Consider the following 72089-nt stretch of genomic DNA (forward strand, 5'->3'; position numbering starts at 1 on the left):
GCCAAGGAGATTTCTACACTTGCAGACATCACCAAGGAGGGAGATTTCCTTCCTAAATGTATGTTCAACGTGGTGGAAACTAGTATATGAGAAAAGATAGCTGAGAGATTGTACAGAAAGTAGGAGAATAGAGCATGTCTAGTCTGTGATGTTGAAGGGAAACTAATTTTTTAAAGCAATAATTATAAATGTTTACAATTCAAATAGTATAAAAAAGACACACAGTAAAAACCAACTTTTCCTTCTTTCCTATACCCCCAGTTCCCTGCCTAAAGGTGACCATTATTAGGAATTTTAATATTTCCTTTGATACACATAAGTGCACATTATACACACTGTTCTGTAACTTTTTTCCAATTTAATATATTTTGGAGATTGTTCTATATCAATTCATATAGGTATACCTTATTTATTTTAAAAACTACATTATAGATATACTATAACTTATATAATCAATACCCCATTGATGGATCTATATTGTAGTCTTTTGCTATTACAAACAATAAGTGTGCTGGTTCTCCTCAGATAATCTATTTGGTGGAATTCCATCCAGGGCCTGCAAACATAAACATCTCTTAGTTCTTTTGGTCTTGAGAACGAATAAACTTAGAAACAGCCATTTGGAAATGAACTTGTTTGTTACTAGAGAAGAATTGTGTGGAGAGAGGGTAAATGTGGCAGAATGCCCAGCAGGAAAACTAAATAGAAAATTAGGCCAGGATTGCTTCTCAGCCTTTTGACCAAGATCAAGTATAAAAATTAGGCTGGGCGCAGAGGCTTATGCCTGCAATCCCAGCACTTTGGGAGGCCGAAGTGGGTGGATCACTTGAGGCCAGGAGTTCAAGGTTATAGTGAGCTATGATTGTGCCACTGCACTCCAGCTTGAATGACAGAATAAGACCATGTCTCTAATAATAATAATAATAATTTTAAAATAATTAGCAAGGTCATAAAGGGCTTCATCTAATAACTTAAAGAATTTGACCTTATCCTAAAAGACATGCAGAGCCAGATTAGTGTTAAGCAGAATGACAGGATTATATGGAAAGTTTACTGTAACTACAATGAGAAGAATAGATTAGAGGAGAACCAGTAAAGACAGAGAGCGGCCAGAAGAGGGACCATTCAAATCATCCAAGAAATAATTTATGAGGATTTTAACTGAGGTGATGGCAATGGAAATGGAGAGGAGGGGATATGATATTAGAAAACCATGAAGGCATAACATCTACAGACCTTTGGCTGATCTGACAGGGGTCTGATTGGATGGGCAGAACCTAGGATGAATACCAGGTTTCTGGATTGGTCCACTTAGTATTAGTCACCACATCATAAAGGAACAAGTATAGGGAGAAAGATGATTAGTTGTGTTTCAGATGTTTAACCTTCTGGGGCCTACAGGTCGTTATATCCAACAGGCGGTAGAATATATAGGTCCAAAGCTCAACAAGACCACTACACACCAAAAGCAGACATCCATGTATGTATATGATGGGTGAAACAGAATGGAACAGGCCACCTGAGGATTATATAACCTTAATAGGACAAAAGGAAAAGTGGGGAGAACTCTAGAAAAGGAGACCTTTAGGTGGGAGGCAAAGGAAAAGGAGCCAAGGAAGGAAGAGAAGGCCTTGGATGAACATTCAAAAATTAAATAAAACTTACATTGGCATAATAAAGGTTTCAAAGGCAGATATTCTTATCAGAGTCTCATGTGATTGGCGACCTAAGCTCTTAGATGACTAGCCCAGGATTGCTCAGCTTTTAAAATAGCCGAGCTGAGAGTTTAACTCAAGCCTTTCCCAAATTCTAGAGATGATTTTTCCACTTTACTGGCTCCAAATTCCTTATTATCCACAGGAATTTAAAAAATAAGGTCACAAACTAGAAAATCAAGAATTTGAATAATAAGGTCACAGACTAGCAAAACCAGGAAAGCAGAGATGGGAAAGAGATGATACCAGTACAGTACCGACCTCATCAGTAACTCCTATTCCCAGGTTTTTGCGCGTTAGGAAATAACGTCTCAGAAAAGTTAAAATAACAAAACCACAACCCAAAAAATAATCCTACCATAAAATCCTAAAACTCCAATTTTCCTTCTTCAGGAAATGCAAAGAAGCATTAACTCTGCATAGGGATGTGTGTGCTGAGGATTTTAATAATAAAGCCATCAGAAACTAAATAGTATCTTTTTCTGTACTATGGTCATTAGAGGGAGAACCATGAGGCTAGTTAAGCCTTGTTCTACCTCACAAAATGTTCTTTGTTTTATGTAAATGTACTGGCTGTGGGAGGTATTAGATGTACTTTTCATGAGTATGACATGAATAAGTGTTAGAGGTAAGTTGACAATCTCCTCATAAAGATATTAGCAAAACAGTATTATTATGGCCCTGCAACACCTTAGAAATATTTTCGCTATAATCCATCTTGTGATAATTATGCCTGTTTTACTGGAATTTGACCTGAAAGAATAGAACTTGGTCAACAAGTTTCCAATCTTGTTGAAAGGGTACATTTTTGCAGCTGACATGAAAAAAATAAGTAATGTGTAGGTTGGGCACGGTGACTCATGCCTGTAATTCTAGCAATTTGGGAGGCCAAGGTGGAAGGATCACTTGAGCTCAGGAGTTTGAAACCAGCCTGGGCAACATGGCGAAACCCCATCTCTACAAAAGATAGAAAAAAAAAATTAGCCAGACATGGTGCTGTGTGCCTGTGGTCCTAGCTACTTGGGAGGCTGAGATAGGAGGATGGCCTGAGCCTAGGAGGTCAAGGCTGCAGTGAGCTATGCTTGTGTCACTGCAGTCCAGCCTGGGTGACAGAACGAGATCATGTCTCAAAAAACAAAACAAGGCCAGGTGCAGTGGCTCACGCTTGTAATCCCAGCACTTTGGGAGGCCAAGGCGGGCGGATCACGAGGTCAGGAGATCGAGACCACAGTGAAACCCCGTCTCTACTAAAAATACAAAAAAATTAGCCGGGCGTGGTGGCGGGCGCCTGTAGTCCCAGCTACTCGGAGAGGCTGAGGCAGGAGAATGGCGTGAACCCAGGAGGCGGAGCTTGCAGTGAGCCGAGATTGCGTCACTGCACTCCAGCCTGGGCGACAGAACGAGACTCTGTCTCAAAAACAAAACAAAACAAAACAAAACAAAACAAAACAAAACATAGCAAAGCAAAGCAAACAAACAAAAGAAAATAAAAAACAAAAGAAAAATTTAAAAAATAGTACTTGTAGTATAAAGCTGAGTTATATACTAGTGTGCTGCAATTGGGTAGATCCCAAATGCAGGTTTGAACAAGATTATTTCAAGGTCTTTTTCCTTATGTGGATTAGTGAGCCTGTGGAAGAGGTCTCGACCCAGAAGCGCCAACCTGTAAAAGTGGTTTCAGCTGGAGTAATTGTGTTCTCACAGTGGGAAAAAGCCTTTCAGTCCTTGCAATAGCAAATTTCAGGGGCTGACGTCTTTTAAATCCTCTGAACAAGTCAATATAAATTAGGGTAATAGGCAGAAAGATAATACTGATTTCATTCATTCAGAAAATGTTTGTTGAGGCCAGACACAGTGGCTCACACCTGTAATCCCAGCACTTTGGGAGGCCGAGGCAGGAGAATTGCTTGAGGTCAGGAGTTCAAGACCAGCCTGGCCGACATGGCAAAACCCCGTCTCTACTAAAAATACAAAAATTAGCTGGGCGTGGTGGCACACGCCTGTGATTCCAAGTACTCGGTGGGGCTAAGAGAATAGCTTGAACCCAGGAGGGGGTTGCAGTGAGCTGAGACTGTGCCACTGCACTTCCGCCTGGGTAGCACAGCGAGATTCCGTCTCAAAAAAAAAAGAAAAGAAAAGAAAAAGAAAACATTCATTGAATGTGAAGTCACTACAGAAATCACAATGAATGAGAAATGGATTCTGCCCACAAATAACTTAGCCTGGGGTGGGGACATGGCGCAGCTAATTAGCTGGGTTAAGGCTGACATTTCTGTTAGGAACTTGAAGTACAGGTATTTTGTGTTGTTAATCCACAGTCTTAGGAGTGTAGACCAAGAAACATGGCATGTAGCAAAGTTGGCACCCTAATATAAATGTCGAAAAGCTCAGTGGGTATTTTCTGACTGTTCCCTGGAGCCACTTGCTCTTCCTCCTCCCAGTGGAAAGATCCTTCCCTGCAATTCCAGCAACACTTTCAGGATGTGGCCTCTGAGAGATTACGTATCTTTTAGTCATCAAAGGGCAACCTGGCTCCACTGAGAGTGTTAACTGGACACATTTACCAGAGTACAATGTAACTTCCAACTAGTGATTTGGCTTCCCTCTCTTTTCCCTCTCCTAAGGAAATAATCAGAGCCCATATAAACATGCACATGCAAGTATGTAAATATACATGGAAAGATCAGGAACCATCTAAATGACAAACAACAGGGGTGTGGTTAAATCAATTGTGGCTATCTTTATGATGTAGTACTATGCAGCCATTAAAATGATATTACAGGAAAACAAAGAAATATATATCCATCATATGCTGTTATAAAAATTACTTATAAAATTATAACATGGTAAGAATTATATTTTCCAAATATGTGTGTATTCATGTTTCTGTGTGGACAGAAAAAGACTAAAAAAAAATAGAAGACTCTGATATTAATAGTGGCCATCTCTGCATAGGAGTATACGAGTTTTCTTCTTGGTGCTTTTCTCGTGTTTTCCAAATTATCCAAAATGTACATGTGTTACTTTCACTATATTTTAAGAATAAAAAACAAAAAGTGGTCTAGTTCTTCCTATTTTATAGCTCTCTTTGACAAAGAAGTTTCACCAAATTCCTCAGGGGCTGGAACAGAAAGCTATTTTAGTGATGCCAACTGTGCCAACTCAAAACATTACTCAGAGAACTTGTTTCTGAAGGCAAAGAAGAGTCACTTCCTATCCTGTCTTGGGGAACACTCACCAGGAGCTGGAGGAAATCTTCAAAGATCTTTTTGTTGTTGTTGTTCAAGGGTTTTTAATTCTGTTATCTCTGGGGCCTCACAAGCAATACCAAAGTCTCTGCCATATCTCCCAGTATACCAAGTGGCCATGTGTAAGTAGGTTTATTGGTGGCCTTGAGTAATATCCCAGAGTTTCTGAGAGAGACTGGCAAAATGGGCTCTATTTGGAGTCAGACCAGCATAATTTAAGAACACAGAATCTGTAGGCAAACAGATCTTAGTTAAAATCCAAACTCTGAAATGTATTAATTATATGGCCTTGGATATATTACTTAATCTCTTTGTGTCTCAACTTCCTCATCTTTCAATTAGAACATAATAATATCTACTTACAATGTTTCTATGATGGGTAAAAGTTATAATACATGTTAAGTAAGTATTTAGCAAACTGTATTGCTCCTCGTAAGCAACAATGAATGAAAGCTATTATATTACTACAATAAGTAACATAAAAGAGAGAAAAATAAGTGTCATGAGAGATCAAGAAAAGGCACAGTTAGTCCTGGTTGAAAAGATGGCAAAAGGCTTTGTGGAAGGAGATAATTTAGATATTCTACTTTTTATTACTTTATTTTAAATTTTATTAGAGATGAGGTCTCACTATGTTGCCCAGGCTGCAGTACGTTGCCCATGCTGGATTGCTCAAGCAATCCTCTCACCTCAGCCTCCTGAATTGCTGGGACTACAGGTGTGTGCCACCACACCAAGCTCAGAACATTTAGATATAGCTGTGCTTTTAGTTTAATACCAAAAATTACATATGTGTGCTAACCAAAACCCTAGTAACTTAATGATTAAAACCTTTACCCAACTCTGTACATTGTAGCTTTTCGTACCACTCAGAGTTTACATTTTAAACTTTATTTTAGTCAGTGTTATTACAAAATAGTCTGGTACAAATAATTACCCTGCTAAATCAGGAAAAAAGAGAGAGATAAAGTAATAGTTCATGTAGAAGATATAGTAAATTGACCTTATTAAATCTGTTTCTTCCTCCAAAACTGGGGTGAGGGGGCAGTTCTTAATGAAGAGTATCACCTCCATCCCCCCACCACCACCACCCCAGGGTGTTTGGAAATCTGTGCATGGTTTTGTTCAGTTGTCACAGTGATTGGGAGAGCTATTAACATTTATGGGTTGGGGTCAGAGATGCTAAATGTCCTGCCATGCTCAGGTCAATCCCCTACATCCAAAAGCTGTTCTGCCCTAAATGCTAATAGCACTCCTTTTGAGAAATACCATTAGAAATACTATTAGAAGGTCTCCAATGGCCTTTCCAGCTCTGCAAGTTTGTTAGTGAATTCTATTCATCCCTTTGAACTAGCATTTCTTTAGTATTCTAAATGTCAAATTTAATTAACAGGCAGACAATATGAACAAACGAAGCATCTGTAAGGGTTAATTTTGGCTGGGCCACCGTGTTCAGCTATTTGGTCAAACATTATTCTGAACGTTTCTGTGATGGTGTTTGGATGAGAATGACATTTAAATCAGTGGACTCCAAGTAAAGCAGATCACCTTCCATAATGTGGGTGGGCCTTATTCAATCAGTTGAAGGTCTGACTAGAACAAAAGACTGGCCTTCTGAGCAAGAAGGAATTCTGCCAGCACATGATCTTCAGATTAGAACTGTAGATTTTGTACTTTTCAGCCTCCATAATGGCATAAGCCAGTTACTTAAAATAAATCTGTCTCTTAAAATAAATCTGTCTCTATATATATGTACACGTACACTACTTGTTCGTTTCCTCTGGGGAAGGCTAATACAGCATTCTTATTCCTGCACATAAGATTTAGAAAATATGAGAAGGAAAAATGAAGATAATACAAATTATCTCCACTATTTACCCGGGATATAGATTTCTGTGGTCTCATTTTGTGCATATCTCAAATGCTGAAATGCAACATTTGAAGTATTTGGGTTTCAGGATGCCTCTGAGCATTTTACTGAGCATGTTTTCCTCTGCACTTTTAAACTCATGTGTACTTTGAAGAATATAACCCATGTTTCTGATTCATTTACACTTAACTCATCAAAGTCTTGATTCACAATTATTTGACACTACACTTTATTAGTGCTTGAACTCGCTCTATCAAGTCTTTGTTCTAAGTCACCTTTTGGTCCCTCAAAGAAAGAAAATAAAGTAAGAACCCATGTTAGAGTAAATTCAAGATATTTAATTTCTAATTTATCCCTTTTCAAAGAAAATATATTTTTACTAATATCTTCGTTTGGAAAAACTTGTTGTTTTAACCCTATTTAAGATTTTCTCCCAGACGTGTTTTTAAATATACACATATCTTTGAATTAAAAGCAGCAAGTAATTTTTGCATAAAACATATTAAGTATATTTATTTTCTTGCTTTGTTTGTATGTACTGATGGTAGATTAGTGTCAAAGTCAGTGAAATCACATGCAACCTATTTTAAAAGTTGGTTTTTTCATTTATTTTCTTTTAATGCTCACATTGTTTTGCAAAGTCTGTGTAATTTCATATATGTAATTACTCTTTCAACACAAAACTTCCCTGATGTTGGCTTATTTCAACAAAAAACAGCATTATATCTGATCCAACAGGCTAATTCTCCTGAGACATCATATAGTAACAAACCAATATGAACGTAAAAAAAAAAATTTACAAAGAAATTGGGAATACAGTTTTGCATTTCAAAGGGGCTAGCCTCACAGTGCTAAGTTAAATTTCAGATCTCAACTTTTCTGCATAGTTCACAGAAAAAAAATAAAAGTGGCTGGGCGTGGTGGCTCACACCTGTAATCCCAGCACTATGGGAGGCCGAGGCGGGAGGATCTAGAGGTCAGGAGTTTGAGACCAGCCTAACCAACATGGTGAAACCCTGTCTCTACTAAAAATACAAAAAAATTAGCCAGGTGTGGTGGCGCACGCCTGTAGTCACAGCTACTCAGGAGGCAGGAGAATTGCTTGACCCTGGGAGGCAGAGGTTGCAGTGAGCCGAGATCACGCCACTGCACTCCAGCCTGGACATCAGAACAAGACTCTGTCTCAAAAAAAGAAAGAAAAAAAGAAAAACAAGAAAAGTAAAAATAAATTTCGGATCTCAGGACTCTTTGGGCACTGACTTTAATTTATAGATAGGAGTGAATTTCTTATGGCTGATTAATAAACTTTCAGACAATATAAAGATTACAAAGGTTGGGAGGCTGAGGCAGGAGAATCGCTTGAACCTGGGAGGTGGAGGTTGCAGTGAGCTGAGATTGTGCCACCACAATCCAGCCTGGACGACAGAGCAAGACTCCATCTCAAAAAAAAAAAGTTTACAAAATGTTAAAAAAACAACAAAAGTCCCATTTATCTGGCTTTAATTCCCAGTTTTATTTCAGAATTAGGCATTTATCTGTAATAATCCAGACTTTAAGATAATAACAGTTAATTAACCTGGTAGTAATTGTAACCTATTTTTCAGAGAATTAGGTACAATAATCATGTACATGCACCAGGCAAGACTTTGCCTTCAAACTGCAGTGTATTCAATGCTTAAAGTTACAGAGGTGATCTTTTCAGGGAATCAATGGGAAGGGATATTTAAAATAAATTCATTGATCTGATTGATTTTTAAATTCAAGTAAGCTTTTTTCTTAATACAGAAGTAATACATGCTTATGACCTAAATTATAAAGAGAAAGGAAGGAAGAGAGGGAGGGAAGAAAGGAAGAAAGAAAGAAAAGAAAGAGAGAGAAGGAAAGAAAGAAGAAAGAAAGAGAAAGGAAGGAAGAGAGAAAGGAGAAAGGAAGAGAAAGGAAGGAGAGAAGGAAAGAAAAAAGAAAGAAAGAAAAAGAAAGAAAGAAAGAGAAAGAAAAGGAAGGAAGAAGGGAGGAAAGAAACAAAAGGTAGGAAGGAGAAAGGAAGAGAAAAGAAGGGAGGGAAAGAGAGAAAGAAAGAGGCAAGGAAGGAAGGAAGGAAAGAAGGAAGGAAAGGAGGGAGGGAGGGAGGGGAGAGAAGAAAGGAAAGAAAGAGAAGAAAGAAAAGAGAGAAAAGAACATGTTGACAACTCAGCGGGATGCCATATGGTGAAGTGATAAAAAAAACTCAGGTCTCAGAGTTAGGCTGTGTGGATTTAAACCTAGCTCCACCACTTACTACCTCTGTGACCTGGAGTTAGTAATTCAACTCCCTGTCTCAGCTTTCTCATTTGTAAATACAGATGCAGGAATGTTATGAGGATTAAATAAGATAAATTGTGCAAACGTGCCTGTATAGAGCAAACCCCGTCAATGAATACAACTCAGTACAACTTTCTGGATCCTTTTTGTCTTAGTGTTTAAACAGGGACACTGCTGGTTTTGATTTACATTTGAAAAGAGCACTGAGAATCTCAGAAGATAGTCACTAAAAAAATATATTTTTCTTCAGACTTTTTCTTACTGTGTAAGAGGAAGATTGTGGATAAAATTTTATTGTTCATAAAATCAAGGCTGGTAATTTAAAAGCAGGAGCAAACCTTTGTTTCAAAAATTGAAATATGTTTATTGTTCAACAATTTTTCCTCCAATAATAAATGGTTTAAGCTTTTCCACACACATATTGTCTCACACACTTTTTCACACAAACATATTTTGAAAGAACAAAATATTTGGCTGGGCATGGTGCCTCATGCCTGTAATCATAACACTTTGAGAGGCCAAGGTGGGAGGATTGCTTGAGCCTAGGAGTTTGAGACCAGTCTGAGCAACACAGATGCCTGTTTTGAAAGAAAAAAAAAAGAAGGAAAGAAAGAGAGAGAAGGAAGGAAGAATGGAAGAGAGGAAGGAAAAGACAGAGAGAGAAAGAGAAAGAAAAGGAAAGACAAAATGTACAAGACATTGGAATTACATCCATTTTTTCAGCCAATTATTCCTTTTAATTAGTGATAGAGCATTGTTGTTGGCCTTTACCCTTAAGACTATATTTGGGTTTAGGGAGAAGTTAAATTATATTATGCTTATCTTCTCAACACTAAAAGTTAAAAATTCCACCTACTTCTCCTCCTATTTTCTCTATCTTAGAGATACCGTGATCCAGGAAGTCAGCTAAACTATAAACCTGAGTCATCCTAAGCCCCTCACGGTCCATGAATTATTGAGTCCTGTTGATTGTATTTTTAAATATCTCTGAAACCAACCCCTTGCTTTTCATCTTCATTGGCACTGCTTTAGTTCAGGTCTGTGGTACTGAAATAGCTGAAATAGCCCCTGAGCCCATCTCTCAGCCTTACCCTCTGACCTTTGCCAAAGAGAAAACCCTTCTTTGGCTACCCATTACTTTACAGACCAATGGCATAAGGCCTTTCATGGTGTGACCCCTCCTAAACTAGACACTTACTCATGAACCATTTGCCAAAGTATTAAAGTTATGCTGTGGATACTTAGGAGGCTGAGGGTGGAGGGTTGTTTGAGCCCAGGACTCTAGCCTGGCTACAGAGCAACACTTTGCCTCAAATAAACAAATAGAAGAGATGCTGTTGGCCGGGCACAGTGGCTCACGCCTGTAATCCCAGCACTTTGGGAGGTCGAGGCGGGCGGATCACAAGGTCAGGAGATCGAGACCATCTTGGCTAACACGCTGAAACCCCATCTCTACTAAAAATACAAAAAATTAGCCGGGCATGGCGGTGTGTGCCTGTAGTCTCAGCTGCTGGGGAGGCTGAGGCAGGAGAATGGAATGAACCTGGGAGGCGGAGCTTGCAGTGAGCCGAGATCATGCCGCTGCACTCCAGCCTGGGTAACAGAGCGAGACTCCGTAAAAAGAGAAAAAAAAAAAAGAAGAAGAAGAGATGCTGTGGAGTATACCTCTCCAGTGACTGGAGTACTAATATCCATTCTTTTTTCTTTCTTGTTTTTTTGAGATGGAGTCTTCCTCTGTTGCCCAGGCTGGAGTGCAGTGGCATGATCTCGGCTCACTGCAACCTCCACCTCCCGGGTTCAAGTGATTCTCCTTCCTCAGCCTCCTGAGTAGCTGGGATTACAGGTGCCCACCACCACACCTAGCTAATTTTCGTACTTTTACTAGAGATGGGGTTTCGCCACGTTGGCCAGGCTGGTTTTGAACTCCTGACCTCAGGTGATCCGCCTGCCTCGGCCTCCCAAAGCGCTGAGATTACAGGTGTGAGTCACAGCGCCCGGCCTGGAATGTCCATTCTTTAGGGCACTTTCTATTATCGAGGAAACCAGAAAGCTGAATTAGCACTCATAAGATAGCATTTCTCTCTCTCTCTTTCTTTTTCTTAGAGACAGGGTCTTGCTCTGTCTCCAAAGCTGCAACCTCGAATGCCTAGGCTCAAGTGATCCTCCTGACTCAGCCTCCTGAGTAGCTGGGACTGCGGGCACACGCCACCATGCCTGGCTAATTTTCTAATTTTATTTTTTAAGAGATGGGGTGTCCCTGTGGCCCAGGCTGGTCTCAAACTCCAGGCCTCAAGCAATCCTCCCATCTCAGCCTCCCGAGTAGCTAAGTCACGCATCTCTTTAACAACAAGAAATGCTTTATGCGTTGTGCTACATTGCACTACCATGTTGTTACTGCCATGACATCAATAGGCAATAGGACATTTTCAACTCCATTAAAATCTTATGGGACCACTGTGTATGTGGTCCGTCATTGCGTGAAATGTCATTAGGCAGCACATGACTGTATGTGGTAAACAAAGGCACTGCATAATTACAAGGGAGATTTCACTCAAACTATAAGTGATCCTAATCAACTTTTCTTTAGCCAAAAGAGAGTGTTCTTTGCTAATGTTCAGAATGTAGTGTTTGCATCCAATGGATTGTCTGTCTCTCAGACTTTTGTCAGGGTAACACTGACAAAAATTTACTTTCCAAGCTAATTCTAACCTCTTCATGATGCCTTCTCATATTTCCATCAAATTACTCCCCTACCTGTTCTGTCATAGTACTGTATGTATTCTCTGTTGAATATTTCTATTATAGCACTAGGTAGCACTAAAATTATTCATGAAGGCTGTTTTCTAACAGAGAGCTGTATTAGTGTTTAAAAGGACCAGCACTTGGGTCAATGAGATCTGGGTTTGAATTCTGATTCTCCCACTTACTTGTTGAATGTCCTTTGTCTAATCCCTTAACATCTGTGAGCTACAGTTCATCTGTAAGACATGGATAATATAGTACCAGATTTATAGTGATATTGAGAGGATTAAATGGCATGCTGTGTAGAAAGCATTTTGCAAGTACCAGACACATGGAAAACACTTAGTAAAGTAGGTCTTACTGATTACCTTTGCAGTTAGCTTGATAGTGAGGAATCCCGTGTCTAGGACATCCATTATACAGCCTTGCTTTTATTCCTAGTGGTTTATCTACACTAGTTTTTGTTTTTGTTGTTGCTTGTTTTTTTATTTGGTTGCATTTTTTTTTTTTTTTTTTGAGACAAGTCTCACTGTCACCCAGGCTGGAGTGCGGTGGCATGATCACCGCAGCCTTGACCTCCCAGGTTCAGGTGATCGTCTCACCTCAGCCTCCCAAGTAGTTGAGACTACAGGTGCATGCTACCATGCCTGGCTAATTTTTTTCTTTTTTTCTATTTTTATTTATAGATTCAAGGTCTCCTTATGTTGCCCAGGCTGGTCTCGAAATCCTGGACTCAAGCGATCCTGCCGCCTCTGTTAGCATTATAGGCATGAGCCACTGCGCCTGGCAGTTTATCTACTTTGGAAAGCAAAAGCACTTTCTCTCTTCTAAGATTTTTTTCCATTAGATAGTGAACAGATTTTCTAAGACAACTAGTGATACTCATTTGGTTTACCTCTGTCTTCCCTTACTAGACTATAAGTTACTAGAGGAGAGGCGTGATGTTTTATTTTTGAATCCCACCACCTAGAAAGTGCCTAGCACATAGCAGGTACTTTAAGAAAGTGTTTATTAAATGAATAGAAAAATTCCTTGAAACTGGTTATAAGACATTTCTGATTTTGTCATCTAGATCAGTGGTTGTCAAAGCGTGATCTTTGAATCAGCAGTACTGGTATCACCTGTGAGTTTGTTAGACATGCACATTGAGAGGCTGGATCCCAACCCAGTGTATCAGAGTCTCTGGAGATGGGGCCCAGGCAACTGTGATTTAACAAGCTATCCAGATGTTTCTGAATTCTGTTACAATTTGAGAACCATTGACCTAGACAGTATTTCCCTTTAAAATATAGTATTTTTTCTTTAAAAGCTAATAACAGTTTTTGTTTTTGTTTTTTTTGAGATGGAGTCTCACTTTGTTGCCCAAGCTGGAGTGCAGTGGTGCAATCTGTGCTCACTTCAACCTCCACATCCTGGGTTCAAGTGATTCTCCTGTGTTAGCCTCCTGAGTAGCTGGGATTTCAGGCACCCATCACCATGCTCAGCTAATTTTTACATACAGACAGATTTCACCATGTTGGCCAGGCTGGTCTCGAACACCTGAGCTCAAATGATCCGCCCACCTCAGCCTCCCAAAGTGCTGGGATTATAGGCATGAGCCACCATGCCCAGCCATAAAAGCTAATGACAATATTTAAAAGCTAAAGATAGTATTTGAAAGCTAAAGGCAGTATTTTTCTTTAAAGGCTAATGTCATTTTATACATCTAAAAAACATTATGCTGAGCAAAAGAAGCCAGATACAAAAGAGAACATACTGAATTATTCTATTTATATAAAGTTCTACAATAGGCAAAACTGATATGCAAATATAGACAAAACAGAATAGTGGCTGCCTGGGGAGAAAGAGAGGAGAGGTTTGACTGGGAAGAGGTATGAGAAAACTTTCTGAAGTGTTGGAAAGCTCCATCTGTATCTTGATGGTGTGTGGATTATATGGGTGTATGCCTCTGTCAAAACACATGGAACTATATACTTGAGATCTGTGCATTTCACTGTATATAAGTGAAATAAATACAAACAGAGTTAAAATAAAATAATGCCATTCTAATTCCTTCTGTGTAAGTCTTATCAACAGGAGATATATTTTAACAGAGTTGTCTTAAGAAGGTCTATAAGATCCTCCACGATCTGGCCCCTTAGCTCCTTTTCTAGCCTTCTCTGTTACCACACTTTTGTCACCTTCTCTTTTCAGTCCTTCACCAGCACTGACCTTTCAGTGTTCCAATGGCATTTGTACTCTTCTCATACTCCTACCCAGGACTTTTGCACATGCTGTTATCACTCCCTAGAATGTTTCTCCTTCTCTTCTTAATGGGAGATTGGTTAACTCCCATTCTTCTTTTAGTTCTACTCTTCTGCCTGTTTCTCAGGGAAACCCTCCCATGTCTTGCTTTATTATACACATCCATGGAAACTTTGTCCAGCTCCTATGTATGCCTGTGCAGCTTGTTCATCTAAACAAGGGTTCCCAGCTGAGGTGACAACTAAAACTAAAATCAAATTTGTGCTCCACTCACAAAGCCTTGCACATGGAGCAGGGTTGTATCAATCTGGGAAAGGGGGTGCCTTTTCTAATTTACCAAAGTCATTGTTTGCTTGCCAAGCTTTATCTACTCTGGGCTCTTTCTGTTATGGCCTTTTAAAAAATAGCACAAAGATACCATATGGGCTAGCAGCAGCCCTGACCTTGTACTTCCCCTTCATACCACTTACCACAGTAATTTCACATTTATTTGGTTAATGCTTGTTTCTCCTACTTCTCAATAAGCATGATGACAGCAGGAAATTGGTTTTGCTTATCGTCAAGTTTCCTCAGCACCTGGAACAGTGTTGGGTATATAGTAGGTACTCAGTAAATATATATTAAATCTATTCGTTATTTCTTTTCTTTTTTTTTTTTTTTTTTAGACGGAGTTTCACTCTTGTCACCCAGGCTGGAGTGCAATGGCGTGATCTCAGCTCACTGCAACCTCCACCTCCCGGTTTCAAGCTATTCTGTCACCTCAGCCTCCCGAGTAGCAGGGATTACACGCTCCAGTCACCATGTCAGGCTAATTTTTGTATTTTTAGTAGAGACGGGGTTTCGCCATGTTAGCCAGGCTAGTCTCGAACTCTTGACTTCAGGTGATCCACCTGTGTCAGCCTCTCAAAGTGCTGGGATTACAGGCATGAGCCACCACGCCCGGCCCCATTCGTTATTTCTTAATGCTGGATGAATATTAGGCTGTTTGCAGGTAGAGACTGTGTATTATTTTCTTTTTTATTGTCCCCTCCTCCCCATTGCCCCCTCCTCCCCATTGCCCCTGGAATTATCCTACTGCTTTGCACATAAATGGCATTCAGTAAATTCTTCCTGATTGATTTGAAAACGTTCAAAGAAGCCATATGATGTTCTGTTCATAGAAAACCAGATCTGCAAGCATATGATTACACATTGCATGAATGATGATGAACAGCTGCTATTTATGAAGCAGAAGAGACAAAAATGTTGAATGAATGAGAAATAGACTCCAGTTGAAATGGGAAGGATTTAATTTAGCTTTTGAAACTCATTTCCTGATATGAAGCTTACAAGATACCAGGAGACAATGCCAAGGAATGCTGTGAATTTTCTTTTTCTATATAAGTAAATGATCTTGGAAAGTTCCAAGATGGATCAACCACTTACTTGAAGGCTAAGGGGTATTTCTTACTGAATTCTCAACAGCCAAATATGAGATAGACATTTTAAAGTAAGTTTTTATTTTGGAATACTTTTACAGAAAATTTACTAAGAACAAAGTGTAGAGAGTTCATGTATTCCCCTCATCCAGTTTCCCTCATTATTAACATCTTACATTACCATGGTACATTGGTCAAAATTAAGTAAAGAATGAAATCCTTACATTACTATAAATTATGCTATAGATTCTTTGTTTTCCCAGTTGTATCTTCTTTCTGTCCCAAGTGAGATAGCTTTTCAAAGTTCTTTGATACTTTATAAACAATTCTGTGGTCTAAAGACCAAGCTCTGTGCATAGAATTACATAAATTTAGAGCTGCCAGGGTCCCTCATCTTGAGATAAAAGTGCTTTGGCTTTCCAATCAATTGGAAATCAATTCTGCCACTTGAACAGCTGTGTGTCTTTGGGCATACTGTTTACTTATCCTAAGTCTTAGTTTCCTGATTTGTAACATGTGGGTAGTAAGACCTCTCCAACTGTGATGGTTCCTGAGATCGTTCACAGTAGGAGAATGCAGTGTTGAGAAACTTACGAATTTTTCTTTTTTAGAGAAGTAGGTCTCCCTACGCAGAGCAGCCTGGCTTTGATATCCTGGGCTCAAGCAATCTTCCTGCCTTAGTCTCTTGAGTAGCTGGAACTACAGGTACACATCAACTCACTCAGCAAAACTTATTTTTAATAGGTAATTAGACTTTTATGGTTATTAAATTAATACCACAAAAGTAGTACTCTGCATAGAATACCTATGACATTTTACATATCTTAAATTAGTAACAAAGACTTTCCTCTGAGCCCTCTTCTCCATCTTCCTGTCTAGCTTGCCTGGCTCAGCTGTAGCAAGAATTCTGCGTCAGTTTAGAGAAAAACCCACACCCTTGTTATCTGATCACCCTGGCCTTTTTTAGCACAAATTCTGTTAAGTTGGTTTAGCAAAAATTTCCCCATCCGTGATGTCTCTTCTTAGTAATTTTCCAACCACCAACCCCTCCAACTTTGCTCCTTGACTATACATCCCCACTCCTTGCTGTAATTTGGAGTTGAGCCTGATCTCTCTCCTATTGTGATAGTCTTGACAGCTATCAAAATAGTCCTGAATTAAGTGTTCCTTACTATTTTAACAAGTGTCAGGATATTTTTTCTTTAACGCAGTGACAATAACGTAGCAATATAAACTAATTTCCATTTATCACCCCTGATTCATCAGAAACATTTTAAAAATAACCACTTCAAGTTTTAATAAGCCTCTTTAAACTATTTTTGCTTTGTTACAGATAATATGAATGCTGTAAGGCATTTTTCTACCATATGTGTCCTTTATCCAAATGTTCAGCACTTTTCTAATTTTATGACTAGACGTTGACTCCCACTTCCCAGCTCCCACTAATCTCTCACACACAGAGTAATTTTAATTTGAAATGCTTTAGTTAATTATCCTTTACTTGTAGAACTATATTTCAGAAACGTCCTTCCCTTTATTGGGAAAGATGTTCTCAACAAAGGGAAGGATGTTTCTGTCTGCTGATGAAAATGTCATACCAAAGCACGTCTTACTTTCTCAGGAGCTTACTCTACTCCAGTCTCATCTCTTCCTCACCAACTGAGGAGTGCTTAGTAGTGCCTGGAACGTTGGAAGTGCTGAACAAATGACGGCCGTCATTGAGACCTCAACTTTAATTTTTTTCGGCTTCTTTATTTCAAAGTCTTCACTGCAGAAACCTCTTATTCTGACCTGCCTTTGCTTTACTTCCTTTTCTCATTCTCAACCAAGAGTTCTCTCTTTATCTACAAAAGAAAGAGTGACTTGCAATCTGCAGATCAGGAAACTGATGTCCTGGTTATAAAGTTACCATGCAGAAATAATTGAAGTATACTAGAATTTTATGGATGGTGCACTCTAGGTGGGTAATGAGGTCTAAAAGAGAAAAGATATACAACATCAAGTAGGTGCCCAAGAAATGGTAGGTCCCTTCCTACCTCATTTTTACAGATGAGGACATTTTTACAGAAGCCCGAATAGATAAGTAGTCACAATCATGTTCTAAGAAAAACAAAAAAAGGGTGGTGGATGCCGTATTTTATTTTTCGTCATCATTCTCCTTTTCCTGCTGCTCATTCAGTTATGGTTTCATGACCCATATAATAATTCCACAAGGCTCACCAATGTTATCTGGCACCTGCTAGAGAATAGGTATAGGAACAGAGTCAAATATTTTGGTGAAGTATAACAGTTGTGTTGCCTTCTAGAATTTCATTGTATCTAATGTGCAAAAACAACCAAAACATTGTCGGTTAAGTCTCACAATCTCATAATGGAGATGAGCACTGATTCTTAGGCCTTGGCGCAGTTCAGGGCCTATCCTTTATCAGCTAAAAAGAGCACTTCGGCTGTAACTCATTGGAGTCTAGTCTCATAATTTTAGGATATTTCTATTTAAGTCTTAACCACTATTGGTAGCAACGGGGAAGGATAATCATTCATTACAATAGATAGTCAACAGAATAAATATCCGGCAAGAATTTACGAAGCGTCTAAAGTATAATTCGGTAGCGCTTTGAAATCCACCCTGGGATTCGGAAACCGGGTAGAAAACTACCTGGTTCAGCAAACGAGAATTCAAACAGAGGAGGGGCTTGGAGGAGGCGGGTTTCGATGAACCCAGCGCAAGAGTACGCCACGGCGCCTGCGCATCCCCTGACGGGTACTTTCCATTCGCCAGATGGGGGAAGCCAGCGGGAAGCAGGTTACTGTTTTTGCATTTCTATCTTCAAGGAAGAATTAGGTTACGAATAGTTCCGTGAATAGTCAGGAAGCGCCGTCCTCCAAGTTCAAGATTAAGGAAACGTGGCATGCACAGCTAAAGCAAGAGGTGACGTCTTGTATCTTCCCCCGTTTCCTGGGACATTGGTGGTGTAGCCCATTCCACAGACTTTCGCTCCCTAGCAGCGGGTCGGAGATCGAAGGAACGGGCCAATTGCGGCTGAAACGTCTTTGGAAGGAGGAAGGGGGTGAGGGAGCATCCCTTTGAGTTTCGCTGCTTCTCGAGGCGGTGGTGGGAAGGGAGACATACTTAATACTGCCCTCTTAATCCAACGGATCTTACACCGTGTAGACTGCCGGGAGGGCGGCGGGAAAAGGGCAAGACGGGAGTTGGGGAAGGGAAGGAGCCAGGAAGCCGCGCGGGAGGGCGCGCGCGCGCGCCCCTTTTTCAGCAGTGTGGCGGGGTCGCACGCACGCCCGCCTCGGCGGCTGGGCGCGATTTGCGACAGTGGGGGGGGCGGTGGAGGTGGCGGCGGCAGCGGCAACTTTGCGGCAAGCTCGGGCCGGGCTTGCTTGACGGCGGTGTGGCGGAGGCCCCGCCCCAGGCGGCAGGAACCTGGAGGGAGGCGGAGGAATATGTCCGAGAGGGAAGTGTCGACTGCGCCGGCGGGAACAGACATGCCTGCGGCCAAGAAGCAGAAGCTGAGCAGTGACGAGAACAGCAACCCAGACCTCTCTGGAGACGAGAATGTAAGTGTAGCTCCTGGCAGTTACGAGACTCCGAAGTGAAAGTTTTAAATTCTTTTAAAACGGGGGGCGCGGGGACGAGCGGGCTGCTGTGGGGGGAGGGAGAGGTGTCACTCAGGAAAACGCGGGCGTGCGGGAGAAAATCGAAATTGCCTACGGGGATTTTGATGTGGGGTCGAGAGCAAGCAGGAACTAGGCGAAGGAGAGTGGTTCTAGTGATTGCGTGGGTCTGAGAGGTCTGCCCTGAAATCAGTTTGCATGTGATGGGGAGTGTTTTTGCCTTTGGGGAGATTTAAGGGGAGAGTGCGGGTCTGAGATTCTAGTAGTTTAAAAGGCACGTTAGGGACTTTTCTAAGAAAGTTGGAAGGACGGGGCAGAGTTAGGGACCCTGTTAAAGGAGCGTAAGGGTTGTCACTCTAAGACCCTTGTGGAATTTTCAGGATGGAAAGTGATCTTCGATTTGCGGAGTTTGGAAGACTTTATTAAAGGGAGTTTTGTGTCTGCCTCCGTCCTGTCCGCGGAGACCCGGTGCGCCTGAAGGTCGCCTTTTCTGTAGGAGGAGCCGAATTGAGAGGGTCAATTTTTGATTTGGGGGTGGGGAGTGACTACCTTTGAGGAAGTAAGAGTGGATGATTTCTTCTTTGAACGTTTTTACTTAAGTTAAAGTTGAGGGGGGTGGCGACCTGGAAGATTTTAGGCAATGGTGGTATAGGCAGATGTATTTAAGTGTGGGCTCCTGGCTTCGCCAAGTGCGAGATGTTTTGCAATCAGATTTTTTTTTAAGCTCTGAAATGGATATTCGTAATCATTCGGTACCAACATTTAACCCAACTGAGTTTTAATTGACTCGCCAGTAACAGCCGAATTGACATAAATAAGTTTTCAGTTTCATGTTTTAGGTCGATAACCAGTAAGGTCAACGAAATATCTTGACAATTTATTCAAAGATACTACTCCAAAATGTGATTCTCCTTCTCATGATATATAACAACTTGTGAATATCTTTTAAAAATCCTTAAAATGTTTCGGAAGAGTGGCGTAAGCTCTTCATTTTCTCAGTTTGGCTAGTTTTAGGAATAAATGTTACATCTTCTACACGCAGTTTCTAAATTCTGTCATAATTCCTAGCTGAAACATATAATGGTGTCATAACTAAGATTTTCACGGAAAAGATGGGAAAGGATTCTTTTTGCAGAGACAAGATATACTTGGGATTGTCAGTTTATGGGATCTTAGACTTGAAATTTCGGGAAAGCTTGGGTATTGTTACTTTTGTATTTTTCCCCCGATTGTGCGCCCCAATCTCACTGTACATTGGGATCTAACATTTTTTACCCTCTTCTTTTTATTATTTGGAGACCGTTCATTTTATTTCTGCGTTTTCTTAAATTTCTCTAGGCAGATGAGAGTATTAAGAGCACAGATGCTGGATCCAAGTGATAGGTTAAAATTTCTGTTCCATTAGCTTGACCTCGAGCAAAAGACTGACATAATTGTCTTAGTTTCTTAAAAATGAGGATGGTGGTGTGTGGTATTTACCTCATAGAGTATTTGTAAGCATTAAATGAGTTAATATAGCTAAAGTACTAAGAAGAGTGTCTGCCCCATAATAAGTACTATACACGTGTTATTTATTTATAATAATTACTACTACTAATTTTATGATTACATAGAATAATGTTTCTGGCCCTTCCACAAACTTAATAATCAGGCAAAATATAATGAAACTGTCAGACCTGTTTAGAACGAAGAAACTTGCAGAGGACAAAATAAAGCTTATTTTCTTCTTGCAGACCCTTAAAGGAAAGCATATTCTTTGCTGCAATTTTAAAGCTGTTCAAGACCAAATGATTGGATTAGTTTTGTTTTGGTTCCTCCATTTGGATAGACTTAATTTTGTGTGTGCGTGCGCATGCCTTGGAAGCCTTAATCTTGTAGAGTCTTCTCAAAATAACATTTTCAGATGTATGAAATACAGGATATGAGGTTGCAAACAATTCAATTATAAAATTGTACACCATGTTATAAAATATTTCTAAAACAAATTTTAGATGTAGTACTATACTATATGTACTTTATTAGCACATGAAGTAACAAGATCTAGCAGCGGGTCTGATAGTAGTGATGGGTATAAACACTTTTTCGAAGTATAATATAAAAATACTTGATTTCCATTGGTGACAGAGTCACAACTTCAGTAACATTAAGCATGTGTTACCTAGATAATAATAGAAGGAAGTGCTAAATTTTAAAGGTGGCAAAAATTAAGATGCAATTTTTTTTCCCCATTTGAGTTCACAAGCCTTCTGAATTTCATCCATGTACCCCTGACTTAGGGGCAGTAGTAAGGTAAGGGAGTAGAGAACATCGTATAAAAATGAGTTTAGAAAAGATAAGGGCAATAGTCTTACTCTTGAGGGAGCCAAATAATGGCAAAAGGCCAAAGCAGATGGGGGAGGAATATGTTTTTGTGTTAGAGTTAAGGTAACCTGAGCAGTTACTGTTAATGTGAGTCAGAGAATTATAGGCACATATTTTAAATTTATTGTATGTGTTATCTGCCATTTTATTGAACTTTTTGAGATCATATGACTGCAGAGTAGTTGGCTTCTGCAAGGGTACTAATGGATGCCTTGGTAGTAAGATCAGAGGGCTGAATCTGGAGACTTGTCTTTTTGCTTAAGCAAAAGCAAAGATGCAGGGCATCCCTGTGGCATGATGCAGGTGCAAATTACTGCCCTGTGTCTGTTTCCTCGTTGGGCAAGTGAAGATGGTAGTACCATGTCTGTTGCACAGTATCATTCTTTACTTTGAGAAGGGAACAGGATGGAGGTCAGCCTGTACATATATTAGACACTCAGCAAAGACTTGATTTTAGTTTAAAGATAAAATGGAAGCATGGTGGCTGTATTATATTTTCATTTGATTCCATCTTGATTTGCCTTGGGAGGAGATGGGTAAATTAAGTGGTCAGAAGTAAAATAAGCAACGTGCCCTATTAACGAGTGTTTTGTGTGGCCTCTTTATTGGCAGCTTTATTGGCCAGGATGTAAAGAAACTGATATGTAAAAATGTCTTAGAGTTTTTAAAATTTCATTTCTCTAGTGTTAAAAAGTAATTTTACAGAAAAAATGGCAAGTGAACACATGTTAAAACTTTTACTCAGAGGGAACCAGGCAAATATGATACAGTAATAGTTAACCCGCAAAATCAAAACAGTACAAATTTATTAATATATGGAGTAAAGGAATGGAGAGATGAATTCCAAATGGAGACAGAAACTTTTTTTTCCCTTGAGTGGAAGGGAAGACATTTTGAACCTCTACTGTAGAGACAAAATTTACATGTCTATCAGTTATACATAATGAAAAAAGAGTTGTGGCTGGGTGCAGTGGCTTACACCTGTAATCCCAGCACTTTAGGTGGCTGAGGTGGGAGGATCCTTTGAGTCCAGGAGTTTGAGACCAGCCCGGGCAACATGGTGAAACTCTGTCTCTACCAAAAATTAGCTGGGTATGGTGGCCAGCTCCTGTTGTCCCAGCTACTCAGGAGGCTAAGGTGGGGGTAATATCACTTGAGTCTGGGAAGTGGAGGTTGCATTTAACCAAGGACGGAGTGGGCAACAGAGGGAGAGCCTGTCTCAAAAAAGAGTTGTAAGATAGCTCAAAGACATAGTGGAGGGCTATAGTCTGGTAACTTGGAAGGGTGTGCTATATAGATAATGCATAGTTCTCCACTGAGATACGGAATTGTTTTCTGCATTTGATTTTAATTATGTGAATACAACTGAAAAGGTGGAGAGAAAAAGAGATTAAAATACCGCATTTTCTGTTTCTGTAAAGACTAATGATATTTACATTAAATTGCAATTCAAATATTTGTTGAGTACCTACTGCTTGCTACCCACCTATTATTTCATTTATAATAATTTTTAACCTTCTATATAAAACCAACTTTAGGAAGCAATAATTTAGAAATAGCCTCTAAAGCAGTGTTTCCTAGGCTGTTTAATAGGCATTTCATGGAAAAAAAGGCTTCCTCTGGAATGTATTTTAGAACTGCTGCCCTAAGGTCATAGATTAAATAAATCTTTTCTTTCCAAAGGAGACATTGGAATCTGTAATCAGGAGGTAGTGGAATCCTCTTCTGAGATTAGAGAGCTGAGATTAGAGGGCCACTCGTGTGTGAGATAAGGTATGAATTAGGAGAATTTTCAAGGTTTCCTGCAGTCATTTCTTTTTTTTTTTTTGGAAGGATTTACTTTAATTGTGATTGAGAGTCTCTGGAGTTCTGGTTTATGAGTATTATTATTACTTTAGAACAATGAGACAGTTTTAACTTGTAAATAGCATAGAATATATGTAGCACTTTTAAAAAATTTTAAATGGTTTGCGTTATAAGCAGAATTTGAATAACAGGATTTTAAAAAGTGACAGCTAATGTAGAAGCCATTAGCACTGCTGCTTCAAACGGCTCCCCAGCTCCATGCTCCGGACTGAGCAGCAGTCAAATACATTATGAAGACATATACATCAGTCAGATTTAAGAGTCACAGCTTTGGGGTGGAATTACCAGCCAAGAGACCAGTTAGGCTTTTTTAACACTACCAGTACCTTTTGTAAAGAGCTGTAAAGATTCACTGATACAGTGTATTAAAGTGACTGGAACAGACCAGTGCCTTATTAAAGACAATATTACTCTTCCATTATTCTCATTAGTATTTATTTCATTTTCATTTTTGCTGAAATATAAAATATCTACAAACCTTCTAACGTGTAGCTGGATTATGTTTATCCTTATGTGGAGGCAAGAATACATTTTTTTCTTCTTGCAGAAATTATTTCTCTTAAGTCAGTCAGCATCTTCCCAGTAGAGTTACTTACTGCTAAAAACAGTATTGCTGTTTCATGTAATTTTTCCTCACTTACTGCTTACAGGATGACGCTGTCAGTATAGAAAGTGGTACAAACACTGAACGCCCTGATACACCTACAAACACACCAAATGCACCTGGAAGGAAAAGTTGGGGAAAGGGAAAATGGAAGTCAAAGAAATGCAAATATTCTTTCAAATGTGTAAATAGTCTCAAGGTATGTGCAAAAAAAGATCCTTTGGGGTGAATGCTAGGCTTCAGAAATTATTTCTCTGTGGCACGCATTTCGTACTCAGGATACTCTGTCAAGTTGTAAATATTTTAAAGTTACAGTGTTTTGAAGGGTTTTTTTTTTTTTGTAGTTCATACTGCATATCTATTTTAGTCCATCCCATGTTTAGTTTTTTGGTTTTGTTTTTTGTTTTAATTTAAATATGTGACACTGAGTGTTGCAGGATGTTTTTGATTTATTGTTTGCATTCAAATTAAAGATTTGGGTAACTATTACTCTTTATATTTTAGTAAAACTTAAAAAGCATAAGCCACTTCTGGCATCAGTTTTTAAAAAGAACTGAATGTAACCCATTAACTTTGAGTAAGTATAAATTGAAATAGATGTTTTACTTTGTACAGTTTCTGTCTTTTGTTTTATTTGTAACTGTTTTCAAAGAAAAAGGTGTAAAACATTTTTAAACTTTTTAATATTAAATATTTAGGGAAAAGGGGGTTTCGGTTATTTAATGTGTCCCCAATAGTATTTTTATTTACTTTATAAAAAGGGTTACTGGTGTTTAAGATACTTTCTTTTATATATGTCCAGTTTGTTTTTTAAATGTAAGGTTATTTTTTTCTATACTGAGGAAAAATGTCTATTATCTCTTACCTAGGTAGGTTACAACCTTTTCTAAATATCCAAATGTATTTTTTTATAAGTAAAGTCTTGGGAAAGCATAAGAAGCTATGACTGTATGACATTTTTCTGTCTGTATAGCAAAAATTCGATGCTCAGTGTGTCAGATTTTGCTCCTGTAAAAGGAGAGAAATTAATCTCAGCATACTTTTTAAAAGTCAGTTATAGTTTCATGTGCATATTTATTTACATTAACGTACTACTGTTAGGTACTGTACCTGGAAGATGTTTTTAGCTGCCTTTTATACTTAAGGCCATATTTCAAAATCCTAAAGCTGTGGCTTTTCAAATGATGAGAAAATGAAAGTCGTACTTTAAAAGTGAAAACAGTGCCTTAAACTGAACATGAAAGTCGGTGTTAAATGCCAGAAGATGGTCAGTAAAATCCTACAGCTGAAAAATAACTGTGAACAAAAGCGAATAATTGTTCTTTGTACATCTCCTATAGCCTCCTGGTAACTGTGCAGTTAGAGTTTATTTCTTCCCCTAGTCCCCAGTTCAGATATTCTCATTCTGACTAACAGAAAACAGTGATTTGAATGGAGTCTGCTATGCTTCACTTTACAAGGGAAAAATTTAGCCTTGTAAAATTTAGTGAATGCCAGAGAAGCTATTAAGGCCATCTGTTAATTTCCTATTTCAGAAAAATAAATTGTGTCCTTTTGTGTCCACCAAAATTATCCAGTCTATTGTGATTCAGAATATGATTGGCTTAAGAAAATAAAAGGCAAATATTATAAGTGTTTTCATAGGTAAGTGGTTATTACCTAACTTGTGATTTCAGCCTTTGATTGTGATAAAACTTTATCATACACAATATTTTAAAATGTGAAAACTAGACTAGTAGACATCTTTTAATTTTAGTGTCAAAAATTACCTTATGTATAATACACAAAATAATGTATCGCATTTTGGAAAAAAGAAGGGGATAGGTTAGTTTACTATCATTTTCTGGTTTGTAAGATACATTAATTTTTTCTTATTTCATGATTATTTTATAGGAAGATCATAACCAACCATTGTTTGGAGTTCAATTTAACTGGCACAGTAAAGAAGGAGATCCATTAGTGTTTGCAACTGTAGGAAGCAACAGAGTGAGTGTTAAGGGGTCCATTTAGTATTTGGCTTGATTTCCAGATCTGGTGTTAATGTAATATTGAAATAGAATAATTTCAAAGTACATTTTGTGAAGCTGGTTTAACAATATGATTCTTTCATGTAAGAGTGAAGCTTTCTAGAAATTAATTAAAACTAGTATGCATGGCTGAAAATACATCTTTATTTAATATATTACCCCTAATTATTTATGAAACAGGTTTTATACTTGTGTTTGTCTTCATAAATATTTGATTGAAAGAATTGGCGTTCTTTTTAAAGTGATTTTGGTATTTGTCATTCAAATAGTGTAAGAACTGGCTGTGATTTTTTAAAATTAAGGTAATGAATGGCTCTATAAATGAAGCATAAATCCAGTGGATTTAAATAAGTTATTGAGATGTTTTATTTGCAGTAAACATTTGCGTTTGCCTTTTGTTTTGTTTTGTTTTGAGACAGGTAGTGTTTGGTGGTGGTTTTTGTTGTTGTTGTTGTTGTTTGTTTTTGAAACAGAGTCTTACTCCTTCCTCCAGGATGGAGTACAGTGGCTAATCAAGGCTTACTGCAGCCTCAACTTCTGGGGCTCAGGTGATCCTCCCACGTCAGCCTTCTGAGTAGCTACAGGCATGCAGTACCATGCACTACCATCCCTGGCTAATTTTTTTTGTAGAGATAGGGTTTCACCATGTTGCCCATGCTGGTCTTGAGCTCTTGGGCTCAAGCAATCTACCTGCCTTGGCCTCCCAAAGAGCTGGGACTGCAGTCATGAGCCACCATGTCCAGCCTTTTAAGGAAATTTTATAATGACATGTAAGGCTCTAGGCCTTTTACTATTTGACAAGGTCAATTCATTGAAACTCTAAATATTTTTAAGTTACCACTGAAGTTGATAACATGAAATAATAGCTTTTTTTCTTCTTTTTTTGGTGTTTAGCCAAATGTAGGTTTTAAGATAATGTAGTCTGCTTATAGTTGTTTAGTTCCTAGATTCTTTGAAAACAACAATTCAGAGGAAAAATTATGCGGTTTTAAGAAAAGGTTGAGGTTATTTTTTTTCCTAGTTGGGAATGTAGTCCATTAATTAAATTTGAATCCACTTTTAAGACACCACTGTAAACCTAAGTTAATATTTAGCTTTGATAGTATTATAATTGGTATAGTTTGTGCTCCAGTATGCTGATTGCAGTGTTTTAGGTTTTCTAACAAAAAAAATCCCTATTTTTATTTTAAGTGACATAAAGGGGTATCATATAGTTTACTGAATTATAAAAAGTTCTGCTGTTAGAATTTCTTTAAAAGGAAGAAAGAAAAAACAGTTATCACATAAGACATAATCAACCTAGTTAGCAGTCATATAAAGAATTTTTTTTGAACGTTAACATAGAGGAGATAATGAATTAATAGGTTGTGATGATATACAGGATCTTCAGAGGTCAGTACTATTATAAAATAATAATAGGTTTTTGCTAATGTGACTGACTATAAGCTATAAGAAAAATGGGGCCGGGCACAGTGGCTCACGCCTGTAATCCCAGCATTTTGGGAGGCTGAGGCAGGTGGATCACCTGAGGTCAGGAGTTTGAGACCAGCCTGACCAATGTGGTGAAACCCTGTCTCTACTAAAAATACAAAAATTAGCTGGGCGTGATGGCGGGTGCCTGTATTCTCAGCTATGCGGGAGGCTGAGGCAGGAGAATCACTTGAACCCGGGAGGCAGAGTTTGCAGTGAGCCGAGATCATGCCATTGCTCTCCAGTCTGGACGACAAGAGTGAAACTCCGTCTCAAAACCAAAAAAAAAAAAAAAAAAAAAGAAGAAAATGGAAAGAAATTTATAAAAGTTTAGTATTACAAAATTGTGTATGGTGTATGTATAGTTTTAATTTTAAAGTATGCAACAAATGAAAAGGGCTGTCATACATGTGAAAGTTAATATTTGATTATCTGTACCCATGAGAAAATAATTCATTAAGCAAATTGTAGACTTTTAAATATATAACTAGTATGTAAATACTCTAAAACTATCCAGATTTATTTTTATTTATTTATTTTTTTTTTTTGAGACGGAGTCTTGCTCTGTTGCCCAGGCTGGAGTGCAGTGGCGCGATCTCGGCTCACTGCAAGCTCCGCCTCCCAAGTTCACGCCATTCTCCTGCCTCAGCCTCCCGAGTAGCTGGGACTACAGGCGCCCGCCACCATGCCTGGCTAACTTTTGTATTTTTTTAGTAGAGACAGGGTTTCACCATGTTAGCCAGGATGGTCTCGATCTCCTGACCTTGTGATCCACCCGTCTATCCACCCGTCTCGGCCTCCTAAAGTGCTGGGATTACAGGCATGAGCCACTGCGCCCGGCCTGAATTTTTATTTTTTATGTTTTTTGGTTTTTTTTTTGAGACAGAGTCTCTCTCTGTTGCCCAGGCTGGAGTGCAGTGGTGCGATCTTGGCTCACTGCAACTTCTGCCTCCTGGGTTCTAGCGATTCTCCTGTCTCAGCCTCCCGAGTAGCTGGGACTACAGGCACATGCCACCACACCCACCTAATTTTTGTATTTTTAGTAGAGACGAGGTTTCACCGCGTTAGCTAGGATGGTCTTGATCTCCTGACCTTGCGATCCACCTGCCTCGGCCTCCCAAAGTGCTGGGATTAAAGACTTGAGCCACCGTGTCCGGACTTATTTTATTTTTTTTTTTGAGACAGAGTTTTGCTTTTGTTGCCAGGCTGGAGTGCAATGGTGCAATCTTGGCTCACTACAACCTCTGCCTCCCGGGTTTAAGTGATTCTCCTGCCTCAGCCTCCTGAGTAGCTGGGATTACAGGCGCGTGCCACCATGCTCAGCTAATTTTTGTATTTTTGGTAGAGACAGGGTTTCACCATGTTGGCCAGGATGGTCTTGATCTCTTGACCTCATGATCCACGTGCCTTGGCCTCCCAAAATGCTGGGATTACAGGCATGAGCCACCGCGCCCGGACTAATTTTTATTTTTTAATAGAGATGGGTTTTGCTATGTTGCCTAGGCAATTGAATGGATGAAATATAAGTTTAAAAGACTGGAAATCGAAACCACTATTACTGCAATATTTAATATACTCTGTGTATTATGTAAAACATTCAGCTTTATAATGGCTTCTTTAAGCTCACAGGAGGTATTTTAAGGCAGTAGTTTCTGTAGTATATTTAAGATATGATTGCGATTAAAGTATGTTTAAAAGTTGGAGAGAGTATGTTTCTATACTTGAGATGAAATTTACCATATTTTTATTTTCATTAGGTTACCTTGTATGAATGTCATTCACAAGGAGAAATCCGGTTGTTGCAGTCTTACGTGGATGCTGATGTATCCTTTCCTGGGTTTTTAATATCTTTAGTCAAAGGAATTTGTTTTCAATAAGTGCACCAAAACTTTTGTAAATTAATCAATTCCCTAAAGTTATTGTTCTTTCTTAACCTATTTCTTCACTATCAACCAAGAGAATCCTGGTATCTAGTTTTCCTGACCCTTAGAAATCCATTGTGGTATGTGTCAACTCAGCTAGGCAAAAAGAAAAAGAAAAAAATCCATTGTGGGATGGATGTGCTGGTTGGGTGCAGATGTCTATAGAGATAGGAGCGTTAGAAATCCAGTAATAGAAAATGTTAGCAAAGACTGGTTAAAACCTCCTTTTTCTTTGCCCTTGCCTAGAATATATCATTTCATTGTAGTTATAATGATGAACTTGGGTTGTGACTGGTAGTCATTCCAAGTATTTGATCAACGAAGCCTAGGAAGAAAAAAAAAGTTTAGAAAAAATATATATAAAAATAAAATAAAATAGGAAATGAAATATTGCAAAACAGGTTCATAAAGAAATGGAAAAATTTGAAAACCCCAAGAGTTAGAGCGGTGAAAGCTAAGTAATAAGATATTCCAGAACCATTGGAAAAACCTAGCAAACAAGACAAGGCAAGGACATTCAGTCTTCTCTAAAAGATATTGAAATGTGACCTGTTGTTGTATTGAGACTGTCTCACAAAGAAAAAAGTGGAAAACTGAATTGTTCTTTTTTAGATATTTATAGATGTATGGGGATAGAGCAGAGGTTAAACTACAGCTTGCAGGTTGGCCACCTGTTTTTGTAAAGTTTTGTTTTGAACACAACCATGCCCATTCATTTGTATATTGTCTGCAGTTATTTTGGTACTACAACTACAGAGTTGAGTAGTTGTACAAGCAGCTAAAGAGTAAACAAAATTGAGTGGAGAGACTGTAATTTTGTTTGATCATTTGTTATGGATTTTAGACCTCAAATCACCATTGTATATATTTGGTTGTATAAGGAAAATTGAGAACTTTTGTGTCAAAAACTTTAGCAGTTCTTTGTAAGTTTCTATTATAATTATTGACATGTTTCTTTTTCAAAAACATTATGTTTCTTAACTGTGGAATTTCTTAGGCTGATGAAAACTTTTACACTTGTGCATGGACCTATGATAGCAATACGAGCCATCCTCTGCTGGCTGTAGCTGGATCTAGAGGCATAATTAGGATAATTAATCCTATAACAATGCAGTGTATAAAGGTGGGTTTTCTGGTTAAATTGTAGATCTGCTTCTTTTGAATCCACACCTGTAAAAACTTGTAATGTTAAATTTAAAACTAATGGTATGAATGTAACATTTCTCATTTGATTTGTACTTTTCTTACTGCTCTCTTTAGATGAGTCTTTTGAGACCTTTGTCACATTTGGGTAATGTAAATTAAGGAATAAGTAGGAAAATGTTAATATTTGTAGTGTTTTCTTCTTAAATAATTTCCTTCCTTCACCCTTGTCATGGTTTGCTTTGGGAGGCTCTAAATGAACAATAAGAGCGAGTCCATTTTCCAAGATGCCTAAACTGGAGGGGTGTTATCAAAGAGACCTTGTTAACAAACATAAAGGTGAAGCCTAGGAAGTTGATAAGAAGACGGGTTTTTCAAATCACTTTCATCAGCTGTTTTTAACTTGGGGCCACATCAAACTTTCCTGAAGATCTTTAAAACCCTAAGCATATTGGAGCCTCCGCTAATCCGATCAGAATATCTGCAGGTGGAGTTCTGAGTATCTTTTTTTTTTTTTTGCTTTTTTTTTTGTTCTGAGACAGGTTCTCACTCCTTTGCCCGGGCTGGAATGTAGTGGCATGATTATAGCTCACTGCAGCCCGTCTCCTGGGCTCAAGCGATCCTCCCATCTCAGCCTCTCAAGTAGCTGGGGCCAATTTTTAATTTTTGTGTGTGTGTGTATGAAGATAGGGTCTTGCTGCATTGCCCTGGCTGGTCTTGAACTCCTGACCTCAAGCGATTCTGCCTTAGCTTTCCAAAGTGCTTGGATTAAAGACATGAGCCACCCACTGTGCCTGGGCTCTTTTTTTTTTTTTTTTTTTTTTTTTCCCTTTTCACTTCAAGTTTGTTGGGTGATTTTAGTATGCAGCCAAGGTTGAGAACCACTACTTTAAGTGAAACTAAAGATTTATGAAAAAAAATTTACTGATTTTGAGATAGGAAACTTGAAATGTTTTAAATTTATTGTAGCACTATGTTGGCCATGGAAATGCTATCAATGAGCTGAAATTCCACCCAAGAGATCCAAATCTTCTCCTGTCAGTAAGTAAAGGTAAGTGAAGCAAATATTTCTTTAGTCTGTGCAATTTGTCAGAATTAAGATGAAGTCACTAATGTCAAGAAAACCCTGACAAATAGGAAAAACCATGAGAAGAGAGTCCACATGCTTGTATGTCTGATAATAAAAACTCACAAAAAAACACAACCACAACCTTGCACAAAGGCCATCACAACCGTACACAGAAAATAATGCAGTAAGTGCCTCTCCATCCTGAGACTGGCATCACCCTTGTTACTGATTTTGTGGCCAATCTTATTTCAAAACAATTATGTAATTGTTCTCATTTTTTTTCTTTAAAAACTTCTGTCTTTCCTTTACCTCTCGGAAAACACACATAGTTTACTTTGGCATGCACATTCTCATTGCAGTGCTTTATTTCCATATAAACATCTTTTATTTTAGAGAGCCTCTCTGTTACTTAGGTTAACAGGTCCTGTTTTATTTTAAGTCTAGTATCTGTTAATTATTTTTCCTGAACTTCTCACTCCTCCCACCCTCTACCCTCCAGTAGGCCCCAGTGTGTGGACAGATAGTGTTCTAAGGAAAAAAAGCCAAATTAAAAAAAAGATTATAACAGTAAATTTTAGTAGGAAAATCCCAGGCTACGTTAGCATATCCAAATCATTCTGTCCAATCATGTAATAATAAATACTACATATGAAAATTCATATTGCTTTTCTTTTTTAAAAAAGCTTTTGTTTTATAAAGGATTTCCTATAGGATTTCTTTAAAATGCTAAGTTTTTCAGGATAAGTTATTTCAAATATTCCCATAAAGGGAAAGCATTGCATTTTGGAAATCACTCTAGGAAGAGTTGATTACTTTTTCTTGTCTCTTGATAACACTAATTGGGGCTCAGATATTTCTGGACAAGTGTATAGGCCATAATGCCTCACTTGTTCTAAATATTACAACTTTTTTTTTCTCTTTTCTTTTTTTTTTTTTTTTTTTTTTTTTTGAGACAGAGTTTGGCTCTTATTGCCCAGGCTGGAGCGCGATGGTGCAATTTTGGCTGACCGCAACCTCTGCCTCCCAGGTTCAAGAGATTCTCCTGCCTCAGCCTCTCGAGTAGCTGGGATTACAGGCATGTACCACCATGCCCGGCTAATTTTTGTATTTTTAGTAGAGATACGGTTTCTCCACATTGGTCAGGCTGGTCTTGAACTCCCGACCTCAGTTGATCCACCTGCCTCAGCCTCCTAAAGTGCTGAGATTACAGGTATGAGCCACCGCATCCTGCCTCTATTTATTTATTTATTTATTTTTGAGACAGAATGTTGCTTTGGCGCCCAGGCTGGAGTGCAGTGGCTCTATCTTGGCTCACTGCAACCTCTGCCTCCTGGATTCAGGTGATTCTCCTGCCTGACCCTCCCAAGTAGCTGGGATTACAGGTGCCCTCCACCATGCCTGGCTAATTTTTTGTATTTTTAGTAGAGATGAGGTTTCTCCATGTTGGCCAGGCTGGTCTCAAACTCCTGACCTCAGGTGGTCCACCTGCATCGGCCTCCCAAAGTGCTGGGATTACAGGCGTGACCCACTGTGCCCAGCCCAGTATCACAACTTTTAACCCTGGTCTTCCCCTATTGTGTCAGTAAGAGCATTTTTAAAAATCAGACGTTTGAGCATGAATAAGAATTGTACTGCAAGTGATACTATCAAGAAAGTAAAAAAGCCTACCCAAAAGGAGAAAAAATATTTATAAATCATTCTAATAAAGGACTTTGATTTTTATTTTTTGTTTTTGGAGACAGAGTTTCGCCTAGTCACCCAGGTTGGAGTGCAGTGGCGTGATCATGGCTCACTATAGCCTCAACCTCCTGGGCTCAAGTGATCTACCTGCCTCAGCCTCCCCAGTAGTTAGGACTACAGGCATGTGCTGCCACACCTGGCTAAATTTTAAAAAAATGTTTTTGTAGAGACGAGGTCTCCTTGTGTTACCTAGACTGGTCTCAAACTCCTGGCATCAAGCAGTCCTCCTACCTCGGCCTCCTAAAATGCTCGGATTACAGGCATGAGCCACGATTCCCAGTTAATAAGGGATGTGTATCAAGAATTTTTATAGCTCAACAATAAAAAGACAGCCCAATTTAAAAATGGCCAAAAGTTCTGAATGACATTTCTTCACAGAGCATACACAGATGGCCACTGAGCAAATGAAAAGATCATATTAATCATTAAGGAAATACAAATGAAAATCACAGTGAAATACCACTTCACACCTACTTAGGGTAGCTGTAATAAAAACGTTAGATACTCACAAGTATTGACTGGCACAAGAAGAAATCAGAGCCCTCTCATACTGCTGGTGGGAATGTAAAATGTAACTACTTTGAAAAACAATCTGGCAGTTCCTCAAAATGTTATAGAGTCACTAATCCTAGGTGTTTACATATGTATGTATATCCTAGGGTTGTGTGGGTGAGGGTGTACATATGTATCCCCAAGAGAAATAACATGTCCATACAAAAGCTTGTACAAAATTGAAATCGAGGAATCATTTTTACAGCACTGTTAATTTTCACATGTATTACTGCCTCTGGGGTGTTTATGTGATGCATTTATATTCACAGACAGAATGAACATTGTTATATTTCAAGTTTACATGATGTGTCTTTGCTTTACACTCTTTCTTTTTTTTAAATACTGTTTTAGAGACAGGATCTCACTCTGTCAACCAGGCTATAGTAGAGTGATGTGATCACAGCTCACTGTAGCCTTGAACTCCTGGCCTCAAGCAATGTTCCCACCTCATCTTTCTGAGTAGCTGGGACTACATGTGCACACCACCATGCCTGGCTAATTTTTAAAAATTTTTTGCAGAGATATGGTTTCATTATGTTGTCCAACCTGGTCTCAAACTCCTGGCCTCAAAAGATCCTCACACCTTGGCCTCCCAAAGTGCTGGGATTACAGGTGTGAGCTACTGCACCTGGCCTGCTATACATTCTTTATTAATGTTTAATATAACATTGCTCAAATTATAGTTGCATAATTTTTGAAGAAGGACTATCATTCTATAAACTTGTGCATGATATATGTAGTTATGTTTTCGGCTTACTGTAAAAATCATAAATCTCAGTCCCCTTTCAATTTTTTAATGTGAGTATGGTGAAGGGAAAAGCTAGTATCTTGTTCTGTGGGATAAAATTGCTTATGTCAAATCTATATTTTATTTCAAAAGTATATTTCCATCAAATTAGGTTATTTAAAGAAAGTTATTTGAGATAAATATACTTAAAATATTTTTCAGACCACATAAATATTTCTGAACTTACTGTCTTAGTCCATTTTAACCTGGCATTAGAGAGTAAGAACAAGAAATTGAACTTGAAGCCTTTTTTTTTCTATAATTGGAATTAATTCATTCGTAAGAGTGGCACTCTCATGACCTAACACTTCTCATTAGGTCTCATCTCCCAACACTGCTGCATTGGGATTAAGTTTCCCAACATGCTTTTTGGGGGGATCATTTAAGCTGTAGCATTCTGCCCCTAGCCCCCAAAATTCAAATCCTCAATCAGATATGGGTGAGACTCAAGGCAGGATTCCTCCTGAGGTAAATTCTCCATCTGTGGGTCTGTGAAATCAGGCATCTTATCTATTTTCAAAATACTGTGGTAGGAAAAGCATAGGATAGACGGTCCCTTCCAAAAAGGAGAGAGAGGCAAGAATAAGGGTAACTGGTCCCAAGTAAGTCCAAAACCCAACAGAACAAACAAGATTAAATCCAAGGCACCAGAATAATCTTCCTTGGCTCCATGTTTTGCCTTCTGGGCATGCTGGGTGTGGGGTTTGGGCCCCAGAGGCCTTGGGCAGCCCCATCCTTATGGGTTTGCCACGTGCAGCCCACATAGCATCTTATGAGTTGGAGTTGGGTGCCTGCAGCTCTTGCAGGCTGGTGGTGTGCCCTGGTAGCTCAGCAGTTCTGGGATTTGGGGGATGGCTTTTTCCCCATGGCTCCACCAGGTGTTGCTGTAGTGGGAACTGCTTTGTGGCTCTGCCCTTCTGAAAAGTTTCTGCCTGGAGCCCCAGGCTCTTTGTGATGTCTTTTGAAATCTACAGAGGAAGCCGTGCCCCCACAGTTCCTGTATTCTTTGCATCTGCAGACTTAACACCACATGGACACTGCCAAGATTTGCTGCTTGTACCTTTAGAAGCTATGGCCTGAGCCATACTTGAGCCCCTTCAAGCTATGGGGTGACCAAAGAGCACTGCCTTGGAATAGGGGGAGCAAAGTGCTGAAGTGGCCCTGGACAGTGAATGTAGAGGTTCCACGGGTGCTACTCTGGAAACCTTGCCCTCAAGGTCCTAGCTATGTCTTGAAGATCTCTGAAATGCCTTTGTAGTCATTATCCCATTGTCCTGGTGAATAGAACCTGCCTTCTCTTCCCTATTAATCTCCTTAGCAATTAGTCACTTAGCCACATCCTTAATATTCTCTCCCAAACACCCTTTTTTATTTTATATATTTTTGAAGAGACAAGGACTTGCTATGTTGCCCAGGCTGGTCTTGAACTTCTGGGCTCAAATGATCCTTCCACCTCAGCCTTCGAAAGCATTGGGATTACAGGTGTGAGCCACCACACCCAGCCTGCTTTTTTATTCTTTACGTGGCCAGGCTGAGAGTTTATAAATGTTTCTGTTTTGCTTTCCTTTTTAATTACAAATTTCACCTTTAGATCATTTCTCATTTTATGATAAGCAGCCAGAAGAAGTCATGCATCACTGTGAATGCTTTGATGCTCAGATATTTCTTCTGCCAGGTATTGGATTCACTGCTCTTAACTTCTGCCTTCCACAAAGTCCTAGGGCATGGACACAGTCCTGCCAAGTTCTTCACAACTGTATGGCAAGGATGGCTTTTATTTATTTATTTATTTAATTTATTTTTTTGAGGCAAGGTCTCATTCTTGTCACCCAGGCTGGAGTGCAGTGGCACACCCTCTGCTCCCTCACACCCTCTCCTGCCCTTTTGCTGTGAGACGATTCGGCATGAAGGCCCTCACCAGATGCCGGCACCATGCCAGTGATCCTTCCACCTCAGCCTCCCGAGTAGCCGGGACTACAGGCACATGCCACCACACCCCACTAGTTTTTGTATTTTTTGTAGAGATGGGGTTTCACCATGTTGCCCAGGCTAGTCTCGAATTCCTGAGCTCAAGTGTCCACCCACCTCAGCGTCCCATGCTGCTGGAATTACAGGCATGAGCTACTACACCTGGCCTGGCTTTTTATTTTTATTTTTTAAAGACAGGGTTGGTCTCTGTCACCCAGGCAGTGCAGTGGCATGATCATAGCTCACTGCAGCCCAAAACTCCTAGGCTCAATTGATCCTCTTGCCTCAGTCCCCCAAGTAGCTAGGACTACAGGTACACACCACTAGACCTGGCTAATTTATTTTCTGTAGGGATGGGGTCTCACTATGTTACCCAGGCTGGTCTTGAATTCCTGGCCTCAAGTGATCCTCCTGCCTCAATCTCAAAGTGCTGGGATTACAGGCATGAACCATCACACCCCCCCAACAGGGATAGCTCTTACTCCATTTTCCAATAAATTCTCATTTCTGTCTGAGACCTCATTGAATGAGACCAACCTCATTCTGTCTGAGACCAACATTGTTCTACCAACATTCTGATTACAATCACTTAAGTAATCCTTAAGAAGATAAAGGCTCTCCCTGCAGCTCTTGTCTTCTTTTCAGCCTTCACTGGAATTACCCTCAATGCTCCACTCACAGCAGTATAGGCTTTTTCTAGCCTGCTCCTCCAGATTCTTCCAGCTTCTCCTCATTACCCAGTTCCAAAGTCATTTCCACATTTTCAAGTATTTATAGCAATAGTCCCATTTCTGAGTACCAACATTCTGAGTCCATTTTGTGCTGCTATAACAGAATACCACAGACTAGGTGACTGACTGATGGATTCATTAATTAATTTCTGTCCTATTGCTCAGGCTTCACTAATTTTTAAATTTTTTGTTGAGACAGGGTCTTGCTATATTGCTAGGGCTAGTCTCAAACTCCTGGGCTTAAGCAGTCCTCCCATCTTGGCCTTCTGAAGTGCCAGGGTTACAAGCATGAGCCACTGTGCCTGGCTGACTGGGTGATTTATAAGGACCAAAAATTTATTTGGCTCATGGTTCTGGAGACTGGGAAGTCCAAGAACATGGTGCCGGCATCTGGTGAGGGCCTTCATGCTGAATCGTCTCAGCGAAAGGGCAGGAGAGGGTGTGAGGGAGCAAGAGATTGAATTTATAGCCTCAGGCCCTTTTATAATCAGTATTAATCCATTTGTGAGGATGGAGCCCCCATGACCTAAATACCTCCCATTAGGCCCCAGCTTACACCTCTATTGCATTGGGGATTGAGTTTCTAGCACATGCTTTTGGGGGGACCTATTCAAACTATAGCACTTACCTAGCTAATTCTACATCTGATGTAAACATTTTAAGTTGCTGTGTAATATGGATTCCATTTTTAGGCTTTACTGTGCATAACTTACATCTAGACTTTAGTAGTTTTTCTTTCACAAGATGTTGAAAGTTCACAGTAAATAAAAAACATTCGCCTAATTTTTGTATGTTTATACTAGATCATGCTTTACGATTATGGAATATCCAAACGGACACTCTGGTGGCAATATTTGGAGGCGTAGAAGGGCACAGAGATGAAGTTCTAAGTGCTGTAAGTTGGAAACTGCAGGGCAATGACTTTCAGGTTTACATAGCTGTGAACAGTCTCCATGGAACTCTCTCCTTATAAGAAAATGTGTTTCATGTAGCCTGTCAGGCAGACATTCACTTATGTTTGACATAGAAGATTTTAATCTCCAGATGAAGGAATAAAACAAGTAAAGACTATATTTATTTATTTATTTATTTTTAAATTACTTGCACTTTTTACCAATCCCTGGAGTCTTATGAGAGCAGTATGATCTTACTCCTTTCCTTTTAATCTAAAATCAGTAAGTTAATGTTTGTTTTGCTGTTTTGCAGTTATTAAAGAAAAAAATTATGTAGCCATTAAAGTGCTTTTCAATCTTTTGTTTGAAGTTGAAACGTAATTTTTTTGCTTTTTGGAAGTGTTTTATTGTGCTCACACAGTTTTAGGTAACTTATTTCTAGCCATTCTCTTTGGGTGGCGTGGTATAATACAAGACCAGTTTAAAGATAAATACCACCTTTATATTGATGTATTGTAATCCATCAGTCTATCATACAAGTGTTTTTAGTTAGGTTTCAGATTTTAACATTATTTTCGCTTATGTTCCATATTTAGCTCATTTGATTCCTGTAGTAATTTCACACCTCTTAGATTGTTTTCCATTAAACTATGTAAAGGGGCACCATATTTTACAGCATGTAACATTTTAGTTGAAGGTACTAAAATATTCCTATGTTGGGGTTTGGATTCCTTTGTGAGAATCATACCTTCCTTGGAATACCTTGTCAACTTGGATTTCCTAAAAGTTGCAGTAGCATTCTACATCTGGCTTTATGTGTGTAAAAGCCAAGTGAACTGTTCTTTATTAATAACTCCAAATTAGTGGTATTGTCTCGAAGGATGTCTTGTTGCTGTTGACAGTGAGGTAATTCGAAGTACCACAACTGTGAATTCAATAAACATCAAGCCTAAAGTTCTTAGGCTCTTATAAAATGGTGCTCATAATTAATTCAAAGGCTGGATTAACATATAATATCTAGGTTAGTAAGGAAAATACACTTCTTCAATAGAATTCTCTACTGTTATTTCTTAGAATGAGAGCAGGAGACAGTATATAGCTCCTCTGTGTAATACAGGAGAGCAGGAGACAGTATATAACTCTCTGTGTAATACAGGAGTTCACTGATAGGTGGATAGGTGTGAGATTTTCATTACTCATTATGTGCCTTTTGCTAAGTTAAATAGCATCTCTGGGCCTTAGTGTCTGCCTATGAAATGAGGTTGTTACAATAGATGATCTGTTACATGCCTGTTAAAAATTAGTAAACAGCAAATGCAAAAAGTTAAAATCTGTTTTTTATTAGACTTTTAAAAATTCACTTAAAAGTGAACTCTAAAACTAACTTCAAAATATTTTGACTTAGAATTATAAAGTAAAATGTCAGCTCTTTAAGGATTCATGTATTTTCACATGCACATGTCAGTTTCATTGGCTGGTTGAGGTTGGATAGGAAAAGTAATATCACTATTCAGCTCTTTGTGTCAGAATAATTATTTTACCTTAGCATTCAATTTACCTTCAAAATAAGCAAAATAAATATTTTAGTGTAATTGAATAGATAAAACTAAGTTTAAGTAATTTTTTCTTGATTTATACATTGTAACAATGCTCATATATCCCGATGTTGACAAACTAAAACTGTAAATCTTGAAAGTAGTAAACTCTGATTTATGGCCTATTTAGATGAAACCCAAAATGTAGTTTGTATTGTGATTTGAAATACAGTTTTCACTATGTTGCACATTAGGCAAAAATTGGATAAATATAATTTGGAGCTGTAATTTATATAAAACTTTTTGGTTTTACATACAGGATTATGATCTTTTGGGTGAAAAAATAATGTCCTGTGGTATGGATCATTCTCTTAAACTTTGGAGGATCAATTCAAAGAGAATGATGAATGCAATTAAGGAATCTTACGATTATAATCCAAATAAAACTAACAGGTAACAGTTGTGGTATTTGAAACAATTTGCTATGTTGTGCTATTGAATATATGTTTTATTTTTTCCCAAAATTGCTATATAAGCCCCAACATTGAGTTTAGAAGACCTTCTTTTAACTTTAAGGGATAATTTACATACCATAAAATTCACCCCTTTAAGAAGTCCTTTATTTGCAGTGTTTGTGGCTTAGTTTTCAAAATCCCCTTTAAATTGTGTTGTCATCTTAGTAGCACATTTTACTTATTTGTATTTTGGTATGCATATGCTTGGCCTTTTAAGTTATAAGTGTAAAAGTTTTAAATCACTTTAAGCTTATTATGGACTAGGGAGAGTAAAGGACACTTTAGAATAATGTTAACTTTTTTAAATGATATTAATTCTAATTCAAGATGGTAAACCACAGTTTTAAACAATGGAGTTCTTAGCTCTAATTCATGATAATGCTTTTCCCTAAATGATGCTCACTTCATTAAACGGAGAGAATTCAAATGCAGGAGCCTCGCTTCATGGTACTATAGGTTGGGGAATTTTGCAGTTTTCTTAGTATATTTTTGAAATGTCTCAATTCTTAATGCAGTAACTGCGTGTAGAATCTTATCAGGCTGTCATTAACACTTTCACTGTAAATGTTGTATGTCTGCATGTTAACTTTGTTGGCACTTTTGTTTTAGCAAAGAGCTAGAATTCATTTTCTGGTTATCAGGCCAAATTGTTAATAGATTATTAAATTTGTAAGCATCAGTAGATATTTCAATGCACTAACATTCATCAGACCTAAGTGTCCTCTACGAATTATTAAAAGTTTTACCTTTCTCCTTTAAAACACCAGGAGCTAGTAGTACAATGTTAAATTTATATTTTTAGATTATTTTCTAGATATCTGGAATAAATACAAGCTATATTTCACCGTTTTCAAAAAATAACAGTTGTACTCGTTTTTTCTTTGAGAGAGGTTTGGCCATACAATTATAATATGTACTTAGCTAAAAAGCAATTAATATAATTATAGCAGAGTTAAGAATTTATATCAGATCATAAATAACATTTTAATGTTTCAACAAAATATCCCAGAATTTGAATTGGAAGGATTGTTTTTAGTTGCTGCAATCCAAAGTGCTTTTTTACATATCTGAGGGAAAAGGTAAAGAGAGGATATATGAATTGCCTAAGACAACCAGTTCACGGCATATTATACTTATACAGCTATTTCTGATTTCAAACTGAGTATATTAGGAATGTTAAGTGTACTGTTAATTAAATAACTCCAGAATTAATAGCAGCGTGTTTTGTTTCTTCTCACAAATATCTCTAATGAAAACAATGGTGCCATTTAGTTTCCTAAATACAAAAATTATTTGGAAAAGTCCTAGGAAATTTTATTTTATTTTATTTATTTTTTTGAGACAGAGTTTCGCTCTTGTTTCCCAGGCTGGAGTGCAGTGGTGCAATCTTGGCTCACTGCAACTCTGCCTCCCAGGTTCAAGTGATTCTCTTGCCTCAGCCTCCCAAGTAGCTGGATTACAGGCACCCGCCACCACGCCTGGCTAATTTTTTTTTTTTTTGTATTTTTAGTAGAGATGGGGTTTTACCATGTTGGCTAGGTTGGTCTCGAACTCCTGACCTCAGATGATCCACCTGCCTCGGCCTCCTAAAGTGCTGGGAGCCACCGCACCCGCCCCACTTAAGAAATTTTAAATTCCTGTAAGGCATCCTTTTCAGAAATTATTGCTCACGGCAGGACTCCAGACTTATCTTTAGCAGACTTTGGAATGATGTTTAGTTGTTCCTGGAAAGATGACTGTCTTTTGAAATAGTGTAGATATTATTGACTTTTATAGACTTAATGCTTAATTTTAAGGACTGAGTAGGTAGCTTAGTATATTTTCTGTGGGAAACTGATCAGGCTTTTATTTATTGGTTAGGGTACCCAGAATTGAAGTGATTAATTTTGGGTTATATACAGTAAAAGGCAGGAAACTACAGTGTTTATAAACGAAGTATCTATCATAGGACAAAAATAAAATTGGATAATAATGGAGAAAAATAAACAAAAGTAGAATGAGACTTTAGCTTTCAATAAATAGATAAGGTGGTTGGTTATGTAGGAACACAGAGGAATTAATAGTCTTACATTTTGTTTTTCCAAGTTTTATAAATCCAAAAATGAAAAAGAGTATGATTCTACTATAATTTTTTCTTTTAACTTTTTACATTTCCATTCTTCCTTCAGGCCATTTATTTCTCAGAAAATCCATTTTCCTGATTTTTCTACCAGAGACATACATAGGAATTATGTTGATTGTGTGCGATGGTTAGGCGATTTGATACTTTCTAAGGTATGGTAACTGCAGTTAAGCTGTACTTCCATCGTGTGTGTGTGTGTGTGTGTGTGTGTGTATGTGTGTGCGCGTGTTGGAACTTGGCAGGGAGCAGTTTATGTAGTTTATTAAATTGAATGGCAGCTGGGAAGTTGCCTTTTTTAAAGTCTCCTATTTTGATATATTTAGAAACTTGTTTTAAGAATAAAACATGCCATTGAATTATAATTCTTTGTGCTCCAGTAAGATGAGTATAGTTTTATAAGGTGATAGTGTTCTCTGATATTCAGTATTGTTAAAAGATAACCAGTAACTAAAGCCAACAGAATTGGCTTTTGTTTTTGTTTTTTTGTATCTCTGTGACTATTTTAGTAAAATTTTATTTATAAAAACGTGGCTGGAGTTGGCTTATGGGCTGTAGTTTGCCAACCCCTGCCCCTGTTGATGGATTTATACAGATGCTCCTCAACTTATAATGGGATTACATCGTGATAAACTCGTCATAAGTTGAAAACGCATTTAATACACATAACCTACTGAATATCAGCTTAGCCCAGCCTACCTTAAATGTGCTCAGAATTAGCCTACAGTTGGGCAAAATTATCTAACACAAAGCCTGTTTTATAATAAAGCATTGAATATCTGACATACTGCATACTGCTAGCCCAGGAAAAGATCAAAATTAAAAATTCCAAGTACTTCAAAATTGCAGCTGTTTTGTACCATTTTGGTAAAGTTGAAAAATTGTAAATTAGACCATTGTAAGTCAGGGCCATCTGGGTGTGTGTGTGTGTGTTTGTGTGTCTGTATTTTTTTGTAGCTGATAATTTAGAGAAGCTATTGGTGATGTTACATGAGCATTTAGGATTATCAAATTTGGTGAAATTGGTGTCCAGTTTCTTTTCTTGATGTGAATTTCAGGCCACTTCACATTTTCTTGGGCAGAGCCTGATTTACTTTTTTCTTGGCTTTATGTGTAAACTGTTTTTTAATTTTTTCTTTAAACTTTTGACCTTCAAATAACTTGATTCATAGGATGTTTCAAAGATTGTGCAGAGAGGTCCCATATGATCTTTATCCAGAATCCAAAGTTTATATATTATATAACTGTAATATAATATCAAATCCAGAAAATTGACACTGGTACAATGTGTGTGTATAGTTTTATGTCATTTTATCACGTGAATTTTGTCATTTCAAGAATGGTACAGTTTGGGACCTTTTAAGATTGTTTTTTTCCATTCAGACCCTTGAGATCCATCCAGGTTGTTGCCTGTATCAGTAGTTCTCCTTTTTTATTGCTGAGTAGTATTCCATGGTATGGATTACCATAGTTTATTTAACTATCTATGGTAGGAGGTTTTGGTCGTTTCCAGTTTTGGGCTATTGCAAATAAAGCTGCTAATCAACAGTTGTGTCCAGGTTTTTGTGTGGACTTAAGTTTTCATTTCTCTGGGTAAATGCCTAGGAGGGCAATTGCTGGGTCATGGTTAAGTTTGTTTAGTTTTTTAAGAAACTGCCAAACTATTTTCCAGAGTGGCCGTGCCATTTTACATTCCCACCAGCAATGTATGAGAGATCCAGTGTCTCCGAATCTTCGCCAGCATTTGGTATTGTCATTATTTTTTATTTTAGCTGTTCTGATAGGTGTGTAGTGATATCTCATCGTGGTCTTAATTTGCATTTCCCTGATGGCTAGTGATGTTGAACATCTTTTTCATGTGCTTATTTACCATTCATATATCCTTTTTGGTGATGTCTCTTCATATCTTTTGCTCATTTTCTAATTGGATTGGTTTTTTGTTGTTGTGTTTTTTTTTTTTTTTTTTTTTACTGTTGAGTTTTGAGAGTTTGAATATATTCTAAATATGAATCCTGTATCAGATACATAGTTTGCCAATATTTTCTTTCAGTCTGTAGCTTGTCATTTCATCCTCTTTAATAGGGTCTTTCACAGAGCAAATGTTTTTAATTTATTTTAAATCCAGTATATTGATTTTTTAAAATTATTTTATGGATTATGCTTTTGATGTTGTGCCTGAGAACTCCTTACCAAGCCATAGACCTTAAAGATTTTCTCCTGTGTTGTCTTGTAAAAGTTTTATACTGCTATGTTTTACATTGAATGTGTAATCCATTTTGAGTTGATTTCCTTATGAAGGTGTGAGGTTTAGGTTGAAGTTCATTTTTCCCCTATAGATACTCAGTTGTTCCATCAGCATTTGTTGAAAGACTATTCTTCCGCCACTGAATTGCTTTTGCACCTCTATCAGAAATTGTTTGGCTGTACTTACGTGGAGCTGTTTCTGATTTTCCTGTTCTGTTTCATCTGTATATCTGTCCCTCCACCAGTACTACATACACAGTCCTCATTATTATAGCTCTCTAATTATTTTTGGAATCTGATAGATTTCTCCCACCTTTATTTTTTTTTCATAATTGTTTTGAGCTATTCTAATTCCTTTGCCTTTCTGTGTATAAATTTTAGAATAATCTTTTCTACATTTATAAAAATCTTGCCGGGAGTTGTTTTGAGGAGGAGTTTTTGACTGGAATTGTATTAAACCTGTATATATAATTTCGAGGAGAATTAATATTGTGCTGAGTCTTCTAATCCATGACTGTGGTATGTCTCTTCATTTATTTACATCTTCTTTGACTTTTGCCATCAGCATTTTATAGTTTTTAGCATATAAGTCCCGTTTTTGCTCTGTTAGATTTATACCTAAGTATTTTTTAAGCAATTATAAACTGTTTTATATTTTTATTTTCCATTTTTATGTGTTCATAACTAATATATAGAAATATAATTGATTTTTGCATATTAATCTTGAATCTTGTGATCTAGCTAGACTACATATTCAAGGTGTGTTTTGTGATTTTCTCTGTAGACTATGATGTGATCTGCAAATAAGGACAGTTTTATTTCTTCCTTTGTGATCTATATGCCTTTTCTTTTTTTGCCTTATTGCACTGGTGAACTTTCAGTCCTGTGTTGAATAGCAGTGTTAGGAACAGATATTCTTGACTTGTCATTCCGTCTTTCACAATTAAGTATATTAGGGTTTGTTTTGTTTTGTTTTGTAGATATTCTCTATCAAGTTGGGAAAGTTAAGAACTGTTTCCTGTTCCTAAATTTTTGAGAGCTTTTTCATGAATGGTGTTTTGTCAAATGCTTTTTCTTCATCAGTTTATATGATCATGTGGTTTATCTTGTGTTGCCTGTTAATAGAGTGGATTATATTGATTGATTTTTTGAATATTGATCCAGCCTTGGAACCCTGGAATACATTCCTACTTGATCATCCTGTGTAATTTTTTGTATTGCTAAGTTCTGTTTGCTAATATTTTGTTAAGGATTTTTGTGTCTGTATTCATGAGGTATGATACTGGTCTGAACTTTTTTTTTGGTACTGTTTTTTCTGGTTTTGGTATTAGTAATACTGACTTTATAAAATGAATTGGCAAATGATCTATTTCCCATTTTCCAGAAGAGATTGTGCAAAATTAGTGTGACTTTGTTTTTTTTTTTTTTTTTTTGAGACAGAGTCTTGCTCCGTTGTGCATGCTGGAGTGCAGTGGTGCAGTCTCAGCTCACTGCAACCCCCACCTCCTGGGTTCAAGTGATTCTCGTGCCTCAGCCTCCTGAGTAGCTGGGATTACAGGCGTGCCCCACGCCCAGCTTGTATTCTTTAGTAGAGATGGAGTTTCACCATGTTGGCCAGGCTGGTCTCGAACTCCTGACCTCAAGTGATCTGCCTGCCTTGGCCTCCCAAAGTGTTGGGATTACAGGCGTGAGCCACTGCCCGGCTAGTGAAACTTTTTAATGAGGTCCCTTAACTTAATAGTTATAGGGCTGTTCAAATTAACTACTTCATTTCAGGTCATACTGGGTGAGCTGTAGTGGTTTGTGCTGTTTGAGGAATCGGTACATTCCATCTAAGGTAAAATCTGTGTACAGAGCTGTTTGTAATATTCTCTCATTATCCTTTCAACATCTGCTAGGTCTATAGTGATAACCCATTTCTTTCTCTTTTTTTGAGACAGGGTCTTACTCTGGCTGAGGTGCAACTGGCCGTGGTGCTCACTGCAGCCTCGACTTCCCAAGCAGTCTGCTCACCTCTGCCTCCTGAGTAGCTGGGACTATAGGCGTGGGCCACCATGCCTGGCTAATTAAAAAAATTTTTTTGTAGAGATGGAGTCTTGCTGTGTTGCCAGGGCTGGTCTCATTTTAGAAATTGGCAGTTTCTTTTTTGAAATTGGCAGTTTAGGTCTTTTTTTGGGTCAGTCTTGCTAGAGGTTTGTGAATTTTATCGATCTTTTCAAAGAACTAGCTTTTTATTGTTTGTTTTCTGTTGTAAATGTTATTGATGTCTTCTCTTTTGTTTGCTGTTGGTTTATTTTGCTCAACTTTTATCAGTTTCTTTTTTTTTTTTTTTTTTTTTTTTTTTTTTTTTTTGAGACGGAGTCTCGCTCTGTCGCCCAGGCTAGAGTGCAGTGGCGCGATCTCGGCTCACTGCAAGCTCCGCCTCCCGGGTTCACGCCATTCTCCTGCCTCAGCCTCTCCGAGTAGCTGGGACTACAGGCGCCCGCTACCGCGCCCGGCTAATTTTTTGTATTTTTAGTAGAGACGGGGTTTCACCGTGGTCTCGATCTCCTGACCTCGTGATCCGCCCGCCTCGGCCTCCCAAAGTGCTGGGATTACAAGCGTGAGCCACCGCGCCCGGCCAACTTTTATCAGTTTCTTAAGATGGTAGCTTAGATTGTTGAGTTTTTGAGAATTTGTTTTATGGCTCTATTTTAGATATGTTTGATGGGAGCTTGAAAAGAATATGTATTCTGTTGAGTGGAATGTTGTATAAGTGTTTAATTGGTTGGTGATGTTGTTGAATTCTTCTATATCCTTGTTCTCTGTCTACTATTTTATCAACTATTGAGAGACAGGTGTTGAAATCTTCAGTTACAATGTGGATTTTTCTCTTTCTCCTTTCAGTTCTGTCACATTTTGCAGTTCTATTGTTGGTGCATTCACATTTAGTATTGCTATGTCTTTGGAGTTGACTCTTTTTTTATTACATAATCTTTTTTCAAACTTTTAATCTATGTATATTATAATTAAGTTTCTTGTAGATGATATAGTTGGGTCATTTTTTAAATCTATTCTGCGTATGTCTTTTAATTGGTGTATTTAGACCATTTATATTTAAGCCTTAATATCAGTTATTATTTTAAGTCTGCCATTTTTCTTTTTGTCTTTTTCATTTCTCTCTGAGTTTTTTCCCCCCTAACTTTCTGGGTTACATGAACAGTTTTTAGAATTCCATTTTTATTTATCTGTAGTAACTCATTAGTCTACTATATTATCAGCATTTTACAATATTTTGTTTTCTCCAGAAATAAAATCTTGCCAGTCACCCGGGCTGGAGTACAGTGGCAGAGTCTTAGCTCTCTGAAGCCTGAAACTCCTGGCCTCAAGCAATCCTCCTGATTCAGCCTCCCCAGTAGCTAGGACTAGAAGCATGCACCACCATGCTCAGCTAATTTCTTTAATGTGTAGAGGTGGGAATCTTGCTATGTTGCTCAGGCTGGTCTTAAACTCCTGGCCTCAGGTGATTCCCCTGCTTTGGCCTCCCAAAGCACTGGGATTATGGGCACAAGCCATTTGAGTGAAATTTAGAATGCTTCCTTCCCTTTACATCACTTTATTGTTCTCCATTTATAATTGTCTTAAATATTTATTTATATTTGAGAACTGTATCAGTTTTTTTGTTCTTCAACCATCAAACATAATTTAGAAAACCCAAAAGGAAAAGGAGAGTATTATATTGACTCATTTTGCATTTTCTGTTGTTCTTCCTTACTGATAAATTGAAATCTTCTTAATTAATTTTCTTTCTGTTTCGAAAACTTTCTTTAACCATTCTTTTAGAGCAGGTCTGCTGTTAACAGATTCTCCTAGTTTTTCTTTATCTGAACATGGCCTCATTTCTTCTTTATTTCTGAGGGATATATTCACTGAATATAGGATTCTGGATTCACAGTTATTTTCTTTCAACACTTGACAAATGTTTTTGCTCCCTCTTTGGCCTCCATAATTTCTGATGAGAAATTTGCTGTCACTGGAATTGTTTGTCCCCTGTAGGTAAGATGTTCTTTCTGTCTTACTGCTTTCAGGATTGTTTTCTTTGCCTTTAGTGAAATTTCAGATTGAGCACGAGTATATTTAGTTTGAGGTTTGAGTGCGATATGACTTGATGTGGATTTCTTTGGGTTTGTCTTGTTTGGGGTTCACTGACATTCTTGAATCTGTAGTAGATTGATGTTTTGTCCCAGGTTTGGAAAGTTTTCAGCCATTACTCAAATTGTTTTTCAGCCCTGCTCTCTTCCCTCATTTTGGGACTCTGATTATATGAATGTTAGATCGTTTGTTTGGTCCCTAGGACTGTCTTTTTTCTTTTTTTTTTTGTTCAGATTGGGTAATTTCTGTTGTACTGTCTTTAAATTTACTGACTCTTGACCCTCTTCTCTTTTGGTATTGAGCCCATCAATTCAGTTTTTTATTTGGGTTATAATAGTATATTTTAGTTATAAAACTTCCAGTTCATTCTAAGTATGTTTGCGTTCATTGAAGCATTTTTATATTCCTGCCTTAAAGCTATGTCAGATCTGACATCCATGTTATCTCAGTGTTGGTATCTGTTGATTAGCTTTTTAAAGCTGATTTTTATCTTTTTAAAAAGTTGATTTTTGATTCTTGGTATGAAGAGTGATTTTTGATTGAAACCTGGGTATTTTGGGTATTACGAGACACTGGACCTTATTTAGATCTTCTCTCACAGCAGGCTTTCTCTGATACCTTTTCAGCTGGGGAAGGGAGGCGCATTGTGTTGTGCCAGGTTGGGGTGGAAGTCCGGGTTCCCCACTCGGTTGACCTCGTGTTGGTGCTTAATTACTGCTCAGTGGGGGTGGGAGTTAAGGCTTTCCGTAGGCCTCAGCTGATACCACCCTAGCTGGGAAGGGCCAGGATGCCTAATTACTGCCCCCCTTAGTGGTCTCCATTGACACTCTGGGTAGTTTGATGGTGGCTTTACCAATGAGTGGTTATGAATGTCCTAATTCTATTAGGCCTCCTCTGATACCACCCTAGCCCAAGAGGAGGCGGGTCACCCTTTGCTCTAAGAGGTACAGGGAGAGTCATGGGGTAGGCACTTGGGGTGCTTAGTTACAACTTGAGCATGGGTTTTCACTGGGCTTTTGCTGGTTCAGATGGAGGTGCGTCCACAGATTTTTCTAGGGTGTTTGGCTGGAGTAGAGCATTGTTGTCTGAAAATTTTGTCTTGTTAGGCTGCTACTTTTTTTGGTTCATTGGCTAGAAAAAGCAGGCTTTTGTTGTTGTTGTTGTTGTTTTTGTCTTCACTCATTAGCATTTCTGAGTTGCTGCCTTCTCTCTCATCCAGTCTGGAATACATAAGGCAAAAGAAAACCCAGGAAAGTCAACAGTGATCGTTTATGTTCCAAGGTTTCTAACTTGTTTGCCTTTTCTCTACCTTTCCAAGTCTTATGTTTGCTTTATGTATGACACTCAGACTTTTAAGTGGACTTATAGGAAAAAATACATCTGCTCCATTGTTCCAGCAGCAGAAGTAAAAAGCTATTAGCTTTTTTAAATTTCTGCTCTTAGAACTTAGATTTCTGGAAAGGATTTCTGGATTTTAGGTGGTAGGCTGAACTGAGATATATTGGTGGTCTCAAATCTGGCTCCGCATCGTAATCACTAGGAGAATGTTAGAAAAATAGATTTCCTAGACCTCACCTTCAGAAATTCTAAATCTGGCACAAGGCCCTGGGAATTGGTAGTTCTAAAAAGCTCTTAGATGATTTTGAAGTGCAGCCATCCATTAGCTCTGGCAACATCTTTTTACCTCACTTCGCTTTAGTTTTTCCATCCAGGGACTCCAGTACTTAAAAATTCTTCACCGGTGCAGTTAGTAAGAAGCACTTGAAGAGCCATTTTACAGTTCTTCTGCTTTGGCCTTTCTCTTAGAGACTCTGAATCAGTAGGGGCTGAGATGAGCCTTTCGAGAAAATTCCACAGACTATTGATCCAATTTTGCATTTAGCCAAGAGTCATCACAGTAGGTGGTTTCTAAGGTCTTTACAGTTAAAGACTTGAATAACAGATGTCATATAGCACTAGGATTTAAAAAGTCTAAATAAAAAAGGTAGAGAAGAAAAAAGAATGTGTTGTCTCCTCCCTAATCTTCAAGTGGCCATACTATTAAATTATTTAAATGCCTGTGAACCCCACAGGGCTGCCACCTGTCACTATATTATGTAGGCTGTCCAGTAAAACTGTAGGGGCACTGTTCACTTACCCGAGGATTTCTGAATCCTGGTGCTATTTAGTTTAGGCCAGATAATTCTTTTTTTTTGTAGGGGGTTTCCTGTGCATTATAAGATGTGTAGTAGCATCTCTGGCCTCTACCCATTAGAGCACAGACACATTGCCAAATGTCCCTTAGTGGGCAAACCACTGACCTAACAGTAATATGAATAGTGCCCACAGTTTTGCAATTTTTTCTCATTGTATTCTTTACCACTTACTGCTTAGGTGTGTGCATACAAATTTGATTTTGTAGGATAGGAAAAGTAGAAGTTTGAAGCCTATTTCAATCCTATCCCCATATCAGTGTCTTGATGTTAAACAACTGCTTTACTTGTGTTCGATTGCCCTATTTACAAACTGAATTCTAAGGCCATTTATGTGAGTTCATCAACTTTCTTAAGATACCTGTTGAGCACCTACTGTGTGGCACAGATACTGGATGAAGGAATAATAGTTAATAAGGTAAAGGAAACCACCTGTGATTAGAAGTGAAATGGGAAACCACATGCGGAAAGATGAAACTAGTGAAGTAAGCAAGAGCCAGATTAATGCCGGATTATGAAAAGCCATGTATTCTAATTCTGTGTGTTTGTAATTGACCTGTGCTATAAAACACTTCAAGTCTCTGGGTATCAGAGTATCTAGAGCTGAACTTGGTTTAACTTGGAAGAGAAATGTTGACTTCCAAAATGAGTATTTCAGACAATGTGATTCTTCTGTATTATCGAATTCTGTTGATAATCAGATTTCTTGTCCTTAAGTATGGTCATTGACTGTAAATATAAATGAATGTACATCACTGTACTTGATAGATGGATTAACCAGGTTCTAAGAGCTGTGAATTCCAAAACAATAGAAAAGCCTTGTTTTTACTTTGTAAGATTCAGTTCCTCATTAACATTTCTTTTTCTCATTTCTCTCTCTGTTTTAGTCTTGTGAAAATGCCATTGTGTGCTGGAAACCTGGCAAGATGGAAGATGATATAGATAAAATTAAACCCAGTGAGTCTAATGTGACTATTCTTGGGCGATTTGATTACAGCCAGTGTGACATTTGGTACATGAGGTTTTCTATGGATTTCTGGCAAAAGGTATCAACATACTTTTACATTTTGAAATGATCTGACTTATGAAAGACCATTGTAATTCCAGCTTTTTCTGTTGTGTCCATGTTCTTTTTCCTTTACAAATCTACCCTGATGTTTTGTATTGATTACTTTGCCCTTTGATGTCATTCATCAAATACTTTGGTGTTATTCATTCTACTTTTGTGGCTCTGCATATGATCTGCAGTGCTTACTTTAAATTAAGTTGGCAGTTAGGTATCAATGGTGGAAATTAGGTGTTTATGTTCCGTAATATAAACATTATCATAACATTACTAAGACTTAATGTTTTAGTAATTAGATTGTCAATCTACCTATGTAACTGTTTCCTAGAGAAAAATCAGGATAGAAGACCGATAAAATACTAGTTACCTAAAAATTTAAAGAAATCTATTGTTAGGATTTTGCAGTAACAAATTACTTGGGTATTTATTTCTGTAAGAAAACTTTGGAAGGCTTTCCACAGCTTTTGCAGTATTTCTTGAAGGCAGAAGAAAAAATAAGTACTATGCTAACAATGTAAATTTGTAAGGCCCTTCATAAATTTGCAAAATGCCTTCTTACTTGCTCAAGACACTTGTGATGTATTAATTGCTCTTATTCATATTTACAAATCAGGAGTATAAGACCCAAAGAAATAGTCAAGAGCACAGAGGCTGGAACTGAGCTTTTTCTGAAACAAGAAAGCTGTCTGAGGATTCCTCCAATGCTTTAGAACCTGGTAATTTTATTAATTTGATGTTTTTAAAAATATGTTTATACAGATGCTTGCATTGGGCAATCAAGTTGGCAAACTTTATGTTTGGGATTTAGAAGTAGAAGATCCTCATAAAGCCAAGTAAGTATTTAGAAATTTCTGTTCAAAATTTCAGGCTTTTTCTCCACACTTGTATGCCAATGTAGAGAAGATCATTTATATTTGCAGTGCCATCCTTAAGTCATTTTTAACATTTACTGTTTTCAGAGTTAAAGTTATTCTTTTTTATTCCAATAATTTTTGTTTTTCCTAAGTACCTTGGTGACAAGTCATTTCTTGTTTTTATACAAATTATGTAGTGCTTGTTGAACTTAAAATATATCCAAATTTTATAAAATTTGAGACTGAGCTCTTAGTGAAGTATATTTGGGTTTTAAATGCTTTTCGTATGACTTGGAACATCTGCTTATTTTCTAATCCACTGTTTTAGGGTAGACACTGACAATGTTATGTGTGGTCTTTAACCTGTTGTCATGTTTTTTTCCCTAGATGTACAACACTGACTCATCATAAATGTGGTGCTGCTATTCGACAAACCAGTTTTAGCAGGGATAGCAGCATTCTTATAGCTGTTTGTGATGATGCCAGTATTTGGCGCTGGGATCGACTTCGATAAAATACTTTTCCCTAATCAAAATTAGAGTGTGTTTGTTGTCTGTGTAAAATAGAATTAATGTATCTTGCTAGTAAGGGCACGTAGAGCATTTAGAGTTGTCTTTCAGCGTTCAATCAGGCTGAGCTGAATGTAGTGATGTTTACATTGTTTACATTCTTTGTACTGTCTTCCTGCTCAGACTCTACTGCTTTTAATAAAAATTTATTTTTGTAATGCTGTGTGTTTAGTTACTTTCATTGTGGTGAAAAAAAGTTAAAAGTAATAAAATTATGCCTTATCTTTTATAATGGTTATTTTTTGTGGTTCTCTTAACCAGAGAAAGTTTTGTAATACAGAGATTAAGTATAGACTCTAGAACTAAAGTGAATTCAAATCTTGGCTCTCCTACTACATGACCTTGGATAAACGATTTCTCAATGCTTGGTTCCTTGTGTATAAAACAGGGATAATAATACTTGCCTCAGGGTTGTTGTGAGGATCAAATGATTCGTTATGTGTGAGACAGAACAGTATTTGACATATAATAAGCCCTAAATATATTCTAAATGTTTATAATTATTGGAGATTATAGTTCCTATGGTTTTATATTTTTTAATGATTTATTTAATAGTTTCATAAGTGATATTTAAAATTCTACAGAGTTAGAACCTATGATAATGTTTAACTGTAACCTTTCTTTATAGTTTAAAAAATATTACTGCCATTAGATTTGCAACTAGGCCATTGGTAACCTTAGAGGAGATATCATTAGAGCAAAGGAGGAGAGGATATAGAAGCTTAAATGCAGTGGGTTGGATCATGAGAGAGATGGCAAGTATGTCCATGTAGTGAGTTGTTGCCCCTTTTCTAGAAGGATGTTACTGGCTAAGAGAGATCATAAGGTTGGGAATAGTTGGTTATTTTGTCTCCAACATAAGGCACACTGCATTTATTTGTGGGCAAAAATTCCCTAAAGAGTGAAGGAATTCCCTAAAGAGGGAAGACCAAGATCACATGTGGAGGGGTTAACTTGAAGCAGAGGAGTGAAGAAAGCCTGAATGATCATAAGCTAAGGTTGGAGGTGAAATGAGGTGAGCCAGAGAAAAATACAAAAGACTGAATTTTGTCAGGTTTTTAAAAAGATTCATGAACCTTGTTTCTATAAATATGTGCATTTTTAAAGTTTAGTTTTCATATCTTGTACAGTGTTTGATACTGCCCCTTTCTGAGCTGTCTCTGAAGCACAGTTTACTTCTCTGATAATAGTATAATGCTTAAGTCTGAATAAACAGGAAAACTTACTGCCTTTTACTGTCTTGGTCCAATGAACCCTTCAATTGTTTTTTAGAAATTTTAATAGGAACTTCAAGAAGTAAACCTTTATAGCAAGTAAATTCTTATGTACAACATCACAAAAGACAAGGAATACTGTCATATCCTTTTAGCAAAATGAGATTGACTAGGTTCTTGTTGCAAAATACTGCATGATGAAATCCTTCCTGTTGCATGATTAACTGGGTGAGAATATCATCTTTCCTTTTGGTGCTTAGAAATGTATTATTCACGATTCCATTCTTGAGGTTTGTTTTTTAATTTTTTTGGAGACAGTCTCACTCTGTTGCCCAGTCTGGAGTGCAGTGGTGCTGTCTCAGACGTCTCACTGCAACCTCTGTCTCCCAGGCTCAAGTGATTCTCGTGCCTCGGCCTCCCAAGTAGCTTGGATTACAGGTGTGTGCCACCATGCCCAGCTAATTTTTGTATTTTTAGTAGAGACGGGGTTTCACCATGTTGGCCAGGCTAGAATATCGAGTGTTAAAGTTAGTGCAGATAATGAAAGGTCCAGGAGTCAGAACTCACAGGCCAGTTATCAGCCACATGTTTATACTCTATTTTTGCCCTCTCTCCTTTCCCTGAAATACTGAGGAAGTAACATCTCTTTTCCTAATGGATGTTATCCAGAGGCCCCCAGTCACCAGTTATCTCATTAGCCTACAAAAACACGTTATTTTCACTCAAGTGATCTCAAGGTTCTTAGAAGTTGTATCAGGAAATGGAAATCAAGAAGAAATTATATTCTCCAGGGTCTTAGAAGTTGTATGAGGAAATAGAAACCAGGAAGAAATTATATATATGTCTTTAATTGACCATTGTATATATTTATAGGGTACAATGTGATGCTTCATACACGTATACAATGTAGAATGAGCAAATTGGGCTAATACCTATCACTTTGTTCCTCATCTTAAAGGAAAAGCCTCCAACTTTTCACTATTGAGTATGATGTTAGTTATTGGCTTGTCACACATGGCCTTTATTGTGTTGAGGAACATTCATCCCTTCTATACCTGTTTTGTTGGGAGTTACCATGAAAGGGTGTTGAATTTTGTCAAATGCTTTTTCTGCATCTATTGTCATAATGTACAGTTTTTGTCCTTCATTCTGTTAATATGGTAAATCACATTAATGTGCATATGTTCAAACATCCTTGCATCCCAGGGATAAATCCCACATGGTCATGGTGGATGATTCTTTTAACGTATTGCTGAAGATGATGGTTTGCTAGTATTTTGTTGAGTATTTTTGTATTTACGTTCATCAGGGATATTGTTTCTGCTAGTGTCCTTGGTCTGGCTTTGGTATCAGGCTAATATTGTCCTTGTAAGATGAGTTTGGAAGCATTCCCTGCTCTTCATTTTTGAGAAGAATGTGAGGTATTAATTCTTTAAATGTTTAGTGAAACAGAAAAGCCCCGTCTTGGGCTTTTCTTTGATGGGAGACTCAGTATGTTAACAGCTGTAATATTTCCTCTTTCATTTCTGATTCGACTCCTTTTTTTCTTATTGAGTGTTGCTAAGGTTTTGTCAATTTTGTTTAGCTTTTTGTTTTTTCATTTTTTTTTCTATTTCATTTATTTCTGCTCTGATCTTTGTTATTTCCTTCCACTAACTTGAGGTTTAGTTCTTTTTCTAGTTCCTTGAGGTATTGAGGTTTAGGTTGTTGGTTTGCAATCTTTTTTAATGCAGGCATTTAATGCTATAAACTTCCCTCTTAAAACTTTTTGCTGCATCCCATAAGTTTTAACATGTGTTTCCATTTTCATTTGTCTCAAGGTATCTTTATATATGTTTTTAGAGTCGGGGTCTCGCTATGTTGTTCAGGCTTAAGAGTTCAGTGGCTATTCGCAGGTGCAATTATAGCTCTCACTGCAGCCTCGAACTCCTGGGCCCAAGTGATCCATTCCTGCCCCAGCTTCCCAAGTAGCTATGACTGTAGGCTTGCATCACTGTGCCAGGCTTTCAAGACATCTTTCAATTTCTCTTTTAGTTTCTTTTTTGACCCAATAATTGTCCAGTATATTTCTTACACAGTGTCTTAGGAAGGATAAAACCAGCTTTGATATGTTGGCTATTATGTTTCCGAAAAGACAAGACAGGGTTGTTTTTCTTAACTCTATACTTGAAAGTTTCAAACATATAGAAGAGTGAAGAAAGTAGTGAATACGATGTACCAAGTCAGGCTTCAACAATTACCAATACATAGCCAATCTTGATTTATCTATACATCTATGCCAGATTGTTTTGAAGCACATCCCAGGCTTCATTTTAACTGTAAAAATTTACTCTGTATTTCCAAGAAAGACTTTAAACAAAATATCAATACCATGCTCACCCTTTAAAAAGTAATTTCTAAATTATATATGCAGTTTATTTAGAAGTATAAAGAAAAAAGTAAAAACTACCTTTAATTTTACTGCACAGAAATAATTGCTTTTAGTGATGGGATGTATTTTGTGTAAGTTTAAAGAATTGTGATTGTCTGAATATATTGTTTATATGCTGCATTTTCAGATTCCCAGTAATTCTTAACAGATTATTCTGTTTGCATATCTTTTAATACACTTCCATGAATTACCATTATCTATTTAATGCCTTGTTGTTGGACATGTTCATTTCTGCCATATTTTTGCTATTGTAGATAATATTTTGAATAACAGACCAGTACACAAGTCTTTGTGTAACTCTCAGGCTCATTTTATAATTAGATAGGATCTTTCTTTCTTATTAAGTTTGTACCAAATTACACTTGCCCCAACAGCATATGGTAGTACCCATTTCAGTTTTGTTGTTACTAGTTTCCTGTATATTATCTCTGCAGATCAGGGTGCTTTTTCTGTAAAGCGCTAGATAGTACATATTTTAGGCCTTCCCATACAGTCTCGTCATAACTATTCAACTCTGCTGCTGTAGGGCAAAAGCAGCCATAGACAACTGAGTATGGCTGTGTACCAATAAAACTTTACTTACCAAAACAGGCAGTGGTGGAGCATGGTGGCTCATGCTTGTAATCCCAGCACTCTGAGAGGCTAAGGTGGACAGATTGCTTGACCCCAGGAGTTCGAGACCAGCCGGGGCAACATAGTGAAACCCCACCTCTACTACAAATACAAAAAAAATTAGCCAGGCATGATGGTGCATGCCTGTATTCTCAGCTACTTGGGAGGCTGAGGCAGGAGGAAAAAAAAGAACAAACAACAGACAGTTGGCTAGATTCTGTCCACAAGTCATAGTTTGATAACCCCTTCAGTGGATACTAGTTATTAAAGCAAAACAAACAAAATAAGTCTTAAGGAGGCCCGTAAAGTTGTTGAAGATTTAAGTCAACCGAATAGTTTACAATCAAAGATCACAAGATAGACAATGAAGCAAGCTCTATGGCTGAGAGTTGAAACAAACAAAAAATTAAAATAAACTTAGACCACCAAAGACTTTAGATATTGCAATTTTCAGATAATATAAAACAGCCACCTTATTTTAAAATTGCAACTCTCCTTCCTCTCTGTACTTTCTCCTTCCTTGTTTTGTTACTCTCCATTTCAATTACCACCTACTATACTGGGTAATTTGCTTATTTGGTTTATTGTATTCTGCTACTGTGATGTAGTCTATATGAGAGCAGGGTTTTTATTTCACTGCTATAAACCCAGCACCTAGAGCAGTGCCTTTCATGTAACAGGGGGTCCAATAACTATTGGTTGAATAAATGAAACAATTAAACAGTCATAAAACTAAGCTAACAGTAAGAGGCTATGATGACCGACGAGGTGAATATGAGAGGGAAACAAATAGAACTTTTACAAATGAAAAATACATTTTTTGAAGTAAAAAATTCAACGGATGGGCTAGACAGATTAGTCACAGCTGAATAGAGATTAGTGAATTGGAGGTGATCTTTAGAAATTACCTAGAATGGGCCGGGCGTGGTGGCTCACGCTTGTAATCCCAGCACTTTGGGAGGCCGAGGCGGGCGGATCACGAGGTCAGGAGATCGAGACCACGGTGAAACCCCGTCTCTACTAAAAATACAAAAAAATTAGCCGGGCGTGGTGGCGAGCGCCTGTAGTCCCAGCTACTCGGAGAGGCTGAGGCAGGAGAATGGCGTGAACCCGGGAGGCGGAGCTTGCAGTGAGCCAAGATCGCGCCACTGCACTCCAGCCTGGGCGACAGAGCGAGACTCCATCTCAAAAAAAAAAAAAAAAAATTACCTAGAATGTGGCACAGAGAATCAAGAAAATGGAGAATATGAGAGTTTAAGAAATATAGAGGATAAAATGGCCGGGCGCGGTGGCTCACGCTTGTAATCCCAGCACTTTGGGAGGCCGAGGCGGGCTAATCACGAGGTCAGGAGATCGAGACCACAGTGAAACCCCGTCTCTACTAAAAATACAAAAAAATTAGCCAGGCATGGTGGCGGGTGCCTGTAGTCCCAGCTACTCGGAGAGGCTGAGGCAGGAGAATGGCGTGAACCCAGGAGGCGGAGCTTGCAGTGAGCCGAGATTGCGTCACTGCACTCCAGCCTGGGCGACAGAGCGAGACTCCGTCTCAAAAAAAAAAAAAAAAAAAAAAATATAGAGGATAAAATGAAAAGATCTAACAATATATTTAATTGGAGATCCAGAAAAAAAAAAAAAGAGAATGAAGTGAAGGAAATATTTGAAGAGATAATTATCTTACTCGCTACCAGGATACTTGAGTGCCATGTGGGCATGTATGATAGAGCTAGGAGAAATAGCAGGTGGTTCTGGCATCTTCCTTACCATCGTGTCTCCCACTTTGACTGCAGTCGTGACCACTGATGTGCCAGTCTGCTTCAGTCTCTACCAAGCCCAGAACTTCACCCTCTATCAGGTCCTGAGGAAAAGCAGCTTCCACGGTTTTATTTCAAGCTGGATGAGGATCCAACTGATGCCATATCCCTGTTGTAGCCTTTTGTGGTGAGACAAGGCGCTCATCAGGACAGCAGATTCTTCAAAGCCTTCCACACCAATGTGAAGGACAGTAAGATGTGGAAGTTCCTGGGTTTTGTTTTTGGACAGTGGGAACCAAGGGTGGCATCCCTACACTCTATAGTGTAGGGCCTGACACGATGTAAACTCCTCCAGTAATCATTCATCAAGAGTTTCAGTGTTGTGATAACCCATGAGTTCTCCACATAGTGGCACATCATGGAGCTCATTTCCTTCCTGGATTACAACTGCACCTTGGACAGTGAGGGCTGTTTTGGAAGTGCACACCTAGCTGACCTGCCCTCCAACTCAAAAGTGGACAAGACCTGTTCAGAGGTGTTAAGCACCCCCACACTCAATGTCCATTCAGGCCAAAAGTATGCTCTTTGCCCCAAGGGAACCAAAGTCATGATGACATATGCCAGAGCTTGGGTAAAGGATACAGTGAGGATTCTTGGATTTCAGAACAAAGTATTCATGGAGCCCCCTGTACTTCATGAAGCCTGTGTCCAGCTTGTTGTCAAAGAAATGTAGATTAATTCAAAAGGAGCACAGGATGCTATTGGTCCTGTTCCTAGTCCTGAAGACAAGGTCAGCTATGTGATCTCCAGGGCCCAGTGCAAAATGAAAAGGCAAACTCCTTGGGCTGGGTGTGGTGGTTCATGCCTGTAATCCCAGCACTTTGGGAGGCTGAGGTGGGTGGATCATCTGAGGTCAGGAGTTTGAGACCAGCCTGGCCAACATGGTGAAACCTCGTCTCTACCAAAAATACAAAAATTAGCTAGGCGTGATGGCATGTACCTGTAATCCCAGCTACTCGGGAGGCTGAAGCATGAGAATCACTTGAGCCCGTGAGGCAGAGGTTGCGGTGAGCTGAGATTGCGCCACTGCACTCCAGCCTGGGCAACAGAGTGAGACTCCGTCTCAAAAACAAAAAAACAACAGAAAAGGCTGGGCATGGTGGTTCATGCCTGTAATCGCAGCACTTTGAGAGGCTAAGGCAGGAGGACTGCCTGAGCCCAGGAGTTTGAGACCGGCCTAGGCAACATAGCAAGACCCTGTCTCTACAAAATATTTGAAAATTAGCTGGGTGGGGTAGTGTGCACCTGTAGTCCCAGCTACTAGGGAGGCTAAGGTGGGAGTATCACATGAGCCCAGGAGGCTGAGGCTGCAGTGAGCTGTGATCACACCACTGCAATCCAGCCAGGGTGACAGAGCAAGACTCTGTCTCAAAAAAAGAAAAAAAAGTTAAAAGGAAAAATTAGGTTAAAGGTAATAACTATAAAGCTTTTTCCATTCTTTAACAATTTCTCAAATGGTCATGGTTTTAAATTTTGCTACTTAATGCCATTCTAAGTAAAGTTAAATTGTTAGCATGAATTTTATTCATTTTCATATTGTGTAATGATCTTTTTTTTTTTTTTTTTTGAGACAGAGTTTCGCTCTTGTTGCCCAGGCTGGAGTGCAGTGGTATGATTTCAGCTCACTGCAACTTCCACCTCCCAGTTTCAAGGGATTCTCCTGCCTCAGCCTCCTGAGTAGCTGGGATTACAGGCATGCGCCACCACGCCCAGCTAATTTTTGTATTTTTAGTAGAGACAGGGTTTCACCATGTTGGCCAGGCTGGTCTCGAACTCCTGACCTCAAGTGATCCACCCGCCTCCGCCTCCCAAAGTGCTGAGATTACAGGTGTGAGCCACCAGGCCTGGTGTAATGATCATTTTAAATACAAACATAACAGCCTTTACCTCTTATGTGAAATTAGAAATTACAAAATTGATATTTGTGTCTCATACACACAAGTATTTTGTTCTTACCAGGGGAGTAGAAACGCTGCACGAAAGAAACTCAACTTTTATTTGAGACAGTCTCGCTCTGTTGCCCAGGCTGGAATGCAGTGGTGCAGTCTCAGCTCACTGCAACCTCCACCTCTCAGGTTCAAGCAATTCTCCTGTCTCAGCCTCTCGAGTAGCTGGGATTACAAATGTGTGCCACCACAGCCAGCTAACTTTTTTTTTTTTGGTATCATTAGTAGAGACGGGGTTTCGCCATGTTGGCCAGGCTGGTCTGGAACTCCTGGCCTCAAGTGATCCACCCGCCTCAGCCTCCCAAAGTGCTGGGATTACAGGCGTGAGCCACCGTGCCTGGCTGAGATGACAAATAGGATGAAGTCTTGGGGTGTTTAGAAGGAAAAAAAATGGGGTGAGAAAGGAATAAGATGTGGCTTTGAGTATATCATCTACTACAAAATACTGGAAAAGGCTGATAGAAACTCAGTGACTTTAAAATTATCTTTAAGCAAATGCCTGAGAAAGGCAAAAGTCTAAAGAAATGATGGTCACTTTTTCCAGAAGTGCTTAAAGAATTAAAATGCTCCTTTGAGGCCAAGGGGACAGTCATTCTGCTTAATTTGCATCTTCAGGCTTGAACAAGGTATCATCTAGGACAGTATGTTTTAAATTTTTTTTAATGCAACCCACAGTAAGAAATAGACTATACAGGCCGGGTGCAGTGGCTCACGCCTGTAATCCCAGCACTTTGGGAGGCCGAGGCGGGCGGATCACGAGGTCAGGTGATGGAGACTATCCTGGCTAACACGGTGAAACCCCGTCTCTACTAAAAATACAAAAAATTAGCCAGGCGCGGTGGCGGGTGCCTGTAGTCCCAGCTACTCGGGAGGCTGAGGCAGGAGAATGGCGTGAACCCAGGAGGCGGAGCTTGCAGTGAGCCAAGATAGCACCACTGCACTCCAGCCTGGGTGAAAGAGCGAGACTCTGTCTCAAAAAAAAAAAAAAAAAAAGAAATAGACTATACATAATAACCCAATCATACACACATATAGAAAGTCCCATGAAACAATATACTTACCAAGTATGATGCATTCTGAAATTTTCTATTTCTTTTTTTTTTTCTTTTTGTAATGCTGGTTGTAACTCACTAAACTGATTTCACAACCTGCCCATGGATCTCAGCCTGCAGTCTGAAACACAGTAACCTAGGGAAAATGAGTCTAGATGGCTTTTACCAAGGGTATTGGAAGTGGGGCCCACATTGTCAGAAATACAACCGTAAGTAAAAAGTGCTAAATGGCCTCTCTTTAACCAGAGACCACAGTGCCAACACTGTAAAGTCTGTAACTTCCCCTGCTTTCAGTGGTCACCTCTGGGTTTCCCCTGTTGTGATTTATAGAAAATGACTATCACTTTGGAATTGAGCTGGTGGATTTCTACAAAGATTCTTGGTATTTCATGGTTATTTTCTGATGCAGAGCAAGACTTCATGTGAATGAAAGCAGATTCATTTTGCCTTTCTTGCTTTGAGTACCCCAGGCTGATGTGGAATAAAAAATTGTTGGGTGATTTCTCCTACATTTCTGCATAATGAGTGAGGGAAGTGTGTGTGTTTAATTCTGAAACCATTAAATTTTGGGTTGCCAGAAAATCATTGATCATAAGAAGTGTATGGCACTGAACTGACACCCTGTGCTATATGGGCCATTATTTTTCTTCCATGCAAAATCACTATTTTTTATTTATTTATTTTTTTTGAGACAGAGCTTTGCTCTTGTTGCCCAGGCTGGAGTGCAATGGCGCAATCTCAGCTCATGGCAACCTCTGCCTCCTGGGTTCAAGCGATGCTCCTGCCTCAGCATCCCGAGTAGCTGGGATTGCAGGCATGCGTCTCCATGCCTGGCTAATTTTGTATTTTTAGTAGAGACAAGGTTTCTACATATGGGTCAGGCTGGTCTCGAACTCCTGACCTCGACTTCCCAAAGTGCTGGGATTACAGGTGTGAGCCACCGCAAAATCACTTTTTAAACTGTTAGTATTTCATATAAGAGAGGTTTGGCTTATCTTACTGATTCTGGTTGCAAATTAAGTCTTAATAATCCCAGTTCTGAATAGCAACCTGCAGGGGACGGTGGCTCAGGCCTGTAATCCCAGCACTTTAGAAGGCTGACGCAGGAAGATCACTTGAGCCCAAGAGTTTGAGACCAGCCCTGGCAACATAGCGAGATTCCATCTCTACAAAAAACAACTAGCCAGGTGTGGTGGCACATGCCTGTAGTCTTAGCTACTTGGAAGGCTGAGGCAGGAGGATCGCTTGAGCCTTGAGCCATGATCCCACCACTGCACTCCAGCCCTGGTGACAGAGCGAGACCCTGACTCTAATGAAAAATAATAAAATGAATAGCTTATGTAAGAGTTCTGCATTATTCCCCTTAATCCCTGAGTAAATGTGGCTGAAATACAGAGTTTGTGACCCTTGGGAAGTCAAAACTCTGTGAAGTGCCCTTCAAAATACTTTTTTGCCTTTGCTCTAAAATGTGAGCTCCTAGTAGACAGGAGAGAATCATTTATTCATGCATTTTATTGGCTAGGTGTGCAAAGCATTGTATTAGTGATGGCCCTATATAGACCTGTATCATGCAGTGGTTCCCACATGTGAAAAGAGTGAATGTACCATAATCATTTAGGGAGTATTTTAATAATAAACTCTCAAACGTTTTGCTAAACTGCAATTTTATATTGGCTGGGCACAACACAAAACAGCACAAAGTAGATCTAATTATATAAAGTTGATTTCAGCCCAGCCCAGCCCAACTTTCCACAGTCAACTTGAAATTTTCTCACTGTTACTAACTGGTGTCTTCCAAACCCATGTCCAAGGTTACGGGTGGGAGTGGTAGAGAATTGTCACTAGCTCTGCCGCCTATTGAATTGCTTCCGTGTCTAGGATTTAGCAGTTCCTGTCCCAGACTGGGGCCTGACTCAGCTTTCTGCCAGGACTCTTCGCATCTGTGGCTGTGCTTTCTAGTCTTCTGGGCCATAATCAAGGCCAGTACGTCCAAGAAGCCAGCTGTGAACAGACTGGGATTTGATAGGGCCCCTCGCTGCCTGATGCCTCTTTCTGGTGGCCTTGCCAGGTTTAGAACTAGATCCTGCTAGGCTGCCTTCCTGGTAGTAGAGGCTTTCCAGGTAGTCAGGCTGCTTTCTGCATGCATGATATTGGGCTCAGTTAATATTTGTAAAACAAATGTCCTCTGGAAAGGGCTCTGCCTTTCTGAGTTACTGCCTCTCTTCTACCTCCTTTAATAGCCTGCTCATTTTAGCATCTCACTGAAATGCACACATCTTGTGGTTTCCTATGCTCTAAAATCAGTGCCAGACTAAGAGCTCTTCAAACAGGAGCCTTTCCCTCCTCCCCCTCCTTTTTTTTTGAGACAGAGTATCGCTCTGTTGCCCAGGCTGGAGTGCAGTGGTACGATCTCCATTCACTGAAACCTTTGCCTCCCGGATTCAAGCAGTTCTCCTGGCTCAGCCTCCCAAGTAGCTGGGACTACAGGTGCACACCACCACACCCAGCTAATTTTTGTATTTTTAATAGAGTCGGGGTTTCACCATATTGATCAGGCTGGTCTTGAACTCTTGATCTCAGGTGATCCACCCACCTCAGCCTCCCAAAGTGTTTGGATTACATGCATGAGCCACTGCACCTGGCCCTTTCCTTATTTTTTGAATGCTCATTGCTTAACACACTATATGGCTCATAATAGACATTCAAAGAAATGTCAAATGAATGAAAAAATCAGCTAAACAATCTTTGCTTAAGTGAATTTCTGATGATTTTCAGGCTATAAAGAAGAGAGTATAGGGGAGGTGAAGGCATGCTGGAACACCACTAGGTCTAGTCCCTTATGTAAAACTGTCCTGGGAAAAGAAGGGGAAGATTTGTGCCCCATTTGCCCCAGTATTCTTAGCCCCAAATACACACACAGCCTCTTATATTTTCTTCAGCAGTGTTTTTCAAATGTTAGCATGCATTGGGATCATCTGGAGGGCTTGTTAAATCAGATTGCTGTGCAACATCCTAGAATTTCTGGTGCAGTAGGTTTGGCGTGGGGCCAGACAATTTGCATTTTTAGTAAGTTCCTAGGTCTGTTGATGCTGCTGGCCCAGGGTCCACATTTTCCAAGGTTCAAACTTGGAGAATTACTGTATTTTCTTTCTTTTCTTTTTTCTTTTTTTTTTGAGATCGAGTCTCACTCTGTTGCCCAGGCTGGAGTGCAGTGGTACGATCTTGGTTCACTGAACCCTCTGCCTCCTGGGTTCAAGCGATTCTCCTGTCTCCGCCTCCCAAATAGTTGGGATTACAGGCGCCTGCCACCATGCTCGGCTAATTTTTGTTTTTAGTAGAGACAGGGTTTCACCTTGTTGGCCAGGCTGGTCTCGAACTCCTGACCTCAGGTGATCCACCCGCCTCAGCCTCCCAGAGTGCTGGGATTATAGGCATGAGCTACCGTGGCTGGCCTGTATTTTCAATAATAGTAGCTACACTATTAGTTGAGTACTGCCCAGCTTATTCCTTACCATGCACTGTGGTAAGTTATATATGTTATTTCATTTCCATTCAACAACCACATGAAGGAGAAATTGTCATCTCAATTTTACAGATGAGGAATCTGAGGAATAGAGTTGTTAAAAAACTTGCCTAGTATCTTAAGTACAGGGCTGAAATTTGAAGTAAATTCTGTCTGATTCATAGTAAGTGTACAACAAATACATAATTGTTGAAAACGAATGCATAAAGTATCTAGGCAAACCTAAAACTTGTGAACCAAGTAGGTACATGTTCACATATATAGACTGAGTGTGCAGAAATCCTGTATTAGACTGATGGGTATTTACTCCACTCCAACTCAAGACTTCTGAATTAGCAAGGCAACTTTATGTATGAGACTATATTGCCATTGTTTCTCAAATTGTGGTTCCTGAACCAGCAGCATGAACATCACCTGAAAACTTGTCTAAGACTGCCAGATTTAGGGATTTAGGGATGCCAGATTAAATTTGAATTTCAGATAAACGATGAATAATGAAATCTTTGAGACATACATATACTAAAGATTATTCATCGTTTATCTGAAATTCAAGAATCTGATATATGGGAATTCTGTATTTTATTTGGCAAGACTATTAGAAATTGAAATTCTCCAGCCCTAGCCCAGACTTACTGAATTAGAAACTCGAGTCCCAGCCATCAGTGTTTAAATAGGCCCTACAAGTGATTCTGATGCACCATTAAGTTTGAAAACCAATGACCTAGGCAATGCCTTGTTCACCTAAAGCAGCGGTTAGCCAAATCTGGCCAGCTGTCTGTTTTTGTCAATAATTTTTTTTTGAAACACAGTTACACCCACACCCATTCTTTTGCTTATGCTTTTATTTACTTATTAAGTTACCTGCCCTCTTGGAGCTTATATGGTCTAGCTGTGGACAGTTGTGTTAATTATATCTTCAGGTGTAAGTAACAAACAAACTAAAATTGCCTTAATAAAGGAATACAAGATCTTGCATAGCCGGAAGTACAGAGGCTGCAGGGATGCTTGGCTCAGCAGTTCTTGTGTTACAAGAGCATGACAGGACAAAGACCTTATGGCCCTAGAATGTTTGCTATCTGGCCTTTTACAGATAATGTTTGCTTAACCCTGACCTAAGACAGCATCCTCTGATGATAGAAGCATATTCTCAACCCTCTCTAACAGGTGCTGGAAGCTGGGATAGGACAGACACTGAGGTTCTGAAAATTGAAAAGTCCCTTCTGAGCTTTCTTGCATTGTTGTGCTCCTTGGCTCCAAGAGGGATTTGGGGGAAGATGAAGGGGAATGCAGCAAAGGAGGGGCTGAGGAGCAAAAAAAAAAAAAAAAAAAAAAAAAAAAAAAAAAAAACTTCCCGGAGCCCAGAACACCTGGTTATGGGCACCCCCTGCTGGAGAGTTGGCAAAATTCTGTGACATAGGTCAATTTAGTCACCAAATGTGTAGAGTAGAGGTTTACTGTATGCCAGATTGTGGAAAGCAAAGGTAAAGTTCTTCTTTTGAAGGACTGACTCACAGTCAAGAGTAGTCAGGCTCCCTAATTAGATCTTTATGCTGTCTAGTCAAGTGTCAATTGCAGTCGTACTTAACAAATGATGATTGATATAATATGCTTATAGTCATTCAGTAAATAACTATTACATGTTCGCTAGGGGATAGGTGCTGGACTACACACTGGAGATAGAGTGGCAAACAAAATAGACACATTCCTTGCCCTCTTGGAGCTTATATTCTAGTGGATGTTGTGTTAATTATAACATCAGTTGTAAGTAACAACAAAGCCAACTAAAATTGGCTTAAGCAATAAGGAATATATTATCTCACATAACTGTAAGTACAAAGGTAGGGTAGGCTTTAGGGCTAGTTGATTCAACAGCACGAGACATCAATAAAGAAGTTATTTTCATCTCAATCTCTGCCTTTCTGATTGTGCTGGCATTTTCCTCAGGTTGTTCCTTTATTATTATTATTATTTTCTTTTTTTTGAGATGTCTCACTCTGTCTCCCAGGCTGGAGTACAGTGATGTGATTTCAGCTCACTGCAACCTCTGTCTCCTGGCCCCAGGTCAGGGCCTCCACCTCCTGGGCCCAGGCCCTCCCACCTCAGCCTCCTGAGTGGCTGAGACTACAGGCATGTGCCAACTACCCCACTAACTTTTGTGGGTTTTTTTTTTTTGCCATGTTGCCTAGGCTGGTCTTGAACTCTTGGGCTCCACTGATTGAGCCTCAGCCTCCCAAAGTGCTGGGATTACAGGTGTCAGCCACCTCACAGGCCTCAGGTTGTTCCTTTTGAAGTTTCAAAATCGTTGCTACAACTCCAAGTATCACATTCAGATATGTCAAAGTACAGAGACAGAAAGTGATCATCTCTTTGTGTGGCTTTTTCTATTTTGTTTTAAGAGACAGGGTCTCACTTGTTGCCCAGGCTGGAGTGCAGTGGCACAGTCATAACTCACTGCAGCCTTGAACTCCTAGGATCAAGAGATCCTCTAACTTCAGCCTCCCAAATTTCTGGGATTACAGGCATGAGCCAGTATGCCTGGCTGTGTAACTTTTTCTTTTTTTGAGACAGGGTCTCACTCAGTCACTCAGGCTGGAGTGCAGTGGCACAATCACAGCTCACTGCAGCCTCAACCTCCTGGGCTCAAGCGATCTTCCTGCCTTAGCTTCCTGAGTAGCTGAGACTATAGGCCTGTGCCACAACACTTGACTAATTTTTTACTGTGGCTTTCTTACAATGAAGACACTTTTCTCAGAAGCTCCCAGAAGACTTCCTTTCAGGTTATGGGGCTGATCCTAAACCAATCACTGCAAAGAGAAGAGAAAATTGTTGATTAAAGTAGGGGCTTCCCCTGGGGCTCCTGAGTCACAGAGAGGAGAGATGGATGCCAGGACAAAATTGGGGTTCTATTAACAAGGAAGAAGGGAAGAAGTGGATGTTAAATAGATATCTACCGGCATTTGCTATAGGAAAGGGAAACTAATACATAAAAATTATTTTCATGGGCCGAGCGCAGTGGCTAACACCTGTAATCCCAGCACTTTGGGCAAAGCCGAGGCGGGTGGATCACCTGAGGTCAAGAGTTTGAGACCAGCCTGGCCAACATGGTGAAATCCTGTCTCTACTAAAAATACAAAAAGTTAGCTGGGCATGGTGGTAGGCACCTGTAATCCCAGCTACTCAGGAGGCTGAGGCAGGAGAATCACTTGAACCCGGGAGGCAGAGGTTGCTGTGAGCCGAGATTGTGCCATTGCACTCCAGCCTGGGCAACAAAAGTGAAACTGTCTCAAAAAAAAATTTTTTTTCATATGATGAAGGAATTACAAAGAAGTTAGCTTTTGCTGCTGAACAAAACACCTCCAACCTCTATGGCTTAGGACAGCAATTTATTTAACTCATGATTCTATTTGGGCTGAGCTCAGCTGGGTGGTTCTTTTAGACTTACTCATGACTGTGGTCAGCGGCAAGTCAGCTAGGTAGCTTTGCTCATGGGATCTGGCTGTTAGCTGAGGAAATGAGTCCAGGTGTCTTTACTTATCCAGCAGGCTCTCCTTGGCTTATTCCTGTAGTAAATCAGCAAACTTCTAAGGACTAGAGCAGATGCTTGCAAGTAGTTTTGAAACCTAAGCTTGGAACGGGAACATTATCAGTTCTGCTGCATTCTTTAGGTCAAATCAAGTAAGAAGGCCAAGAGGGTGAAGAAATAGATTCCATCTCTTGAGAGGAGGAGCTTCAAAGTCACGTTGCAAGGGCATGGACCCAGGTAGGGAAAGAACTTGTGACACTTTTGCAATTTATCACAGGTGGTAAGAGTAATAGGGAAAGCTACCTGGATCTGCCTTCAAGAGAGAACTATCATTTGTAAAGTTTCAAATCAGCAATATGTCTACTCTGAGCTGAAATTCTTATACTAGTATAACTGTTACTGATGATTTCATTACACTGTTCTAGGTAGCAAAAGTTCAGAGGTTGTGATGCTGTAATTTAAAACAATAATATTAGGGTTTTCTGAGCTTCTTCCTGATGGGCAAGGAGATCTGTGGTCTCGTTTTTGGCCTTTCCACACAACATGGCCCCCCAAATGCCATGCTTTCTATTTCTGCTTCAAAAGAAGAAACCAAGAGCACCTTCTGCCTTGAGGCTGGAAGAGACATCAGTCTGTCTGGGCTTGTTGAAGAAGGGAGAAAAAGAACAAGAGGCAACTGAACATATTGATGAAGTACAAAATGAAGTAGACTTAATAAGCCAATGAGGAGACTTTGAAAACAGAACAGAAATATAACAAACTCGGCCAACTATTTTTTCAGACGAGGTCTGAATTGATAGCCAAAATCCCAAACTTTGGGGTAACAGCATTTGTCAACCATCCACAAGTGTCTGCACTGCTTGGGGAGGAGGATGAAGAGGCACTGCCTTATTTAACCAGTGTTGAAGTGACAGAATTTGAAGATATTAAACCAGGTTACAGAATATTTTTCATTTTGACAAAAATCCTGACTTCAAAAATAAAGTTCTCTCCAAAAAATTTCATCTGAATGAGAGTGGTGCTCCATCTTCAAACTCACTAAAATCAAATGGAAATCTGGAAAGGATTTGATGAAAAATGCAAGTCAAATGCAGAATAATGCCAACAGGAAGAGGCAGCATGGGGAACCAGAGAGCTTCTTCACCTGGCTTACTGACCATTCTGATGCAGGTGCAGATGAATGAGGAAAGGTCATCAAAGATGGTATTTGGCCAAATCAATTACAGTATTACTTGGTTCCCAATAATGGATGATGAGGAAGGGGAAGGAGAAAAAGAAGATGAAGACAGGGATGAGGATGAAGGTGAAGATAAAGATGATGATGAAGGGGAGGAAGGAGAGGAAGATGAAGGAGAAGATGACTAACAGAACACCAATGGATTCCGACCTTCCTTTTAAAACATTTTCTCCAATCCCTGGGAGCAACTTGCAGTCTTTGTTTTTTTTGCTCTTGTGCTCAGTCACCCCGTTGTTGAGGTCTTTTCTCTATACCATGGTTCCTAACTCATTTTTGGGAGAAATATATTGAGCAGAGGTGGGCATTTTGACAACATGATTTCTCCTTTCATATGGATGGAATCATATATGTGGTCTTTTGTGGCTTCTTTCACCTAGCACAATATTTTCAAGGTATATCCATGTTGTAGCATGTATCAGTACTCTAATTTTTTATGCTGAATAATATTCCATTGTATGGATACATCACATTTTATTTATTCATTCATCTGTTGGTAGAGATTGGGTTTTCACCTTTTAGCTATTATGAATAATGATGCTGTAAACCTTCATGTACAAGTTTTGGTGAGGACATGTTTTCATTTCTCCTTTATCTTAGGAGTAGGTTCACAGGGTCACATGGTAGCTGTTTTCCACAGTGGCTGCACCATTTTACATTCCCATCAGCGGTGGATGAGGATTCCAATTCCACATCCTTACTTCCTAGTGGGTATAAAGTGTTCTATTGAGGTTTTGATTTTCATTTCCCTAATGATATCCAGCATCTTCTCATATGTTTATAGGCCACTTATGTATCTAACTTGGAGAAATGTCTACTCAGATTAGTAGAGGACTGAATAGACCCTCCCCACTCCCCTAAATTCATGACCATTTGGTACCTGTGAATGTTGCCTTTTTGGAAACACGATCTTTGCAGATGTAACCAATTTAAGTTGAACCCATACTGGAGTAGGGTGGGCCCTAAATATAATGACTGGGGTTCATATAAGAAACACAGAGACACAGTGAGGAATGCCATGTGAAACAAGCCAATGAGGCAGAGTTTGAAATTTATCTATAGGTTAAGGAATGCCAAGGACTGCTGGCAACACCCAGAAGCTAGGAGAGAATCATGGAATAGATTCTCCTCTGGAGCCTTCAGAGGACACATGGCCCTCCCAACACCTACTTTGACTTCAAACTTTTAGCCTCCAGAACTGTAAGAAAATAAATTTCTGT

General features: G+C 39.0%; 1 protein-coding gene, 1 long non-coding RNA gene and 1 pseudogene across 4 annotated transcripts; 2 read left to right on the forward strand and 1 right to left on the reverse strand.

The window, feature by feature from the left end:
• Positions 1 to 10908: 10908 nt before the first annotated feature.
• LOC129484702 (uncharacterized) lies at positions 10909 to 14706 on the reverse strand. Its single transcript, XR_008658509.2, has 3 exons — positions 14591 to 14706; positions 12062 to 12112; positions 10909 to 11161 (listed from the first exon to the last, which is right to left on the reverse strand). It is a non-coding gene; the product is annotated as an uncharacterized lncRNA (long non-coding RNA).
• Positions 14707 to 18214: 3508 nt separating this feature from the next.
• EED (embryonic ectoderm development) lies at positions 18215 to 53681 on the forward strand. 3 transcript variants are annotated; one of them, XM_055283158.2, is made up of 13 exons: positions 18302 to 19108; positions 24043 to 24195; positions 25890 to 25982; positions 29251 to 29316; positions 30413 to 30538; positions 31528 to 31609; positions 38209 to 38300; positions 40153 to 40286; positions 42517 to 42622; positions 44140 to 44214; positions 51922 to 52080; positions 52860 to 52933; positions 53342 to 53681. In XM_055283158.2, exons 1-13 carry the CDS (start codon positions 18995 to 18997, stop codon positions 53466 to 53468), a joined length of 1401 nt encoding a protein of 466 aa, XP_055139133.1. In that variant the 5' UTR covers positions 18302 to 18994; the 3' UTR covers positions 53469 to 53681. The 3 variants fall into 3 exon arrangements, with proteins under 3 accessions (XP_055139134.1, XP_055139133.1, XP_055139136.1); XM_055283159.2 differs by lacking the exon at positions 44140 to 44214 and having other exon boundaries at positions 18215 to 19108; XM_055283161.2 differs by lacking the exons at positions 40153 to 40286; positions 42517 to 42622; positions 44140 to 44214 and having other exon boundaries at positions 18978 to 19108.
• Positions 53682 to 70157: 16476 nt separating this feature from the next.
• LOC129483933 (protein SET-like) lies at positions 70158 to 71121 on the forward strand (annotated as a pseudogene).
• The last annotated feature ends 968 nt before the right edge of the window (positions 71122 to 72089 follow it).

This window comes from Symphalangus syndactylus, chromosome 6, assembly GCF_028878055.3.
Source record: "Symphalangus syndactylus isolate Jambi chromosome 6, NHGRI_mSymSyn1-v2.1_pri, whole genome shotgun sequence".
Taxonomy (NCBI): domain Eukaryota; kingdom Metazoa; phylum Chordata; class Mammalia; order Primates; family Hylobatidae; genus Symphalangus; species Symphalangus syndactylus.

Coding starts and splice junctions, on each gene's coding strand:
- EED (XM_055283158.2), top strand. CDS start 18,995: ATGTCCGAGAGGGAAGTGTCGACTGCGCCGGCGGGAACAGACATGCCT. Junction 24,196..25,889: donor AATGTGTAAATAGTCTCAAG/GTATGTGCAAAA, acceptor ATTATTTTATAG/GAAGATCATAACCAACCATT. Junction 29,317..30,412: donor AGTCTTACGTGGATGCTGAT/GTATCCTTTCCT, acceptor GGAATTTCTTAG/GCTGATGAAAACTTTTACAC.